The sequence below is a fragment of the Carya illinoinensis genome, chromosome 16 (assembly GCF_018687715.1).
Source record: "Carya illinoinensis cultivar Pawnee chromosome 16, C.illinoinensisPawnee_v1, whole genome shotgun sequence".
NCBI classification, from domain to species: Eukaryota; Viridiplantae; Streptophyta; class Magnoliopsida; order Fagales; family Juglandaceae; genus Carya; species Carya illinoinensis.
In genome coordinates, this window is record NC_056767.1 from 26,075,819 (window position 1) to 26,138,410 (window position 62,592).

At 34.2% G+C, this 62,592-nt stretch overlaps 4 protein-coding genes, 1 long non-coding RNA gene and 1 pseudogene across 6 annotated transcripts; 4 read left to right on the forward strand and 2 right to left on the reverse strand.

Annotated features, from left to right (window-relative positions):
• Positions 1 to 7,814: 7,814 nt before the first annotated feature.
• LOC122298974 (tryptophan synthase alpha chain, chloroplastic-like) lies at positions 7,815 to 10,083 on the reverse strand. The gene is made up of 5 exons (XM_043108816.1): positions 10,066 to 10,083; positions 9,152 to 9,259; positions 8,402 to 8,479; positions 8,037 to 8,096; positions 7,815 to 7,940 (listed from the first exon to the last, which is right to left on the reverse strand). The coding sequence occupies exons 1-5, from the start codon at positions 10,081 to 10,083 to the stop codon at positions 7,815 to 7,817; spliced, it is 390 nt and encodes a 129-aa protein (XP_042964750.1).
• Positions 10,084 to 10,414: 331 nt separating this feature from the next.
• Positions 10,415 to 11,539, forward strand: LOC122298383. The gene is made up of 2 exons (XR_006239405.1): positions 10,415 to 10,867; positions 10,985 to 11,539. It is a non-coding gene; the product is annotated as an uncharacterized LOC122298383 (long non-coding RNA).
• Positions 11,540 to 16,650: 5,111 nt separating this feature from the next.
• LOC122298637 (UPF0481 protein At3g47200-like) lies at positions 16,651 to 19,192 on the forward strand. The gene is made up of 2 exons (XM_043108477.1): positions 16,651 to 16,787; positions 17,590 to 19,192. The coding sequence occupies exon 2, from the start codon at positions 17,625 to 17,627 to the stop codon at positions 18,963 to 18,965; it is 1,341 nt and encodes a 446-aa protein (XP_042964411.1). The 5' UTR covers positions 16,651 to 16,787; positions 17,590 to 17,624; the 3' UTR covers positions 18,966 to 19,192.
• A 21,250-nt stretch (positions 19,193 to 40,442) lies between these two features.
• LOC122298644 lies at positions 40,443 to 43,352 on the forward strand. Its single transcript, XM_043108481.1, has 2 exons — positions 40,443 to 40,673; positions 43,065 to 43,352. Exons 1-2 carry the CDS (start codon positions 40,445 to 40,447, stop codon positions 43,331 to 43,333), a joined length of 498 nt encoding a protein of 165 aa, XP_042964415.1. The 5' UTR covers positions 40,443 to 40,444; the 3' UTR covers positions 43,334 to 43,352.
• Positions 43,353 to 46,048: 2,696 nt separating this feature from the next.
• On the forward strand, positions 46,049 to 48,446 carry LOC122298589 (UPF0481 protein At3g47200-like). Of its 2 annotated transcripts, none has more exons than XM_043108409.1 (2): positions 46,049 to 46,300; positions 46,905 to 48,446. In XM_043108409.1, exon 2 carries the CDS (start codon positions 46,969 to 46,971, stop codon positions 48,280 to 48,282), a length of 1,314 nt encoding a protein of 437 aa, XP_042964343.1. In that variant the 5' UTR covers positions 46,049 to 46,300; positions 46,905 to 46,968; the 3' UTR covers positions 48,283 to 48,446. The 2 variants fall into 2 exon arrangements, with proteins under 2 accessions (XP_042964343.1, XP_042964344.1); XM_043108410.1 differs by lacking the exon at positions 46,049 to 46,300 and having other exon boundaries at positions 46,715 to 48,306; positions 48,383 to 48,446.
• Positions 48,447 to 54,999: 6,553 nt separating this feature from the next.
• Positions 55,000 to 56,164, reverse strand: LOC122298975 (annotated as a pseudogene).
• Positions 56,165 to 62,592: the final 6,428 nt, after the last annotated feature.

A 62,592-nucleotide genomic window follows, 5' to 3' on the forward strand; every position in this document is an offset into this window, starting at 1 on the left:
GAGGCTATGAAGAAAATGAATTCAAAGACGGTGCAATCTTTGTGCAAACCAGTTCTGGACTTATCTAGTGCTAGCTTAGCATCATTTGCAAACAGATTGCTGCCAAGTTGTTTTTTGTGTAGGGATCTCACAAAAAATAAAATGAAAAGTTACATTGAATAAAAATATATACACCCAAAAGCGCATATTATTTATTACATCCTCGTTCTTCCATCTACATGCCCAGAAATCGCTCTATCTAAAACGAATTGAAGACAATTAAAAAGTGTCAAGACAAATAAATAACAATTAAAAATCAAACCCATCATCAAAACCGTGGTGAACTTTTCACCGAACTTGTAGGAGATATCCGGAGTTCCCTTGGTCTTCCCAGATAGGGTCCTGATGCTATAAGTAGCGTGTTTCGTTACCTTGGCATCACTGAACCATCCAAAAGCTCCTAGGAGAAAAGATTTGAGGTAGTAGTCACCATCAATGTTAACGAGGGCATAGACATCCATCTTGGAGAAAAGATTGATGTCCTTCAAGTCCTTTGCGGACTCGATTACGATATCCAAAGGCCTACACTCCATATTGAAGGAAAAAGAATATTATCGGGGAAGAAATTCTAGAAGACGAGGATTAAAAGGATTAAAACCGAAAGCTGGGGAGAGAGGACGTCGTGCTTTCAGACTTCTCAAAAATCAAATGTTTGCCAATGCTGAGGGAGGGAATGGAAAGTTAGGGACAATTTTATCATTACCCAGCGCCACGTATGGTGTGTGTCCGGCTGCTCTCAAACAGAGGCTGCTCCTAATATTATTCCCGTCTTAAATGGCTTGTTTTGTTTGTGAATGCTCCTTTCTCTGCAATTTGATTGATACCTTCGTTCCCATCTCTACAATGGTGCTCCGTTTTTTTATTTGACTACCAATGTAAAATTATGTCGCGGTCTCTTAAAGCTTTGTTCGATGGAGATGACAAATGTCGGTTGGCTTACTCTTTGTGCCAAGACAAGCACTTCTGATACATTCTTTTGATTAATAAACAAATGAATGGGTGAATAAATAAATTAGGGTTGTCTATCCATTTGAATACATCCCATGAGTTCGTTCTTGTATCTTGCTATTTCCTCTCACTGCCAATAGATTTGCATCTCATTTTAGGATCTATAACTTGTTTGTATATGAGGGGGGTGTGGATGGAGATGGAGTTAGATACTAATTCGAATAGGCATTATGAATTTATTGGTTCGTTTTTAGGTCATTATCGGCATATTATCAATAGGCACTGATTGTTTTGATTCAATTGCCCAAATATTGTGGGAATAAAATTTGTTTATTACCTCAAACTGAAATGGAAGTGACCTCATAACTTGATTAGTTGCCAGTCTTAATGTTTTAAATATTTGATTCATAAACTTTAGTTTTCAAACGTTTGCATTAAGCATGTATACCTATATCTGACTTTGTAGAATATTGCCTTCCTTGATCAAAATTAACATCTTGCATGACCCTCCCGGGCACTAGCTTTTTTAATAAATCCATCCTCATGCACAATATAGTGGGAAAATGATAGTAGTAATAATAAAGGGGGAACAAAACAGATAATTAGTCAATCCAAACACCACAAGTTCACATAAAGAGAACATGGGGATAGGGGGGCGTAGGGAAAACCCATCTTTCCCGGAGTTATACAAGAGATTTCAAGCCCGGTTTGGGGTTGGGGATGGAAGCTCTTGAATGTCAAGTTCTGGGGGGATGGGAGCTCTTGAACTTTTCTCAATGCCCAGTGCTGTTCCTCCGCTTTTTTCTCACCATAAAACTCCTCTTAGTTACTTGTAATTTATGATTGTCAGTTGAAGTATGCAAATTAACTCTAGGTCAAAATCTCAAATGGCCCTTCGACCCCGCTTACGAATGGAGTGGCGAGTGTGGTCGTGGGTTTAAGATGTGTAGGAATTACATCAAGTATTGGGAGACGAAACTTTATACACTCGTTTCTTGAGGAAGATGGCTGTATAGAGCTGTTGAGGGACATCTGGTGTTTCTAAGCAAGAACTTGGTTTTCCTGCATCCTAATTTTACAACTTTCTGGCTGGAAGACTGTTCAGTAAAATGCATTGTGAACCAATATTTTTTAGTTACATCTTGGTATGTCCTAAAGGTTGTTACTAAGCAATGAGATACATTTTTCGTAATTACGTGGAATGGATGTGATAGTCTATCAACTACTAGGAAATTAACATAAAAGGTCGGAGAAGATCTTGTGGAATGCTGATGACTCAAAATCGAAATTATTGGATCTCATTCCTTAAAGGGTGGTATTGTGCCTCTGCAGTATGCACTATGCACGCTTATCAGCTTTGTTGATTGTTTTATACATTTTTTTGCCTAGTCTTCTCTGACCATCTTAGGGGTATTTAAGAGACCAGCCATGGGGCTTTTTTGAGTCAAGCGATTGATTACTGATAATCATCATTGTTTGATATATGCAGTAGGCCTGTGAATGGCATGTCTTTCAACTTAATGTTGTTTGTCTGCATGACAAAGGATGCTTGCAAATCTTTCCACTTGAGGGAAGAAGGGTAGGTGAGGGGTGATGGAGTTGGATGGCTCGGTTTGTTCTTCTTCAGGTTGCTAGTGTTGGTTCTGCTGGTCCATTATAATATTATATGTTACGCCTTTCCATAACTCTAAACTTCTAACCTTGGACGCTCATGTTTTTGAATGATTTTGCAGATGACTAACTTATGTCTGGTTCTTTGAGTATAGATTTGAGTTTTTGAATATGAATATTCAAATTTGGAGAATATATGCTGCCTCTGTATAAGAAGTGAACCCCACTTTGGTGCCTCGGTAAGAAACCTCTGTACTTAAAATTAATGGATCATGGAGAAACAGGATGGAAATAGCTTTTAGGTTATCAGTTATCACTAATAGATCTAATCTGTTGTCTCTTCTGAGGCTGTGAAATTGTGGTAACATCCTGAAAAAGCCATTTCTTATCCACATTTAGCCTCTTATTCCTTGGTAATGTTGGCCTTGCCCAATTATTTATGAGAAGCATGACTGCATTAGAATTTCTTCAGCATAGGATTTCAAATCATAAAGCAAAATTAAGTCCTGCTTTTAGGTCCAGTATTCTCACAAAAACCACTTGGTATATTCTCGATGAGAATCTTTATAGTTACTCATTATACCAGGGTTGGTGGGTAGATATCTAGTGAAATTATTGGCTAGCTTATTTAAGGTAAACATATCTGTAAAGAGCGGCATCAGGTTATACTGATAATGAAGAAACGTAGCCTATTCTCATAATGGCTTTTCAATTGGCTCTGTCTGCCTTTTATGCATTACAAGTTAATTAGTGTAGCACTTCTCCTCAGTTGATCTTCTGCATTCCCTTTTACTCATCATGGTAGTTTCTTGTCTTCTTCTATTTGTTTTCTCTTAAATATGAACTCCTGATTGTCCCATTCCTTTGCTGATATATGAATATGATGTTGGGTGCAGAGATTAGTTTTTCCATGGAGAGCTCTGATGATGGAATCCTTGGTAATTACATTCCAACAGAACTGACACGTGTTTTGGCATCCAGTGGAGTAAAATTTATGGGTCAAGGACTCAATCTTGCTACGCCACAAAATCGAATCAAGATTGAGGAGCAATTAGCCAATCTTTTTAGGAATTCACTACGTGTTACTGTAAACTAGGGGAGAGCATCAGCCGGTCCGGATCGGATAAACCAACTGGATCTGCCATTTTTAGACCAAATTGAATTGGTCCAATCCGGTCCAAAAATGGGAGGACCAAATTTATTCGGTTCGGTCCGCGGTCCAGGAATTTTTCACCCCAGACCGGATAGAATGAAAAATTAAAAAAATATATATATTATTTATATAAATAATTGTATAAATTAATTATATATATCACAATATTACATAAGTATTATATTCTTTAATGTATAATTATAATATACAGTACTAGTATATATTAATATATTAACATATTATAAGAGTTGTCGTATAAATTATAGTATATGTATAAATTTATAATAGTATTAGTATAGTTAACTTAATATGTTAGTATTAAATCACTATAACTACATAGAGTATTAGTAATAAGAGCATTACTATTATTTAATATAGTATTACATAGTATCATAGAGTATTAATAAATTTGTGAGATTTGAAGAGATATAGTAATACTAGTATATTACATATAGTATTACTATTATTACATACAGTTATTAGTTATATAATAACTATTACTAATTTACTATATACTAATAGACTAATAGTATTAGCGTATTAGTAATATATATATATATATATTAATACATATATAATAGTACACTATATGTATATATATATATATTAAATATATATACATAACTAATATTACTAATATTACTAATATAATATAGCTATACTAAATTACTAATAGTCTAATACTAATACAATTATATAGTTATATTAATCATAAATTCATAATAACTAAATCATTATAAGTCTATAACTATATATATATATATTTAGTATCAATGTATTATTATATTCTTTAATGTATAACTATTAATTATAATTTATAGGACTAGTATATATATTAACATATTATAAAAGTTATAGTATAAATTATAATATATCATATATGTATAAATTTATAATAATATTAGTATAGTTAAATTAATATGTAATATGTTAGTATTAAATCACTATAGCTACATAGAGTAGTAGTAATAAGAGTATTACTATTATTTAATATAGTATTACATAGAGTATTAATCAATGTGTGGAGTTTGAAGAGATATAGTAAAACTAATATATTATATATAGTATTACTATTATTATATATAGTTATTAGTTATAGTATTAGTACTAGTGTATTATTAGTTATAGTAAATAAGTTAATAATTATTACTAATTTACTATATACTAATAGACTAATAGTATTAGCGTATTACTATATATATAATAATATACTATATGTATATATATTAAATATATCACAATATAATTACATAAATATTAAATAAAATACCCTTGGATTATATAATAAATAAATAAATAAATAAATAAAAAGGTCTAGGGTGGATCGACTAGACCGGACTAGTCCTTAGGAGTTCGGTCATGTTTAGAGTAGAAAAATCCTGAATCGAATAAGTCTGATCTGGTCTACAAAACCTTCCCGGGCCAGACCAAACTCCCCCTATTGAAAACCAGAATTTACTAATGATTTTCCATGATAATTGGGAAAATCTAGTTAGAAAAATTGAGGTTTCCATCAGGTTTGTGCTAACAGCTCAGCAACTAATTAAGTGCACTAATTATGATCTGCATGCTGCATCTCTTTATTAGAATGGGAACATGTTTTCCTGATCATTATTTCGGAACTGACACCGAACAAGATATATAATTCTCCAGCTCCATTTAACTTGTCTTGAAGGACCTTCAATCGAACAACCTTCAGCAATGGTTACTCATGAGTGGCACCTTTCTTCCTGATCAGTAGACTTTTGATTCCCAGTTCCTTGTTTTTAGGTAAAAAAGAGAGCAATGATCGAAAGATATAGAAGCTCTTGCTCCAACAACATCTTTAATTATAAATTTTAAAGGAAAAAAGTTTTTTACTCTATGAAAGTATGGTGTGATTATTATTTTTTTCTTTTCACTTTTTCTTTTATTTCCAGTTAGAAAATAGTATTTTGCAACAAAAATCAAATTAATTGCAACTATTTTTTTCCTTGCAAAAAGTCCAATCTCTTTTACGATTCCACTATAAAACAAGTTTCATTATGTAAAGATATGAATGTCTTCAATGTCTTTTATATGATTTTATGACTTGAAAAAGTGAACGCTTGAAAAAATAAAGATAGGTTGGATAGGAAAATGACTTGGGCTAAGAGCAGTGGCTTCGGTCTAGCTAAATGCTAGTGTCAAAATTCATTTGAAAAACTCTAAATGCATTCGCCTCATGCAAACGGCGCACAGACGGCTTTGCTGATGTGTCAAAAATTGCTACGCATCGTTTTAACTTTAACCCTTTCGTCGTTTCGTTTTTAGATTACGAAGCTTATAACCATTTCCCTCTTATTCGCTCCCTCTTTGCTCCTCTCTCGAGTGACCGAGTCTGAAAAACAGCAAAGAAGATTCATGTAAACTGCGCTCCTCTCCTCTCCTTTGATGGCACTTCTCACCACTATGGTACCCCCGCGATTTTCACTATATTCGTAACTCCTCACCATGAATATGACCCCCGCGAAGATGACCCACACCCCCACGAAGATGAACAGTAGAAAATATTGGTTTTCTAATGTGTCAAAAATTCTACGTACAATCGAAAATACTCCCCCACGAAGATGAACAGTAGAAAATACTGGTTTTTCTTCAAAATTTTTCTTCAGCAATCCTTCTACGTACAAAAATATTCACATGAAGAAGAAAACTAGCTTGATCAGTAGGTTTTGAGATTTTTCACACTGACAATAAGCGGAGGACGAGCTCTGTAAATAGCTTGATCAGTGGGTTTTCTTGTGATGGAAGGGATGATGGACGATAGCTGAAATTTGTAAAAGAAACTACCCAAAGAGTTGATGGACGAAACTGTAAAAGAAATGAAGTTTCTCTTCGACAAGCATGCTCTGTTTTGGATTCTTGATCCTTATTTCAGCGTTTTGCTTTTTCTTTTTCTTTTTTTTTTTTTGGCTTTCTGAGTTGTACCAAGTGCCCACACCTTCTAGCGTTCTGCACCGTCGATCATATATAGCATCATCCATCCATCCCCTGCACCCTCTTACTTTTATTTTTATTACACTTATCTATCTTAGCTGCAGCCTGCCCACCTACTTTCCATTGTTTATTATTTTTGCTTTTAGATCTCTTCCTTTATTATTATTTTTTTTCCCTGATATGACATCAGCCGACTCTTTGCCGCTTGCAGCACTCGACTGTACGTAGAAGCCCTCAAATATCACAGCTAAAATGTGACCACCGGTTTCGTTACTGTCACAGTACTGAGCACGACTTCTAAAATTGAATGCAATTCTGCGTGCTTGCAAATGAACGATAATTGAAGAGAGAGAGACCTTGAAAATCAAGATGGGAGAAGTCATGCACAGCATTGGCTGCTTATTGGCTCTTTATATTTTGTACAAGGAAAATTAATATATAATTTAATATAATATATCAAATTATAAATTCATTTTTATTATAAAAAATATTTACTAATAATTTTTATAAATACATTCTAAATATTTATTAATAATTTAATTAATAAAAGAAATTATTTTTCTCGTTATTAATATTTCTTAAATTGACACTAATTTGAAAACTTGGATTAATTAAAAAGCAATAATCAAAAGACTTTAATTAAAAAATAATTTATAATGAAAGGACTTTAATTAAAAAATTGATAATTAAAGGATTTTAATTAACAAACAATCTCTAATACGAATTAATTTTTTCCATCATAAAAACAAGCTTGTATCCTAAAATACAAATATTAACAATGATTTCTAACATCAATTTATAATCAATTTATAATACAGAGGCCTAGCTGCACCCCAAAATCCACCCAACATTCAGTATCCCCCAACATTTATAATACAAAGGCCAAGCCGCAGTTCATTTCAGAATCAACATTTCCACCAACATGTTTCTACCAGCATTTCCACCAACAAACCAGTTCACAAACCAGCAACTTCATTAGCTTCACATTTCTGTATCAAAATAATGTAGTAGCTCCACAAACCATTTCATAAACCAGCAACTTCAGTAGCAGTACATTTCAGTAGCAACAGACTTCAGTAGCAGTACATTTCAGTAGCAACAGACTTCAGTAGCAGTACATTTTAGTTAAAATTTCTAATTCCTTCAAACCTTCCTCCGGGGATTTTGCTTCAGCCAACAGCTTCACCATGGCACTCCCAACAAGCACACCATCGGCTCCCCATCCTGCAACCTGTAACAGAAGTTATGATAGAGTGCCATGTGCATGCATGGCAGGAAGCATGTCATTCTATATACAAGCATTTAACGTAGAGATTGGAAAAGAAACCTGTTTCACATGCTCAGGAGTGGATATGCCAAAGCCAACTGCTACAGGTTTGGTTGTTGCCTGTCATATCATCAACCCAAGGCTTTTAGTTAAAGGGCCATTTATCATGCTAATTGTAGATAGTTTCTATGGCCATTCGTGGAAAAAGCAGTTTAGACATGCTTCATATTATACTAGGGAAGGGTACAAGCTAACTAAAGCACTTAACAGATTATTTTTCTGAACAAGTAAAAGCATGTTAACAGATGACAACAATCATACTCAGAAGATATCTATATTCTGAAGCACAATGATTATATGTTATGCAAGTATTTAGACTCGAGTGCAATGTATTGGCTGTTGAAACTAGATTTAAGCAGACAAACCTTTTTAATATCTTGGAGAAGGGTTTTAACCCGATCACTCACAGATGTGCGGGCACTAGTAACCCCAACTGAGCTTACCTATGATTCAAAATAATCAGCAGTTAACTCATATGCTGGGTAACTTTTCACCTCAAAATGAAATAAGGAAGCAAAACAATTTATTTTTCATTTTGTTTTCCTTCTATTGTCCCAAACAGTTGAATGCAAAAAATATTCTCTTCAAATATAAGAAAGGTAAAGAGTACTTTCATTAAAAATAAGGTGAAATGGGGTGTCTAATGTGATAAGCTAGGATTGCTATAATATCAGAGACGGATTTAAGAAATTGAAAGCAATAAGCCGCCAAGAATAGAATTTTTTGTGAACAAAATCTACATCTCTGTGCCCATTTACAGATACTGCTGAGAGAGAATTCTCAAACATCATTTTGAATCAACTTTCCCACAGCACAAGTAGCAAGTATGTCAAGAACTTCATCGAGCAAAATAATTCTAGCAGAACAAGAGATACTGAAACAAACATGAAACTTTAGAATATATATAAACATGTTATATATAAAATCAAATATATATAACAATAATTTTTTTTATAAGTATATATATATAAATATATCTATAACAATAATCATATATATAAAATCCATCAGAGACAAATTAGCAGCCATGAAAAATCCAATTCAAGCAAAAAGAAGCTAGGTGAAAAACCGATATTCGAAGGAAAAATAACATTAAATTTACCCTTGTGAAATACCTGAGTTCGTCGAGGGAAGATAGAAGGTTGATCTCGGCAGTCTAGGGCAAAAATCGTGGCTGCAGAGAAGTCCAGTTGCTCTGTGTTGCTGATACCTTCGATGGTTCTCTGCAAAGGAAAGGAAAGAAAATCGGGAGGGAGGGAAAGAAAAAGGCGTGGGTTGGTCTGCAAATGGCAGCCGAGAGCGGAAAGGAAATAAAGTGTTGCCGAGGGAGTCGAAAATGAGAGAAAAAGAAAAAAGAACTGATATTTGAAGTCCCGATTATATAAATTTCGCGTAAAGTGTTTTAAAAAATATAAATTAATACAAAATTTATATAAAAAATTAATTTTTTAATTATAAAATTTGTTTTTTTTTTTAAATGATTATACGTACATTTTACTATTATATATAATATTATTCAAAAGAAAATTGAAGGGAGAAAGGAGAGGGCGCGATTCGGCTATAGTGAAGAGAGAAGATGAAAATGGGAGGGAGAAATGAGAGTTCGATTTAGCATGAGAGAAAAGGAAAAGAAAAAGAAAAGAATGGAAAAGAGGGAGCCGAAAAAAGAGAGAAAAGACGTTGGGAGCTATTAAACCTCAATAAAATAACAGAAATGATTTGTGCAATCCGAAAATGTAATCTGCGTGTAGTCGGCTGTAAAAGAAAAATTAATACGGAATTTATATAAAAAAAAAATTATTTTTATAACTTTTTATAATTCATGTAGGTTCCTTGAATATAAAATAATTTTTTTATAATTTTTTTTTATTTATTCCGTATAATCGATTGTATTTCTCGACTGTATGTAGCAAAGTCCGTGATATTTTACTTCAGGTCGTCACTGACAAGTCACATGGCTGATCAATAGGGTGTACGACACTGTAAGTACGGCGGGCCGGCAAGACTACTCAGCAGAAAGAAAGCAAACCACAAATTCAGGATCCATATCTTTCTCGTTGCTTTATTAATTTCTCTCTCTCTCTCTCCCCTCAATTATGGTTCATTTTCATGGCACATGTACGCTGAATTGCATTCGATTTCGGCAGTCGTTATCGCTTAAAATAAATAAATAAATAAATAGGCAGTCGTACTCAGTACTGTGACAGCTACTCAACAAGTGGTCACATTTAATGCTCTGACACATTTTGCTTCTGGTCGTCACTCACGTGGCTGATCAGTAGGGTGTACGTACGGCACCCGGGCAAGACTATTCAGCAGTATGAAAGCAAACTTACATGGCAGAATGCTGAGACGTCGAATAGAACAACTTCAAGAATTCTCATTGCCTGTTCATACGGGCCGGAAATCCGGAAAACCTGATTCCGGTTCCGGTTTCCGGCCCGGGTCAAATCCGGAACGAAAACCGGATTTGAAAAACCGGATTAATCCGGTCCGGGTACCGGATTTTTAATCCGAGATCCGGGTTAAAACCCGGTACCCGGTTTATAAAAGTTAAAAAAAAAGCCCTAATTCTGAATCAGATAGAAATACCGTGAGCAAAAATGGAGTGTTGGTATATCTGTGCTCTTATGCAGTATAGGCTCTTCATTGCCATTTTTCTGTAAAAATGGAGTCAGAAAATAAAAGTATGCATGTAGTCCTTAGTTATTGATATTTAGACCTCATTAACCTTAAAACGTGTTTCTTAGCTCTGCTGATATATGGGTGTTGGATGTACTGTAATTGAGATGGCTACAGGAAAGCCTCCGTGTAGCCAACAGTATCAGGAGGTATACACTTTATGCTAAATAAACTTACTGCCTCAGTTTATGCAAGTTTGACTGTAATTTCATGAGTCAATGTGTGTTCTCGCAAGAATTTTCAGACAAAGATTTGATGTTTCTCAGGTTGCTGCTCTTTTCCATATTGGGACAACTAAATCTCATCCACCCATCCCTGAGCGTCTCTCTACTGAGGCGAAGGATTTTCTATGCATGGCACTTGTCATGGTTCATTGAAGTTGGGTTTATTTCTAATCTTCATGAAACTTCGCGTGTATTAATTTCTTCTCTTATATGTTGCAGCAGGAGTACTCCAAGGGTGATCAAGATTCAGATCATTGCATATAGCATGTATATATGATAAGCCAATTTTAAAGATTCATATCATCACGTCAAAGTCTGTCATGTTTGTGATTTTGTAATTGCATTGCACATTTTAGTATTTTTCTTTTTTCTGTACTTAGCCCCTTGTCACATTTTAGTAATTTTGTACTGACCTTTTTAGCTTATAGAATTTGCAGGATCTCTCAGTTAGATCACTTGGAAGTTGCCACATGCCGGAATTATTTTTATAATTCATATCATGTAGTTTTGTATTTTGCATTGTAATGTAATGTGTAAATAACAAAATAATGTAATATATAGTGGATTGTATATATTTCAGTTTTTCATTTTTATATATTTTTATTATACTGGAAAATGTTATTATTATGCTTTTTAGTGATGACTTAGAAAATTTTTTCATAAAATATAGGCTTTTATAAAAAAAATTATGATTTTCAGCACTTTTTTAAATATTTTAATAAATATAGATGAATTCTGCTTTTCAACATTTTAAATGCAATATATGTTTTTTTATCAAAAACGTAAACCCATACTTAAAAATAAATAAATAAATAAATAAACCGGGTTGAATCGGAAACCCGGAATCCGGGTTTTGTAAAACCTAATTCATCCGGGCTCCGGCCCGTGTTTGACCCGGTTTAACTTGGTCTGGGTTTCGGTTCGGATTTAAAATCCGGTTTCAGGTCCGGGTATATCCGGGTTGGAATCCGGATGAACAGTCTTACACATTTAATGTATATATATTTATTTAAAATACAGGAATTTTCCCTGAATTCATTTCTTCAACTGTATATATATATATTTATTTATTTTATTTAATAGTTAAAAAATAAATATTTATATATTGACGTATTTTTTTATTGTTTCAAAAACTTAAATATGTTTTAAAAAAATTAATATTTAACTTATTAGGGACGCTCAGCTATCACAACTAGGCAAAACTAGCATTCCCCTTATTTATATTTGTTTCTGGAAAAGACTAAAGTAAAATAAATATATTAATAAATTTATATTTTATAAAGTCAACTAAAGGGAATCATTTAGTAATTATCGCAATTCATAAGATAAGTAGAGAATGTTTTTGGTTAATATCAGTGATTGAACATATTTAAGAAAAATGTAGTCTTCTAGTGATTAATGATAGTCTAAAATTTTATACGAAAATAATGCTGCTTGTATTATTCAAATTAGAGGAGGATATATTAAAGGTGATAGAACTAAATATATTTCAGCTAAATTCTTTTATACTTATAAAGTTCAGGAGAAATGTGAAATTAATGTTAAACAGATACGACCAAGTGATAATTTGTCAAATTTATTCACAAAAGCATTACCAACTGCAGTAGTTAAGAAGATTGTGCAGAACATTAGAATGTGAAGACTTCAAAACATGTTATCATGCACTTTTCAGGGAGTAATGTCTTGAAAACTTGTGCTGATTGTACTCATTTTCTTTTGCTAAGGTTTTATTTTACTGGATTTTCTTTTGCAAGATTTTAATGAGGTAATTTTAAAGCACTTGGCGATATACATGAATATTGTACTTTTTTTCCTTCGTCATTGATTTTTTCTCATTAAGTTTTTCCTTGACAAGGTTTTAACGAGGCATATTCTTTATATATAGTCATCCAAAGGGAGAGTGTTATAAATTTATTTGTATGACCATATATAGTCATTAATTAAGACCATTGAGTCATTAATTAAGATCAATTTTTAGCCATTAATTAAGACCATTGAACTATTAATTAAGACTTATCTTTAGTTATTAATTAAGATTTAAACTACACCTACTCTTTTGTACTCCTATATATATGAGTATTATTTACTTATATATGATCAAGTTTTACATTTAAATAATAATTCTTTCTCTTGTAATATTCTCTCTATCTTATTATATCATTTCTCATTTAGATTCATAACAAATATTTGTATTTTAGAATGCAGCTTGTTTTTATGATGGAAGAATTAAGGAAAAATTAATTCGTATTAGAGATTGTTTGTTAATTAAAATCCTTTAATTATCAATTTTTTAATTAAAATCTTTTCATTATAAATTATTTTTTAATTAAAATCTTTTGATTATTGCTTTTTAATTAATCCAAGTTTTCAAATTAATGTCAATTTAAGATATATTAATAATGAGAAAAATAATTTCTTTTATTAATTAAATTATTAATAAATATTTTTTAAAATAAAAATGATTTTATAATTTGATATATTATATTAAATTATATTATATTAATTTATAAATTTAATTTTACGTAATCTTTGATGACTAAATTATTTTCCTTGTACAAAATATAAAGACCCAATAAGCAGCCAATGCTGTGCATGACTTCTCCCATCTTGATTTTCAAGCTCTCTCTCTCTCTTCAATTATCGTTCATTTTCAAGCACGCAGAATTGCATTCAATTTTAGCAGTCGTGCTCAGTACTGTGACAGTAACTAAACCGGTGGTCACATTTTAGCTGTGATATTTTGCTTCTGGTCGTCACTGACAAGTCACATGGCTGATCAATAGGGTGTACGACACTGTAAGTACGGCAGGCCGGCAAGACTACTCAGCAGAAAGAAAGCAAACCACAAATTCAGGATTCATATCTTTCTCGTTGCTTTATTAATTTATAGGAAAATACAGAAGTTTCCATGAATTTGCCAATGCTCCATCCAAGTAGCCAATGCCCAAGCATAACTTCTCCCAGTCTCGATTTTCGTTCTCTCTCCTCTCTCTCTCCCCTCAATTATAGTTCATTTTCATGGCACATGTACGCTGAATTGCATTCAATTTCGGCAGTTGTTGTCGCTTTAAATAAATAGGCAGTCGTACTCAGTACTGTGGACAGCCACTCAACAAGTGGTCACATTAATGCTGAGATATTTTGCTTCTGGTCGTCATTGACAAGTCACATGGCTGATTAGTAGGGTGTACGTACGGCACCCAGGCAAGACCATTCAGCAGTATGAAAGCAAACTGACATGGCAGAATGCTGCGACATCGAATTGAACAACTTCAAGCATTCTCATTGCCTTATTAGTTTATAGTTTTGTTAAGTATAAATAAAGTCGTTTATTAATTTATATATAGATATTAATTTTTTTATATTTAAAATTTAAATTAATATTATTTTTAATAAAATTTATTTTTTAATTAATCATATTAAATTAATATATATATTAATGCATAGTTATTTATTATTTTATTAGTTTATAATTTTGTTACGTATAAATAAAATCGTGTACTATATATCAATATAAATTTTTTAATATTTAAAATTTAAATTAGTATTATTTTTAATAAAATATACTTTTTGACCAATCACATTAAATTAATACACATATTAATACGTATTATGCTTGTAACTAGATATTTATATTAATTTATTGGAAAATACAGGTGTTTTCCCTGAATTCATTTATTCAACTGTTTATATATGTATATATTTATTTTATTTAATAGTTAAAAAATAAATATTAATATATTAAAGTATTTTTTTATTTTTTTAAAAACTTAAATATGTTTTAAAAATTTAATATTTAATTTATAAGAGCATCCACATTAGTCTATGCATATGCATATGAATATGCAAAGTCATATTTTATAATATGAGACTAAATTCATCTATATTAAATTATGCATCTTAAAATATTAGCATAGCTATGAATAGTACATTTACGTATTTAAAGATCTACTATTTACTTTCTAAAAAATATTTTATTCATTCTTTTTCTCTCCTCCCACTCTCTTTCTACATATTTTACTTTTATATATTTTACTACATATTTTACTCATTCACTTTCCAAAAAATATTTTACTCAAATATTTTACATATTTGAAGATCAAATCCTATTAAAAAAAAGTAAAAAAGTAAAAAAATAATAAAATGATAATATTTTATCATTATTTTGTTTCAAATTTGCATATGAAAATTTTGTTTGCATAGCAAATTAAATTTCTAAAAAATATAATTTTACATATGCGTATAAACCAACGTAGACGCTCTTAAGGGACGCTCAGCTATCACAACTAGGCAAAACTAGCTTTACCCTTATTTATATTTGTTTCTGAAAAAAATCAAATAAGATAAATATATTAATAAATTTATGTTTTATAAAGTCAACCAAAGGGAATAACGTGCATTAGAGTATAACCGGTCTGATTCCATTAGATTTTGATATATTTTAAAGAGAAATACTTTTTGCAGTCGGCAAATGTAGTCGGTGTGCAGTCGTAGAGAAAAAAATAAATTAATACGGGACTTACATGAAAAAAATTATTTTTTAACTTTTTTTTATTCATATAGGTCCCCTTGAATATAAAATAATTTTTTTATAATTTTTTTTTATTCATTCCGTACAGTCGACTGCACGCCGACTGTATTTGCCGACTGTATTTAGCAAAGCCCTATTTTAAAACGGAATGGGTATAAGCATTAGTTTTTTTTTATAAGTAGGTATAAGCATTAGTTATATCCTTAAATCGGAACTTCTAGTATATATATATATATATATATAATATAGTTATTAACATATTATAATTATATTATAGATTAAAGTCATATATTATAATATATTATGAGATATAGTGATATAGTATTAATATAACTATTAATATAGTAGATTATAATAATATAAGATTGTAAAATTTAATATTATCTTAATTAATAATTTATCATATAATATAAAATTATTTATATATATTATATATAAAAATGATATATAATATAAAAAATTAAATAAAAATATTTATATAACATAAAAAATTTATATATATATATATATAAATTAATTGGGTCTGAGTTATTGGTTCACCGATCATTGTTTTCGCCCCTGCATGCATACCCTTTCTCTGCTTTCGTGTTCAAGGCTTTTCCATGACCATATTTTAAATTAAAGATATTTTTATAAAATAATTTATAAATGTATCATCATTCTAAAATATTATAATAAAAAAATATTAATTATATAAAGGATTGCGAGCCTATCATTATTCTCTGGAAGCATCAAACACGTGATGGAATTATGAATTTGAAAAGGAAAATGACGAAAAAAAAAAACCGGAATTATTTGGATATTGAAGCATCAAACATTTTAAAACTAATTTCATCTTTCTATGCCGAGAAAGTAGGAAAAAAAATGACTCCCAAGATTGTTCCAAGCTAAGATAGGTAGGTGATGATGGAGAAAGGCACGTGCTTAGTTTGAAGTTCAGCTAAGCTTGTCGTTCAACCACGAAAGGACAAATGGAGAGAGAGAAAGAGAGAGCACAATGTGACTATATTTCTCTAGGCTTTGCTAGATGGAGTCAGTAAATACAGTTGATATGCAGTCGACTGTATAAAATAAATAAAAAAAAAAAATGTACAGAATGAATAAAAAAAAATTATAAAAATAATTTTTTTTTATATAGGTTCTATATTAATTCATTTTTTTCAAACCGACTGCACGCTGACTGTATTTATCTACTGCATAAATCATTTCTCTTTCTCTATATATAGAGATCGGAGAGAGATCACTATATATCAATAGCCAACTGATCTTGCTCATAAGTGGAACAGACAGCTCAGAGTACTTCGTTATTATCAGGTGATCCGATATAACTCCCTTTCCTTAATAGTGATATCTATATACTCTCAAGATTTTTTATGATTTTTAACGTAAACTTTACTACTCGCGATTAAAAGCTGCATCAGATATATAATATTATAGTTGATGGAGACTATATATCACTTACTTTTTATTGTTTCAAGTGAATGGCATTAAATTCTAATTAAGATTAATTTTTTATCCATCCTTTCCAACTTTTGACAATTTTACTTACATAAGTTCAGGTCTCTCATGAAAAATTAAGTGGTGAATATTGTTCATAAATTTTTAAGTGGGCCATTTTTATCATTATTAAGTTAGCTTTTGGTCTCCAGTAATTGTTTTTCCATTATATTTAATTAGAAGAGAATTAATTAAATTTAATATTATATTATTTCTCTTATAAAAATTTATAATTATCTGAATGAAATATATTTAATGATAATACCCGGCCATGTTTGCCTGTGTGGCTAGCTACATATATGTAGTAATGGTACATATAATCATAAATTATACAAGCATTATATAGTCATTTTGAAAAGAATGAAATTCACGATTAAAAAAATAATTTTCTTTTCATGTAAGTAACATATTTATTTAATTTTTTAAAAATGATTATATGATACTTTCACACGACTACAACTATCAATTCTCTATATAGTAAGTACTTAATGGTTATATAATATATAGTTTCTGGAATTTTTTACTTATAATATTGAATAGGAGATTTAGCTTCATGTCATGGAACTGTATTTTTTTCCAATTTAATTTGAAGGCCGGTGGCTCCTCTTTTTCTGGCCAGGAAATTCGGGGGAAAAAAAGAGAGAAACTTGAAAGATGGAGGAATCGGCAGCGCCTATTTACACTCCGGGAGAAACAAGCGATGCTGGAACAGAAAATGATTTGTATCATCGGTGGAAAAGATTGGCATGGAAAATCGAGCGTGCTTTAGATCAAAGAAAAAAAGAGGATGATTTAATATATAATATTTCTCTCAGGATTCCAGATGTGCATCGAAAAGTGAACGAAGAAGCTTACACTCCTCAGGTTATTTCAATAGGGCCTTTTCACCATCGCTCATCAAAATTGCAATTCATGGAAAATTATAAACTGAGATGTCTCGAGAATTTCATGAAACGGGCCAATACAAGTTTGATGGATTTAGTTGGCCACGTATTCGTCGGGGAGCATTTTTTACGTGCGTTTTATGAAGGGACAATTGAAATTGAGTCCGACGATTTAATACAAATGATCCTGGTGGATGCGTGCTTCATCATTGAGTTTTTCTTGAAAAATTTTTCAGGACCAAAAAATTGGACTCTTGACGACACTATAGAATTAAAGCCATGGCTGATTTCTAGGATGAAATTAGACTTGATATTATTTGAGAATCAACTTCCTTTCAATATAATCCAGACCTTATATGAGAAGCTAGTTCCACGCGAGTTTCCCTCAATGTACCCATCCAGCTTCCTCGAGCTTGCCTTTAACTTCTTTAGAGCTCACAACCTTCAAAACATACCTCATGATCAGATAGGTAAACATGAGGTAATTCACTTTCTTGATTTGCTGAGACACTTTAACTTGCCTCGTCACCGAAACCTCCAAGAAAGAAGTTACGGAAATGTAGTTAGGAAAATGTACTGTGCCTCCCAGCTGGCTGAGGCAGGATTGAAGTTTCAGCCAATTTCAGGCGGATCCTTACTTGACGTAAGATTTAGTGAGGGAGTGTTGGAAATCCCATCTTTTCCATTAGACAATACCACAGAGATTTATGCACGGAACATCATGGCCTGGGAGCAATGTGCCTATCCAGATGAAGCATATGTTACTGATTATTTTATGATGTTAGATTTTCTTATCAATACAGGCAAAGATGTGGATTTACTTGTTCAAGAGGGGATCCTTGTGAAGGGCCCGGGCACCAACAGTAGAACAACTTTACCCACCAATTTGTGCACAGGTATCTCACATTGGGGCATCAATGATGATTATGGTGATATCTGTAGACAATTGGTGGATTTCCGTAAAAAACATTGGTATGTAATTCTGAAGAGTAGCTTGAGAAAGGATTATTTTCGGACGCCTTGGATGGGTGCTGCTACCATTGGTGCTATCTTCTTGTTGATTCTCACTCTCATACAAACTGTATGTACTGTGATTTCGATATTCATGTAGAGTGTAGCTGCTTGTGTAATAATTCTTAAGAGTATATATTGAATTGCTTGCCTAATGAAAAGGCCAAAGCTATGTGTATAAGAGAATGATTAGCATGAGTGTGAGTCGTGACAGTTGAAATAAGGAGAGTGAATCTGTTGTGCGTATAAGAGTGAAAGCGAGCACTAGTTATAATGTGTTTGTCTTGTTTGCTAATATCTTAATAAAGTTATTTTGGTTCTTTTCTATTAACAGCTTCTCCAAACCCACCAAGTGTTTTGTCCCTAATTCTCGTTCGAAAAGTTGTGAACAGAGTCTGTTATTCAAACCGCATATATCAAATCGAATTGTTTCAAAAGCGTTCGAAAAGATGATATTACATTCGAATATTGAATGTAAATAGTTCGAAATCGAGTAATATGTGATCAGATGGTCAGCTATTATATATTGTTCAAATGTTGCAACTACATCTGAAACCATACTGAGAGGGATATTTACCAGTTCTACCAGGCCGACTCGACTCCCTTTCCCGAGGGCCCCATTGACCCGTCATCGGCCCACCTCTGTGAGAACGAGAAAGGAGAATCTGGGCCTGGCCCATGATGTACGTGTCAAGGAGAGAATTAAAGGAAATGGAAGTCGCATCATCTGAATGTGTTGTAGCCAAGATGCCCGGCACGAGGCCACGCCGCATTAAATGACCAAAGGCGCCACAAGCAACAACCTCGGCCGGAATCACACCTTTTTCCAGAAATCCAGATCGTGGGTGCAGCACCTTCTCCACCTGACACTCTGGAAGAAACATCTACTACTGAAACAGAAAATGAATATGATCAGTGTACAAGATTGGCAGAGAAAATCGAGAGTTCTTTAAATTTTGACACAAGGGTTGGTTATCTCACATCACATGTAAGTATTTACAGGGTTCCATATTTGCTTCGGAAATGGAACGAATAAGCTTTACACACCTCAGGTTATTTCAATAGGCACTTTTCACTAACACTCGCAAAAATCGCAATCCATAGAAAATGTTAAACTGAAATTTCTCAAGCATTTCATAGAACGGACCAAAGTAAACTTGAAGGATTTAGTAAGCACCATAAAATACTTGGAACAAAGCGTTTGCGAATGTTATGCAGGGACAACAGAAATTGACTCCGACGATTTCGTGAAAATGATCCTGGTGGATGCGAGCTTCCTCAATATTTCTCTTATTCAAAGATTACACTGGATGCTGGCCGGCAGGTGACCACTCGATAGAATTAAAGCCATGGCTGATTTCGAGGATGATATTAGACTTGAAATTACTTGAGAATCAACTTCCTTTCTTTATAATCGAGGAATTATATGAGCTGCGTCAAGTCGAGACTATCTTAACATACCCATCCAGCTTCCTTGAGCTTATAGTTATCCACTTTGGCATTCATAATCATCAAGGAAAACTTCCTCATCAGGATCCAGATTTAAAAATAATGCACTTCGTTAATTTGCTTAGATAATTTTACTTGCCTCTTGATCACCAAAGGCTTCCAGAAAGGAGTACTGAAGTAGTTAAGGAAATCATGTACTGTGCCTCCAGCTGGCTGAGGCATGATTGAAGTTTCAGCTAAGTTCAAGCAAATGCTCCCTTGACCTAAAATATGATAAGGGAGTGTTGGCCCAAGTTTTACATTAGACAATGACACCGAGATTTATACACGGAACATCATGGCCATGGAGCAATGTCACTATCCAGATAAAGCATATGTTATTGATTATTTTATAATGTTAGATTTCCTCATCAATACAGGCAAAGATGTGGATTTGCTTGTTGATGAGAAACTCATTGTGAAGGGCCAGGGCACCAACATTAGACCAACGTTACCCAGCAATTTGTGCACAGGTATCTCATATTGGAACACCAGGAAAGATTATTATGCTCTCTCTAGGCAATTGGTGGAATTCCGTAGAAAACATTGGTATGTAATTATGAAGGGTAGCTTGAAACATGATTATTTTCGCACGCTTTGGATGGGTGCTGCTACCATTGGTGCTATCGTCTTGTTTATTCTCACTCTCATACAAACTATATGTACTGTCATTTCGACATTCAAGTAGAGTGAAGCTTGTGTACGTACGTAATTAATAATTCTAAGAGTACTATTGTATTGCTTGCGTTGTTATAATTATATCTTTCATTGATCGCTTTTTTTTGGCTTAATTCATGGAAGTTTGTAATCAAGTGCATGGGCTGTGGGATGCATTGAAGCTACAAGTTGGAAAGCTTTTATGTTAATTTTCTTTTATGAATGTCCCCCAAAGTCAATACGATATCATTTCCCATTTTCTAAACGAATATATATATATATATACACTTACTAAAATGAAAATTCATGTTTTAATTCGATCTTTATTGGTCTCACTCACGGATGCATGCCATTTCATTAGCGACAAGCACTAAAAATGCAAATAATTTTTTTGGGACAAAAATTGTAATTTTATTTCAAAAAATATCTTTGTGATGAACAATTGTGAACCGAGTCTATTATATTTCAAACCGCACATATCAAATCGAATGGTTTCAAAAGCGTTTGAAGAGACGATACGAGGTTCGAATATTGAGTGCAAGTAGTTTAAATAGAAGTAGAATAATTCTACTTAGCATTCCACATACCGTACATCTTTTTTTAAATGATTAATAAAACAATTCAATTAATTTAGCATGAAAAAAGTTATAATAAAAAGGGTATATGGTGTATGGTGCTAAGTAGCATAACGCATAAAAGTAAACATGTGTTGGAATGGTCAAACCAATTTTTGTTCAATGCTGCAACTACATCTTGTTACATGCGTAGTAACAGTAAATATAAATCAAGGAATTTTGACAGTTCGAGGAGTTAAAAAAACTCTAAATATTCTACAACTTTATTGATAGAATCTACTTATCTTCATTGATGAATATGTACAATATTTATAAACAACTTCAAATAATTGCTACTGAACTAAAGTAAATTACTGACCCACTCGACCACAAAATCCACACGTCTAATGTGTCTATAACTAAGTCCTATTCTAGAAAAACCAGACACATCACTTGGGCTGTCCCATGCCTTGTAAAATTAAATCATCAAAGTATAGCCATGAAGTTTCGAGCTCTTTCTATTTCTTTTAAAACAACACACTCTTGCCAGTGCACCAATGCATCTCCTTCCAAAGAAACTCATTCCATTCTTTTTAAAGCAACACACTCTTACCACTAAATTAATGCATTTCCTTGTGATAGTGGTTTACGAAAAATAATGAGGGAAATCCACATTTAATATCATGGAAATCCCGCACACATGATTTCATCCAATTTTAGTGAGATAATTCACCAATTATTTGAACTAATCCATGTGCTCCATCCTAGCATTCATGAATATTTATACATGCCTCAAAGTCGCATTTGTTATTTCAAATTATTGTATACGCTCAAATTTCTTCAAGAATTTTAAGGTGATAATTAATTGCCCCTATTCAAAAGAATTTGCTACCGGGTTACAAATAATTCACATCTAATATATAACAAAGTCACCAACTACAAATAGCAATTATGAAATTTTTCCTTCAAAGTTTCTACATAATTGTATAAATAACTGAAAATATGAGAGTCTAAAATAATAAAATTCGGGGGTATTGTCCTCTATTTATAGAGAATGAAGTGACACCATGTAAAAGATTACAAGTCTTAACTTGTGACTTTTTAAGTGGCAATTACTAGTTTAAAGGTCATGATATTTAGTTAGAGACAAAGGGACATACCTGGTCAAGTGTTTGGATACCTCCAGAGAGGTTACTGTTTGAAACACACCAATGACACCCTTTCAGATTTATTAATTTTGAAGCATTTCTTTCCAACCAAGAATGACCTACTTGAACTAGGATTGGGCTAAGCCCACATGTAGCCTTATGTCACCAATTCGGATGGGCTGCATCAGATTTATCAATTTTGAAGCATTTATTTCCAACCAAGCACCTACTTGGGCTGGGCTTGGACTAAGCCCACATGCAACCTTGTGCCACTAATTTGGATGGGCCATACGCCCTTGATCTGGGCCATGCACCCCTTGGGCTATCCCATGCCTTGTTAAAATCAAATCTTCAAAGTGTAGCCACAGGTTTCAAACTCATTCCATTTTTTTAAAAAAGAAAAAATACCCTTACCATTGAACAAATACATCTTCTTATAATAGTGGTTCACGAAAATAAATAATAACTCATATTCAACAAATTTACATGTTTAATATCACAATCTACTAATAAATATAACACATTAATCTTAATCAAGCAACTCATACTGTTGGCAATGTTTTGTTGGTAAACATTTTATGTTTACGTTTTTACTAAACTTATTTCCCTTCTACGTCCATTTTATCTTCCGATCCGAATGTGGGATTGATACAACAAATATGTAATTAGCCAGTACTGGGCCTAGCTATGTATTTCACTTACAAGATCAAAACACGCCAGCTAGCTAGTTGCCTTCATTCGGTTACAGCGCGCACTTCATTGAAATAGTTAAAGTCAAATTCAAGTTTTAGCTAATATGATATAAATTTGTTTTTGCATATTTTATTCACATCCAACCCTCATATTGGATTATCCTTATTCTTTATATAATAATAAATAATATTTATTTTTTTAAAATTTAAAATTTATTTAATTTTATTATATTTTACCATTTTGCCGATTATATATTAATTAGTAACAATATTATAGCCCTCAAAAAATTGCTGCAACCAAATCATGGTAGGAAGTAAGGAAGAAAGGAAAAAAAAAATGAAGAACAACGAAACATGTACAAGCTACTGTTGGAGAGGAAGAACACATGGGAAGAAAGGGGAGAGAGAGAGAGAGAGAGAGAGAGAGAGAGAGAGAGAGAGAGAGAGAGAGAGTTCAACGGAAGCCAAAATGGAGCAGAGATAGAGAATGTTTGCATGGAAGAAAAATATTTTTTTATTCATTTTGGTCATGTCACAGTGACTATCAAATTTGGCTCACAACACTAACTTAGTATTGTAGCAAAAAGCCATACCCTTTTACATTTGCATAATCCAATGTAACATATTTTGAGACTCTATTAGCCAAACACCCTATTGAATTTGCATTTGCATAATCGAATGGAATTGCTCACATGTAATGTAATGTAATGGCTTGAAAATAGGCAAAAATGCTGACCATCCAACTTCTATTCCTCTTCACCGCAAAGGCGGATGTGGAGGTCGCAAATTGGGAGGTGAGGTGAATGACAGTGGAAGAAATAGATAAGAGGCGGCGGGTTGTGCTGAGCAAGGGGAAATGCTGGCCGTATTGGAATGTTTTGACCGGCAATACTGTCGCACTGGAAGGCATGCAAAAGTTAAAGAAATAGGCTTCGGAAGAAGTTTCAAGTTCAGCCTTAACCACTCTAAATAGATGGCTACTATGTGGATGTTTCATCTGTAATGTTGCAGTAAAGAGCATCCTAATTACGTGGCTCATGATGTTGCAGATCTGGCAAACTGAAGTGAAGAAGTGATGAAGTGTTTGCTTTTCTGAGTTGTATATGGGCTTGTGGGAGCATTTTAGTCTAGGTAGAGCTCAAGTAATGTAGCGTGGGCTTTACTCTTAGTTAGTTATTAGCCAAGCCCATTATCATGTTAAGGGCACTATAGTCAATTTCATTTTTTTTTTTTTTTCAGTTACTTAATGTTGGAATGCTCAGGAGAGAATAGAGTATGGAAAATACAAGGCATTTTGCCCAAAGTCAGCATCACCATACCAAAGCTCACGAAGAGGAGTTTCAGTCTTAAGGTTCAAGCGTTTCTAGGGGCATGCAATTTAGATCCATCAAACTTGTTGTCTAGATGACTAACACAGGAGTATGATGAATTGGGTTATATTTAAAAAATTAACAATTATAAATCAAATATACAATATAAAATAAAATACAAAACAACAATAAATATAAAGAGTAAGGGTGAAAGAGAAGTAAACTCAATATGTTAGCGAGGTTCGGGCCCCACTGCCTACGTCCTCGCCTCAAGCTACCCCTTGAGGATCCCCAAATTCACTATTCAACATCCTTAAAGTGGAGATAGAAACCTATTACACCTTTGAACAACACCGCTACAAAGGATCCATGTAGAACACTATCTATACTTGTAATCACCTTACACGTGGTGATTCAACTATTCCCTGTGTAGAACACTTTCTACACGCACAAGGGTTATAGATACTCTTTTACTGATACAAGAGTTGATAGTGGGTAGGTTATCAGAAAACACTCCTCAATAAGTGAAATAAGAACAATACAATGCAAACTATATCTCTCTCAAAATGAACAAGGTTTAAAGCTCAATGCTTAGAGAAGAGAGAATGAAAGCTTTGAATGAATGTTGTATGCTCTTGGTATGTGAATGTGAAGCTCTCAAATGATCTATTTATAAGCATATGAGACTTCATATTCAAATTTAAAAAGATTTACATGTCAAATACAACATCATTCACTTTTTCAAAAAATTCAAATAAAAGTTTTTTTTTTTTCATTTGTCAAAGACAACATCATTCACTTTTCTAAAAAGTCAAACCTAATCTTTTTACTTTTTGCATATGACAAAAAGAGCACACTTTGCTTTTTAAAATTTTCAAACAAAATCATCTACCTTTTACATAAGTCAAAAAGAGCATCAATTACTTTTGAAAATATTCAAATAAAGCATGGACGTGTGAAAGATGACAATCAATCATCTTTAATATTTTCAAAATTTTCAAACAAAATCATACACTTTTTACATAAGTCAAAAAGAGTAGAAATCACTTTTGAAAATATTCAAATAAAGCATGCACATGTGAAATATGACAATCAATCATCTTTCAAAATTTTCAAAATATTCATACACATGTGGAAAATACATTTTAATGCTTTATGATAAAATATTAATTTTAAGTCTTAATCCTAATTTCAAATTTTTAAGAGATTTACAACATTACTCTATGACTTTAATGTGAACTTGTTTCCTTCTTGCTCATGCTTGGTTCCTTGATGTGCTTGACTCCATTATGTAGACAACTTGAGCTTGACACTCCTTTATTCTTTGAATTCATTTGTTATCATCAAAATCCATATGTAGATATATAATTACACGAAACTTAAAATCTTGAGTTCAACAATCTCCCCCTTTTTTTATGATGACAAATACTTGATAGTACCTGAAGTATGTATTAATACTTAAACTCCCATTGAGAATGTGCGTTAGTTTTTCAAGCAAAAGTATAAATATAATTCCAAACATATATAATAAGTTTAACAATTCTGACAATTTTAATGTTTTAATCTAAAACTTCTCCCACTTTTAGCATCATTAAAAAGGATCAGAAATAAATAAATAGATTGAAGAAAACGGTGTGTTAGTATAAATTGTAGATAGTTAAAAAATTGGAGCCGCCCGTGACCCGACAAGTGTGGTTGGAGATTTGAAAAATCGTCTGATGTTGTTGACAAACGAGATTGAGGGCTCCGAGTTTCTAAAAAAAATGTTATTTTCACCCATCGGATACAAAAAAAAAAAAAAAAAATTCACATTGCTCCTTGACTTGGATGATAGCTTATCTTGTTCTTTATGCTATCTCTATAAAATCAGTCTTAAAGTTCATCTAATTCACATAAAATCTTCTTCGCATCTCTATAACTCATCTGCATTCCTTCAATATTTTCGCTTTAAGCTTTCAATTTTTTTCTCAATGGCTCATTCTTCTAACATTCATCTGCATTCATCCATGAGGTATTCTATTCCTCAATCTCCTGTCCTTCCTGCAGCTATCATTGGTGCCATGTTGCAGTAAGAGAATAATAATTTTGTTAATAAGTCAGACTCCGATGTTATCTACGACTTGGTGAGTCTCGGGACTCGCTACTCCTCCTCTATAGTTTCTTTTTTCCAGCGGCTACAAGCCAGAAACCATGAGGTTGAAAAGCTTAAAGAACAAATTATTGTACTTAAGCGAATTATTTAAGAGTCTCACACAATGGAAGGAATCCTTCGGCAGAAGAATAAAATGTTGAAATTCCTATTAGATTCTTCATTCCGCTTGCCAATTCCCATGGATAGGGATGTCATGATATTGTATGAAGAGAATGAGCATCTCAAACATGAGGCCAAGAACCTCAAGTTTATGTAGAAGTATTTAAAAACTCTCTCTCTATTTTTATGGACTCTGGTCTATGTTTTAAGAGATATTCATAGCATGCATCATACATATTTCTCTTCTAATCATACATAATTTATCTTCTAACAAAGATTTTGTGAAAATATTTGCTAACTGATCCTGTGTGTTTGTGAACTCTAGTACTATATCGCCCTTCTGCACATGATCTCGAAGAAAATAATATCTTATTTCAATATGCTTAGTTCTAGAATGTTGTATTGGGTTCTTTGAAATATTTATAGCACTTGTATTATTACATTTGATTAGAATGTGATTATACATGAATTTAAAATCTTCAAGTTGTTGCTTCATGTAAAGAACTTGAGCACAATAACTACCCGCAGCAACATATTCTACCTAAGCAGTAGATAACGTAATAGAATTTTACTTTTTACTAAATCAGGAAACTAGTACATGACCTCATATATGATATGCTCCATTAGTGTTTTTTCGATCAATTTTGAAACCTGCATAATTTGCATCTGTGTAGCTGATTAGATCGAAAGATGTGTGCTTAGGGTACCATAACCCTAGGTCAATTGTACCACTAAGATATTTAAGAATGCGTTTAACTGCAATTAAATTAGATTCTTTTGGAGATGATTGAAAGTGTGCACATAAGCACACACTAAACATAATATCTGGTCTACTGGCTGTCAAATATAATAAGCTACCAATCATACTTCGATATACCTCTGAGTCAACTGGCTTACCGGATTCATCTTTATCAAGTTTAGTGGATGGGCTCATTTGTGTTCCAAATTCCTTAGCACTTTCCATCCCAAACTTCTTGAGTAATTCATTAATATATTTTGATTGATTGATGAATGTTCCACTTTTTGCTTGCTTAATTTGCAATCTGAGAAAAAATGCAAGTTTTTCCATCATGCTCATTTCAAATTTTTCCTGCATAGTCTTAGCAAAAACTTGGCATATATTTTCATTAGTAGCACTGAATATTATATCATCAACATAAATCTGAATAAAAAGAATATCATCATTTTCGTATTTAATGAAAAGAGTTGTGTCAATTTTTCCTCTTGAAAAATATTTTTCAATCAAGAAACCACTTAGTCTCTCGTACCAAGCTCTAGGAGCTTGTTTGAGTCCATATAGTAATTTTGTGAGTTTGAAAACATGATTTGAAGAAATATGATTTTCAAAACCTGGAAGTTGCCACTATAAGAAATACGGCATTTTACCAAGGGGAAGATTCATGGCAAAAAGCTGACTTTTTGTGGGAAAAACCCTATTCCCACAAATTGTTGTTGTGGGCAGCTCGTGGTGTAAATCTCGCCGCAAATACCTATATTTTCCCACGACACATTTCACAGCAAGAGCCAATGAAGCTCATCACAAAAGCACGTCCATTTTCGTTTATGCTCATGGGAGTTTGAGCAATTACCATGAGAGGTACTGGTGTGTATTAGTATTAACCACTACAACATTTGTGGGAAAAAACTTCTCCCGACACAAAGGTCCGTATTGAGTGTATTGAGTCAAGTCTAGTAAATACAGAATTACAGGTGAGGGGATAGGAACCATGCAGACTTGATTTGTATGACCATGATATATTGTACAATAAATCATTCAAAAAGTAGAGCTTCAGACTTTCACAAAAGATCGCTTCATTTTTTAAATGCACATGCTCAAATTTACCAACTTGAAAACTCATAAATGCTCAACAGCTCGAAAATACTACCACACACACACACTTTAAGCAAAAGCAATCACACCTTCCAGCAATTAAAACAACCTAACCAAACATGCATACTAGCCTAAACAGCCACATATAACAGCCCAAACAACCTCACTCATAAAACCAACAACCACATGTCAATCCAAACAATCATGTGTCAACCCAACCAGTCACATAGCAGCCCAAACAACCACATATTAACCCTGGATAGCCACACATTCCACCAGCATTCACCCACATAAGTTATAAGTTCAATCGCATCTACAGTTTCAGGTTCAAAAATATCAATACGTAGATGAAATGCATCATCTACTCATCTGGTTCAAAAACTATATATTAGGACTATCTAAAATATAGTATTAAAGGAAAAATGAATAATATTGTCATGTAAAAGATAATATAAATTACTACAAGTATGTCCTCCTAAACCAAGGTAATGTATAGATAACTCACTTCCGCAGACATTCATCAGAAAATGCATAAACCTGAGTAATCTTCCAAAGGGAAAAACAAAGAGATAAAAAAATTATTAGCTCAAAGTATTACAGATACATTGCTTTTTCTAAAACAAACATGTAGGTCCAAAGAAAATATTCATGCATACTAAACAAGGTGGTAAATTTATAGACTACTCCCCAATCTGTCCTCTCTCCCCCCCTGCCCAAAAAAAAGCCAAAATTGAGAAGCTGAATAACGTCTTCAAAATTGAGAGTTACAAGGACTGAAATTCTGAGGGACTAAAGGTCTTCAAAACAGAGGCTGAATAAGGGAAGGAATATAGAAGATTGAACTCAAAACTGAGAGTTACAAGGATTGAAATTCTGTTGCTATAGTGCCTTGCAGTAATTCTAGTTCAATCCTTAAAGCATTTGTGGCTTGGAGTTTGAAATGGCTAGGAGTGAGAAGGGATGAGAATGACGTGATCAGAGGGCAGGTTTGATGTGCAGCAATTAACTTAGGTGTTTAGGTGCTAGAATCTAATAAAACTGGAGGAACCAAAGAAAAGGAAATCTTCAACAATAGATTTGATAAAGTACTTATCAAAATAAATAGAGTCTAAGCTACAGTCTTGGTGTTATTTTAATAGAGTCTAAATTAGTCTTTTATCCATCAAAATTCAATCTCCTGGAGCCATAATTCTAGACCCTAGGTTTACAAATTCTTCAAACCCAAAGCATAATATGCAAAAACAGAGGATGTGTTTAAGATGGCATGGCCAATGGCCATATGTAACAGAGGTCTATGAATGCAATGGAGCAAGAGTGGTTATATAAAAGTGTAGGGAGCAAACACTACAAAAACAAAAAGAATAAAAGAAGATTTTTTTTGGGGGGGGGGGGGGGGGAGAGTAGGAATCATAGGCAAAGACATGATTATTAAGAGATAAAACCAAGTGCATGGCCTTACAAATTATGTATTAGTTTTTGTTTTCCCTGTAATCACGTAAACAATACACAAGGATCATGTTCTTCTATTGCACAAGTAAGAGTCATAAATAAGAGTTATAATTAATCAATTCCAACACTTGTTTAAAACAGCTTTGGGCGAGAATTAATCCATTTATAAATAAGATCCAAGTATCAAACAAAGGAATAGAATGTCATAGCATGTCCCAAAGAACAAGCACCCATGTGAGCAAGATACTTTATTCGAGAGATAATATATATTCAATATCCTTACCAATATGCAAAGCAATCCATTAATTATTTTTTTCTTTTTCTAGAGATAATACATATATTCAAAGATATGTAAGCATATTCATATCATTCGAAAAAAAATTGCAAGGAAAAAAAAACTGCTATGAGAAGTAAGCCATGAATTCGTGTAGCAGTATACAAATAGCAACAGGCAAAATAATTGAATTAACATGAGAATCATGGTAAACGTTTCAATATCATTCGAAAATGGGGGAAATTGATCATGAGAGTGGATTTCGAAAAAACCCTGATCAGAATTTAATTTAGAGAATCCATTTCTCAAAAGCACACTCAACATAAGTAAATCTCCACCATTGGTACTGAAGTAATTCAATCACCAAAACCCATTTCTATCAAGATTAGGGCTTTTTCTTTTCTGTTTCATTAGCTAACTTGGGTATATTTTCATTACTAAAATTGAGAAATAATTACATACCTAAAACCAAGATCTGGAAAATCAGAATAAAAGAGGGGGATTTAAAGTTTTGGGGGATACCTCGGTGATTTTATTTCCCTGCGTCTAAAAGGACTGGGCTGATTGTTTGGTGTCCGATGAATTAGAGGCATCGAGAGAAGCTAATCCCTCATTACCATTCTCCATTTTAAGCTGTGTATTGCTGCTGGGGGGAGAAGAAATAAGGGGGAACAGAAAATAAGGGAGAGAAACAAAGAGAGAAAGAGTGAAATAGAGAGAGATACAGAAAGGGGAAGGGAGGGAGGTCGTAGGAGGGAGGCCATCGGAGGGAAGCCATCGGAGCTAGGCCATCGGAGGGAGAGAAGCTTACCGGCGAGAGTGGCGCTGCTGGTCGCTTTGTGCTGTGAAGAGAGAAACCGACGACGAATCGAAAAAAGAAAAGTGGGTGTCGGGTTGGGGAAGAAATAAATAAGGGGGAAATGTGAAATTTAATATTTAAAACTATTTGTGGGGATTTGTTTTTGCTGTAATATGTCATAATTTTTTGCCGCAAAAACAAATAAGTCATATACTTTGATGTATAATCTTGGTGATTTATTTGCGGCGACATTAAGTCGCTGCAAAAAATCAATTTTTGCCGCAAAAGTGGATTTTACCACAAATTCTTGCTCGTCGCATGTAATTTCGTGGAAAATGACATATTTTTTTCCCATGGACAGTTTTTGTGTCATAAGTTAAGTATTTGCCACGAATGTAAACCTTAGAAAAAAATCTCACGAGAAAAGCCAATATTTCTTGTAGTGTGATATTTCTTGTAGTATGCTCAACATATACCTCTTCATTTATAAAACCATTTAAGAAAGCACTTTTAATATCCATTTGAAAAAGTTTGAAATCTTTATAACAAGCATATGCAAGTAGCATTTGAATAGCTTCTAATCTTGCGACTGGAGCATATGTCTCATCATAATTGATTCATTCTTCTTGATTGAAACATTTGGCTACAAGTCGAGCCTTATTTCTAGTAACGACTTCGGACTCATCTTTCTTGTTTCTAAAAACCCATTTTGTTCCAATAATAGTATGATTTTTAGGTCTAGGAACAAGTGTCCAAACATCATTTCTTTCAAATTGATTCAAATATTCTTACATAACTAGAATCCAAGATTCACCAAGAAGTGCTTCATCAATATTTTTCGGTTCAATCTAAGATAGAAAATTAGTATGATTGCAAATATTTCTAAGAGATGATCGAGTGCTTACACCTCATGAAGATTCTCCCAGAATTTGTTCCACTAGATGATCTTTCATAAATTTTCACTGTTTGGTTGCATTTTATATTAAATTTTGATGATCTTTCCTATGTCTCCATGTTGGACTTCCTCTATTGTGTTCTCTTTGTTGAGATTGAGACTTTCCGTGTTATTTATACTTCCTGTTTCTTTGTCAATGGATTTCTTGGAGAGTAGAGAATTAGATTCATCAAATACTACACGCATAGATTCTTGTATAGTCAAAATCTTTTTATTGAATACTCTATAAATTTTATTATTAGTAGAATACACGAGAAAGATACTTTCATCAGATTTTGCATCAAACTTGCCTAAATTATCCATGTCATTCAAAATAAAATATTTGCATCCAAATACATGAAAGTAACCAATGTTGGGTTTTTTCTCATTCCAAAGCTCATAGGGGGTTTTATCTAGTTTAGACCTTAGCATAACTCTATTTATAACATAACATGCAGTACTTACAGCTTCAGCCCAAAAATAACTAGGCAAATTGTTCTAATTGAGCATTGTTCGTGCCATCTCTTGAAGAGATCTATTTTTTTTCTCTACTACTCCCATTTTGTTGAGGAGTTCGAGGAGAAGAAAAATTATGTACAAAACCATTTTCATCACAAAAAGTTTCAATATTTTTATTAACAAATTCTTTTCCCCTATCATTTCAGATACTTGAAATGGTATAACTCTTTTCATTTTGAATTCTCTTACATAACTTGATGAAAGTATTATGTGCCTCATCTTTATGAGTAAGAAAGATGACCCAAGTATATCTAGAGAAATCATCAACAATAACAAATGCATAATATTTTCCTCCTAGACTTGCAACTCTATTTGGTCCAAAAAGATCCATGTGTATCAGTTGCAATGGTCTAGTAGTGAAAATATGTTTCTTGGTTTTAAAAGAAGTTTTTGTTTGTTTACCAAATTGACATGCATCACAAATTTTGTCTTTAAGAAAATTTACCTTTGGTAAACCTCTCAAAAGATCATTTTATGAAAGTTTGGAAATAAGTTCCATGTTGGCAAGACCGAGTCTTCTATGCCATAGCCAACTAGTTTTATTTTGAACTGAAAAACAAATAGCATATTATGAGGTAATTTCTTCAAAATCAATTGTATAAACATTGTTGCTTCTAAAATCAATAAAACAAATATTGCAATCATGATTTTTCAAAATAATGCACTTATCCATTTTGAAAGTAACTGTAAATCCTTTATCACATAATTGACTTACACTCAAAAAATTATATTTTAGACATTCAACAAGTATAACATTTTCAATTATGAGAGAAGATTTATTACTAATTTTACCTATTCCCACGATCTTCCCTTTCGAGTCATCTCTAAATGTCACATGTCCTTCTTCTTTAGATCTAAGATCAAAGAACTTAGTTTTGTCTCCCGTCATGTATATGGAACATCTACTATCTAAAAACTATTTGTTTTTGCTTGTGGAGGACTTCATGCATACCTATAAAAACAATTAAAATGATTTTTCTTGGTAACCAAGTTCTTTGGGTCATTCATTTATTATTATTAGAAAAAACAAGATTTTTAGGTACCCATATGACCCTAATAGTCATTGTATACTTGCTTCTAATAAGATAAGTATGATAATTATGACTATTTCTATTACCAAAATTGCAAATAGCATGTGGCATATATGAAGAACTTGAGTGATTATAATAATATATTTCTTTGACAAAATTATTTTTATGAAAAGAATTTTGAATACTGGACTTTGATGTAGAAGGATTATTAAAGAAATTTTTATAAGGTTTGTATTTTTGTTTTGGCATATATCCCAAGCCTGCCTTGTCAAAAATACATATTTGACTACCAAGAAATTTTTCAAAATTACTTTTTCAATTCGTAAAGTTTTCAATAATATTTTTTAAATCAGTTTTCTTCTTTTTCAACTCAAGATTTTCATCTTTCAAAGCGATGTTCTCTTTTTTTAAAACATCAATTTCGTTTGTTAAAAAATAATTTTTTTTTTCAAAGCAGTATACTTGATACCTAATTTTTCAAGTTCCTCATGTACCTCTTCTAAAACATTTTGCAATTCATCATATAAAGGATTTTCAATATTATTAAGATTTGTTACGTCAATTTCATCTTTAGCCATAAGATAAATATTTGCTGATTTTTCATTGTTTGCTTTACTATCTGAGTTATTTGAATCATCATCTCATGTAACTTTCATTGCTTTCTTGCCATTATTTTGATTTTTCTTTAGTAGAGGACAATGTGGCTTAATATGACCAGGCTTATTGCATTTATAATAAATTAAAATGTCATTTTTACCTGAATATTTCTTGGCAAACTTTTTGAATGATTTTCTCGGAGGAGTTTTATTTTTCTTTAAGAACCTTTTAATTCTTCATGTTATCATCGCAACTTCTTTATCTTTGTCATCATTTTCCCCATCTTCATCACTTTCACTTTCATGAGGAACAACTTTAAGTACCAAGCTCTTCTTTGAATTTCCTTCTTCTTCTCCTTTTTTCAATGTGTACTCATGGGTGATAAGTGACCCGATGAGTTCATTTATTTCGAGCTTCTTGAGGTCTCTAACTTCAAAAATCGCTGTCACTTTTGATTCCCAGCGTTTTGGTAAAAAGTTGAGAATTTTTCTTACTATCTTTACCTTGGAATAAACTTTGTCAAGAGCTGTCAAGCTGTTTATGATGTTAGTAAAATGAGTGTACATACTATAAATAGATTCATCATCATGTATCTTAAACATTTCATATTCATGAGTAAGAATATAAATTTTTGATTCCTTGACTTGCGAAGTTTCTTCATAAGTAACTTCCAAGTTATCCCAAATTTCCTTTGCCGTAGCGCAAGTCATTATTCTAAACTCATTTCCATTGAGAGCATTAATAATAAATTCATAGCAGTTAAATTCAATGTATAAAGTATATCGCTTTCATGATCAAACTCTTCTATCTTTACTCCATCAACCACTTTTGTTGGAATATAAGGTCCATTTACAATGTATTTCCAGATTTCTCGACCTTGAACATGAAGCAATATTCTCATTCTAACTTTCCAGAATGAGTAATTGTCTCTACAAAAGAATGGAGGCCGACTGCTAGATTGACTTTCACCAAATGAAGCTACAATGTTAGTCATAAGATCTTAACTCAAAAGATAATTAATCTTATAATAGAGCTCTTACTCTGATACCAATTGTTATTAATCATAGGCAATACCTATGTCACCTAACAATTGTACGTACTAGACTAGCCAGCCACCGTCTCTACCAGTGCATCGTCTCTACCAGTGCATCGTCTCCCATGGTCAGAGAGTCTTGCTTCAGTGACACAATCACAAGCAAGAGTTTCCATGAGTGATCTGCCTGTATGAACAGTACATGTCAACTAGCTTTGATGCCAATTGTTGCCTAGATGACTAACACAAGAGGGAGGTGAATGGGGTTATATTTAAAAAATTAACAATTATAAATCAAATACACAATATAAAATAAAATACAAAACAATAATAAATATAAAGAGTAAGGGTGAGAGAGAAGCAAACTCAGTATGTTAACGAGGTTCGGTCCCAGTGCCTTCGTCCTCGCCTCAAGCTACCCCTTGAAGATCTTCAAATTCACTATTCAAACTCCTTCAGGTGGAGATAGAAATCTATTACACCTTTGAACAACACCGCTACAAAGGATTTGTGTAGAACACCCTCTACACCTGCAATCACCTTTCACGTGGTGATTCAACTATTTCTTTTGTAGGACACTTTCTACACGTACAAGGGTTATACACACCCCTTTACTGAAACAAGAGCTGATAGTTGATAGGTTATTAGAAAACACTCCTCAATGAGTGAAATAAGAACAATACAGCTCAAATTATATTTCTCTCAAAATGAACAAGGTTTAAGGCTCAATACTTAGAGAAGAGAGAATGAAAGCTTTGAATGAATGTTGTATGCTCTTGGTATTGTGAATGTGAAGCTCTCAAATGATTTATTTATAGGCATATGAGACTTCATATTCAAATTTAAAAAAATTCATATGTCAAAGACAACATCATTCATTTTTTCAAAAAATTCAAATAAAAGGGTTTTCTTTTTCATTTGTCAAAGACAACATCATTCACTTTTCAAAAAATTCAAATCTAATCTTTTTACTTTTTGCATATGACAAAAGGAGCACACTTTACTTTTCAAAATTTTCAAACAAAATTATCTACCTTTTGCATAAGTAAAAAAGAGCATCAATCACTTTTGAAAATATTCAAATAAAGCATGCACATGTGAAAGATGACAATCAATCATCTTTAATATTTTCAAAATTTTCAAACAAAATCATCTACTTTTTACATAAGTCAAAAATAGCATCAATCACTTTTGAAATTATTCAAATAAAGCATGTACATGTGAAAGATAACAATCAATCATCTTTAATATTTTCAAAATTCAAACCTTTAATCATGTCATGTATATGTAAAAGATGACAATCAATCATCTTTCAAAATTTTCAAATTTAATTTTCAAAATATTCATGCATATATGGAAAATGTATTTTAATGCTTTATGATAAAATATTTATTTTGAGCCTTAATCCTAATTTCTAATTTTTAAGAGATTTACAACATTACTCTATGACTTTATTGTGAACATGTTCCCTTCTTGCTCATGCTTGATTTCTTGATGTGCTTGACTCCATTGTGTAGACAATTTGAGCTTGAGACTCATTTATTCTTTGAATTCATTTATTATCATCAAAATCTATATGTAAATATATAATTACACGAAACTTAAAATCTTGAATTCAACAAAGCTGTATTTTTCAATGGTTGATGGGAAAAATCTCACAGGGTGGGTATATAAAGTGAACCATTAAAATGTATTACACCCTATGTCAAACCATTAGAAAATTTTGGTTCCGAGATGCAAAGAATCATGCAACCTACATGCTTGGGATTCATTTATCAAGCCAAACCAGGTTTGGGAGTTCATCCTATGATGATCCCATGGAGGCCATCACCAGATTGAGACAAACCTCCACTATGACAGCTTATGTAACCCAATTTGAGATACTCTCTAATTGATTTATGGGCTTTTAGGAAAATTATAAACTTAGTTGGTTTCTTAGTAAATAAACTTATTATTTACTGTTCATGCCTCATATGGAAGTTCTAATGGAATGCTCATTGTTGGAAAAATAACACATTTCGTATAGAACTTTTAAGCATTTTAAATTATTGGGGTACAAAAGAGTGTGAACTATGAAGTTGGCATATTTTGAAAACATATATTCGTTAAAAGAATATATCAATGAGGGAAATATAAGACTGAAAAAATAATATCCGTTCAATAGATATGACTGTTGGAAAAATATGACCGTTAAAGAAATATCTCAGTTTAAAAAATATGACTGTTGTAAAAAATGCCGTCCTTACAATGCCGATATGACCATTGTGATATTCCACTCTAAAACTATATATAGTATTATTTATCATATCATAAATGAATTGTTACAGCAATGATAAAAGTAATTTGACAAATGTAATGCATCACATCAATTAGCCACATGAGTTTTATGGATTTATTTTATAAGATTTTGGCTAAAATATTTCCCTTGATTAAAAAAAAAAAATCATATTAAAGTGAAAGATATGTAATATGAAAATAGCAACTGTACATCTTCACTGTCTCAGTTAAGACTTACCATATAAACAAGTGCTGAAAATGGGAATAAAACACAGTTGCTCTATACACAGACCCAACGTTACTACTGCCACCAAGACGCTATTCATTTATGTGACACCTCCAACTCCCACGTACAGACACGTGGAAATCGAGGCGTCGGGATGATGACAACACGGGTCACACATCTCATCACCAAGTGTGAAGTATGTGTACATGCAATACGTATACAATAAAACCACGCAACGGATAAAAAAGTCTCCAACTAAGTACCAGAATTTTGTTTAAATACAAACTCGCTTAAAACAAGCGTAATAAAATATTATAAGTTTCAAATCCTAATTACATAATATAAAAGCAAGTAAAATAATTTTTAAAATAATACAACTTCAAATCAGTACTCTGGCAGAGCCGCCTCCTCAGTCCCGACCTCCCTCCTTCTCATCTGTAACAAAGTCTAAGGTACCAAAGATGATACTGCAGGTAAGTAACAATCCCAAACGCCTGCAAGATAAAAATATATTAAAACCTCAACAACATGCATGATCAAGATGCAATATGTATGAGATCCGAAAATAATCATTTTCCAACACACGCCAAAAATTCTATTTTTGGCCCAAACATTTCCATTAAAAACATTCTTCGTCATTATCCCAGATAATGACCCAAACTAAGAAAACCATAATTTTTCTAAAAAATGATTCACAATAATTCACTTATAAAACCTCGTTATTTTTCCAGAAAATGGCCCACAAATAATCCTTTAATCAAACTTGCCATTTCCTAGAAAATGACCCATATCCAATATCCAAAATCAGTTTCAATTTTAATGCATGCAGCATGATCTCCCCTACAGGTCATCCGCACACTTTGACTCTTATGCCACACCGCAGGTAACGACCACGCATGTGACATCTAAACAAGCGATACCCAGCCCCGCGCCCAGCGTACCATGACCAGGCATCCTCTAGTCCCCGCCAGCCAAGGGACCACGGAGTCGACACGATAGCATTACTGTATTGTGCGATCCGATCGTCGCCCAGGAACAACCCAGGGGATGTCACTCAGTATTATCCATTCCCGAGTGACCAGAGGAGCTCCATCGAGATAATGTCCTATCTCGGCTTAGGGTCGTGATACACACACACCGAAAAATCCATTTACGCATGAAAACCCAATTTTCAATATCCAACACATGTACATACATCCACCATGCAATGCAAATGACAAGCCACAAAGATAACCAACAATCCAATTCATCCAAACATAAATAACTCCATCCTCAAATCCATCCGACCCTCGACTCCGCGGACTCAGTCCGGCATAACTAACTAGTCATAATTTATTGTAGAAGCAATAATATATTTAAATCTAAAGGGAAGTTTAGAAAATACTTATAGTGCTATATAATAATTTTTAAATAATCAATGGGCTGCAAAAGGCGAAGGAAAAGTAACGTGACAGTATAAAAACATAGTGGCCGTGGGTTGTAAAATATCAACTTTTGAATGGGGACGAACCAATGCTTAGGATTGATAGGGAATAGTTTAGAGGTGTTTATAAGCTAGTAGAAGTGAGGGTTGGCCGTGGGTGGCAGCGAAAATGGAGGTGGAAGTGAAAAAAGGCCAAACGAAGTTGAGTTCGTGGTAGTTGCTCTGACGATGAATCAGAGTTGGAAATGGGTGGGTTAGGTCGGTAAGGGGTCGATGATGAAGTGGTGAAAAAGTGGTGGCCGGAGGTGGAACGATGACGGCGAAATGGAGGAAAAACTGTGCTATTTGGAGGAGCCCAAGATGGCTAACGACGGCTCTAGTTGGTCTGAAAATGGAGGGAAGTGATCACCGGCCAGAGAGGAACCGATCGGTGGGGGTTGGTGAGATGCACGACTGGCCGAGGGTGGGGCAAAGAAAACGAACTAGAGGGAGGAGAGAGAGTGTTGCGTGGGAGAGAGAAGAAACTGGGGAGAAAATGAGGGAAAAAGAAAGAAAAAGGGAAAAGAAAGAGGAAGAAGAAAAAAAGAAAAAGAAAAAAAGAAAAGATGGAGAAAAGAAATGAACTCTAGTCCTCACCTCTAGGGTTTAGAAACTAATCAAATGAAAATAATTTTAAAAGTTATAAATAAAATAAAATAATTTAAACACAGTATCTAGCTAAAATAAAATAAATAACTGATAAAACTAACAACACAATTTAAAATATAAAAATAAACTAAATTAAATTAAATAATAATTTAAATATAAAACAATAATTAATATTAAAAAATCACCTCAAAATAAATTTTATAATTAAATAAATCTAATTAAAATTTGATAAATTTAAAATAAAAGAATCAATATTTTAATTAATATTCATTCAATAAAAATAGAGAAAATATTGGAAGCAGTCACTATTTATCACTGCACACTACACATTCTATAAAAAATATCTATATATCTTATAAAAATATCCCTACACTTTATAAAAATTTATAAATGTATAGTGTGCAGCATGAATAGTGGCTCAATTACTCATAAAAATATATGGTAAAAACGGGTATCACAATTTGGTCGTCTCCCTCTGCCTCTCTCGTTTTCACACCCTCTCTCAGTCTCCCTGATCTCAATAACCCTATTAACATTGAATTCTACCTCTCGCCACCACCTTCCACCCCCCCGGTCTCGGTTTCTCGGAAGGAATCAGCTAAACGTTGTCGTCTTCGCCTTCTTCGAGTACCAAAGTGGCACAGAATACTCTTCGGGACTTTTTCAGGTATGGGGGTTTAAGGATTTTGGAGGAGGTTTCCCAAAAAAATGTGGTCAAAGAGTAAAAGAGGAATCTGGATTGTGGCTAGAAATTCTTTGTATCTGGGATTCGAGAGAACAGTAATGGTCGAGCCTCTACTGTGTGTAAAGTGTGGCCTACTGTTGATGATAGAATAGTTCGATAGGAAATCCTCGTTTTTATTGAAGGCTACATGTCTCTTTTTTTGGTAGGATCACTAATGAGAATTGCTTGGTCTTAAATAGCTTTTTTTTTTTTTTTTGGCGAATGCTTCTTTCTCTGCAATTTGATTGATACATTCGTTCTCACCCTTCTTTCTCTATAATGGTGCTCGGTTTTTTTGTTTGACTACCAATGTAAAGGTATGTCGTAGTCCCGTAAAGCTTGGTTGGATGGAGATGAAAGATATCGGTTGGCTTACTCTTTGTGCCAAGAGAAGCACTTCCGATACATTCTTTTGATTTAAACAAATAAGTGGATGAATAATAAATTAGGCTTGTCTATCTATTTGAATAAATAAGTTGGTTCTTGTATCTTGCTATTTCCTCGCACTCCCAATGGATTTGCATTTCATTTTAGGCTCTATGACCTGTTTGTATATGAGGCGGATGTGAATGGAGATGGTGTTAGATTCTAATTCGAATAGCCATTATGAATTTGTTGGTTCTTTTTTAGTTCATTGATTTCCTGATCCAGAAAACTATTTATTTTTTTATTTTTTGATAGGATGTGTCAATTATCGGCATATTATCAATAGGCACTGACTGTTTTGACTCAATTGCCTAATATTGTGGAAATAAAATTTGGTTATTACCTCACACTGAAATGGAAGTGACCTCATAACTTGGTCAGTGGCCAGTCTTAATGTTTTGAATATTTGATTCTTCAACTTTAGTTTTCAAGCGTTTGCATTAAGCATGTATACCTATGTATGTCTGACTTCGTAGAATATTGCAAATTAATTTATGATTGTCAGTTGAAGTATGCAAATTAACTCTAGCTCAAAATCTCAAATGGCCCTTTTTACTCTCTTAAGAATGGAGTGGAGAGTGTGGTAGTGGTTTTAAGATGTGTTGGTTAAAATAAAAATTATGATTGTCAAATCAAGTATTGGCCGGGAGATAGAAACTTTATACGCTCGTTTCTTCAGGAAGATGGCTGTATACTGTATAGAGCTGTTGAGGGACATCTGGTGTTTCTAAACAAGAACTTGGTTTTCTGCACCCTAATTTTACAACTTTCTGGCTGGAAGACTGTTCAGTAAAACGCTTTGTGAACCAATATTTTTAGTTTCATCTTGCTATGTCGTAAGGTTGTCACTAAGCAATGAGATACAATTCATAATTGCGGGGAATGGATGTGATAGTTTATCAACTACTAGGAAATTAACATCAAAGGTCCGAGAAGATCTTGTGGAATGCTGATGACTCAAAATCTGAATTATTGGATCTCATTCCTTGAAGGGTGGTATTGTGCCCCTGTAGTGTGCATGCTTATCAGCTTTGTTGATTGTTCTACACATTTTTTTGCCTAGTCTTCTCTGACCATCTTAGGGGTATTCAAGAGCCCAGCCATGGGGCTTTTTTGAGTCAAGCGATTGAGTGCTGATAATCATCATTGTCCGATATATTCAATAGGTCTGTGAATGGCAAGTGTTTCAACTTGATGTTGTTTGTCTGCATGACTTGATTTTGGAGAAATAGGATGGAAATAGCTTTTAGGTTATCAGTTATCACCAATAGATCTAATCTGTTGTCTCTTCTGAGGCTGTGAAATGGTGGTAACATCCTGAAAAAGCCAATTCTTATCCATATTTAGCCTCTTTTTCCTTGGTAATATTGGCCTTGTCCTATTATTTATGAGAAGCATGACAGCGTTGGAATTTCTTCGGTATAGGATTTCCAATCATAAAGCAAAATTAGGTCATGCTTTTAGGGCTTGGTAGGCACATGAATTCTTATTAAAAGAAGCTATTAAGGTTTGGGCACATCAGTTTGTAGTCCCAGCATTCTCACAAAAACCACTTTGTATGTTCTCGAGGAGAATCTTTATAGTTACTCATAGCACGAGGGTTGGTGGTTAGATATCTAGTGGATTTATTTGCTTGCTTATTTAAGGTAAACATACCTGTTAAGACCAGCGCCATCAGGTTATACTGCTTCTGAAGAACGTAACCTATTCTCATAATGGGTTTTCAATAGTTTCTGTCTGCCTTTTATGCATTACAAGTTAATTAGTGTACCACTTCTCTGTTGATCTTTTGCATTCCCTTTTACTCATCATGGTAGTTTCTTGTCTTCTTCTATTTGTTTTCTCTTAAATATGAACTTTTGATTGTCCCCTTCCTTTGCTGATATATGAATATGTTGTTGGGTGCAGAGATTAATTTTTCCATGGAGAGCTCGGATGATGAAAAGGATGGAATCTTTGGGAATTACATTCCAACAGAACTGACACGTGTTTTGGTATCCAGTGGAGTAAACTTTGTGGATCAAGTAGTGAATGGGCAAAATGAACTTTGTTTGGACAATTTTCGAATGGATAAGCATGTATGTTACAAGTTGGGCGACATTTTGCGAGCCGAAGGCTTGGTACGCCACACAAATCGAATCAAGATTGAGGAGCAATTAGCCAACCTTTTTATATAACAACTTTTCATTCTTCCTATCCACTTTTAGAAAATCCAAAGCCAAACACATCTCTTTTTTTCTTTCTCTCTTTCTTCAATTTAAATCATTTTTGGTTTTTTTTTTCCCTCACAAATCCCAATATTTGGAGCCGAATATTCAAGGAATTAATCGGATACCAACCTAAAAGAAAATGTATCTGCAAGAATTCCACAATAATAGCAATGTGATGTACAGTGAAAAACTGTCTTTTTGGGTAAAATACAAAACATGGGAAGCCTCATATTATCCTTTCTGCCAACACAAACGACAAGGGCTCCTTTGACATTGAAGGAGGTTGACAATGCACTTAAATCTAAAAACAATTACTGATTGAACATGACAGTAAAAATGGATACCGACTTAACTTAAATAATTGGGACTCATTAAAATTGATACCAACTTGACTTAAATAATTCAGGACCTTAAAACTGATATCAATTTGACTTAAATAATTGGGTATCCATTAAAACTTCTTCTTTTTTTCTTTTTTTAATAAATTGAAACCTTTATTTATGAAAGCGAAGCTACAATTGTGATCCGATACAAGCGCCATCTTTTTTGACCAAATTTTTCGCCCGACTGATATCACCTTGACTTAAATAATTGAGGGACTTTGATTTTTTTATTTTTCAAATTAACGTTCATTGAAACTTCAGTAATTTTATTTCTATCATGTTTTAAGGGGAAAAAAAAAGGCAGTAACCATGAATGAATGAATTCACCTAAATATACTCACCGAGTAAAACTTATTGACAAAGTTGCAGCCCGCTGTAAGAAAGAGTAACCCCTAAGCTTAATGTAGTTTCACCACTTACCCCACTAAAACTACGAATGAATAGAGTAACTTGCAAATAGTTCAACTATAACTCGATTTATTTGCTAAAGAACAAAGAGAAAATTGTAATATTTTTAAGGAATTTCTTAAAAATAAACTCTTAAATTGATGTGATTTAATATAATACGTCAGATTATAAAATTATTTAATAAAATAAATTTAACGTATCATATGAATCGACTTTGTCAATTTATAAATTTACTTTTGTTAATTAATCTTTAGTAGTAGTAACAATATTTCTCTCAATAAATAAGATGTAGCAATTCTCTTATTAATTAAATTAATACAAGCTTGCTTGGACTATGTATAAATGAGATGTAGCGATATGATGTACAGTGGAAAACTATTTTTTGAAAAAAAAAAAAAAAAAGATGAAGAAGAAGAAGAAGACAAGGGAAGCCTCACATTTTCCTTTTCTGCCAACACAAATGACGAGGGCTCCTTTGACATTAAAGGGCTGTTCACAATGCACCTAAATCTAAAAACAATTACTGATTGAAGATGACAACAAAAATAATCTCGGTCCAAATTCTGGCCTTTTCCCTTCTTTTTTTTTTCTTGAAAATACGTACACATCAACACACTCTTCCTATAATATTTTATTAAGAATTAGAATAAAAAAATAGATAGATTCATAAAGTTCATTAATATATAACATTTATTGAATATTAAATGCTGTGTAAGAATCACTTGAAATATCTACTCTAGGCCTAAAATTCGAAGTATCTAAATCCATAATTTTGTGGAAGTTGGGTTCAACCATTGGACGCTTGTTACATGTTCATATCTAAGGTAGATGGCTTGTATTTAATAGGTGCAATTTTCACTAAAATTGAATGGAAACCCATATCATGTAACAAACATTTCAATTGCTCCAAGTAATGTTTTTATCAATATTAGATCTATTAATTTCTTACATATTGTCTATATTGGATGCATTTTTAGTTATGGTAACACATGAATCGCTCCTTATTTAATATTTGAATAGATGATGATATCCCTAAAATGTGATATTATAATTTTTTCTATTATGTAAGACTATTTATGGTGAGATGCATTCGCTGCAAGTAGTTATTTGCAACGAAATGTATTTTGTTGATAATAAATATATTTGCAAAGACCATAATTTCGTAGCAAATAAACCTATCATTGGGAATAGCTTACATAATAGCAACCAAAGTAAATATTATCGTAAAGATAGTAGCGATGATGATAAATTTAATTTGCAACGAGAAAATACTTCGTAAGGATTGATTTTTGCCGACACAGTATTTGCGAGAGTGGGCCAACACCTAATCATCGTTGCAAATAGTATTTTGCAATGAAAATAAAGTTAATTGCAAAGATTTTTTTCCTTGCAAAAACTCCAATGTCTTGTATGATTCCACTATAAAAGAAGTTTCATTATGTAAAGATATTACTGTCTTCCATGTCTTTTTATATGATTTTATGCTGTTTAATTGGATCACCTGCATCCCCTTTCTCTGCTTTCGTGTTCAAGAACTCAAGGCACAAGGCTAGCTTTTCCATGACCATATTTTAAATTAAAGATATTTTTATAAAATAATTTATAAATGTATCATCATTCTAAAATATTATAATAAAAAATATTAATTATATAAAGGATTGCGGGCCTATCATTATTCTATTGAAGCATCAAACACGTGATGGACTTATGAATTTGGAAGGGAAGATGACCAAAAAAAACAAAGGGAGTTTTTGGATATATAGGGAGACTTTTGGTCCTCTTGAAGCATCAAACATTTTAAAACTAATTTCATCTTTCTAGTTCGAGAAAGTAGGAAAATGAAAGTACGAAAACTAATTTCATCTTTTTAGTTTGAAGTTTAGCTATGCTTCTTGTTCAACCACGCAAAGTAAAGGACAAATGACAAGTGAGAGAGAGAGAGAGAGAGAGCAAAATGTGACTATATTTCTCTATATATAGAGATCAGAGAGAGGGGCCACTGTAAATCAGCATTTCATTCCTAAGTTTATACACTCTCCCCGCAAACCATTTCTGCTAAGTTTCCGAAATTAAGGGTGATCAACAGCCAACTGGTCTTGCTCATCAGTGGCACAGAAAGCTCAGAGTACTTCGTTATCACCAGGTGATCCGATATAACTCCTTCTCCTCAGTAGTGATATATATAGAAAATGAAGATTTTTTACAATTTTTAACATAAACTTTACTACTTGTGATAAAAAGCTGGATCAGATATATAATATTATAGTTGATGGGGACTATATTAATTACTTTTTATTGTTTCTAAGTGAATGGCACTAAATTCTAATTAAGATTATATTTTTATCCATCCTCTCCAACTTTTGACAATTTTACTACCATAAGTTCATAACATGGCCGGTCTCTCATGAAAAATTTAGGTGGTGTATATTGTTCATAAATTTTTAAGTGGGCCATTTTTATCATTATTAAATTAGCTTTTGGTCTCCAGTAATTTTTTTCCATTATATTATTTCTCTTTTAAAAATTTATAATTATCCGAATGAAATATATCTAATGAAAATACCCGGCCATGTTTGCATAGGTGGCTAGCTACACATATGTAGTAAGTACTTTATGGTTATATGACATATAGTTTCTGGACTTTTTTACTTATAATATTGAATATGAGATTTAAATATTGCATGTCATGGAACTGTATTTCCTTCCAATTTAATTTGAAGGCCGGTGGCTCCTCTTTTTCTCGTCAGGAAATTCAGGGGAAAAATAAAACGAATGAAACCTTGATAGATATTGGAGGAATCAGCAGCGCCTATGAACACTCTGAAAGTAACAAGAATGTTCAAACAGAAAAAGAATAATGATCCGCGTACAAGATTGAAAGGGAAAATCCAGCGTGCTTTAGATCAAAGAAAAAGAGAGGGTGATTTAGTACTTAATCTATTTTCCAGGATTCCAGATGTGCATCGGAAAGTGAACGAAGAAGCTTACACTCCTCAACTTATTTCAATAGGGCCTTTTCACTACCGCTCGCCAAAATTGCAATCGAGGGAAAATTACAAACTGAGATGTCTCGAGGATTTCTTGAGACGGGCCAATAAAGAGTTGGAGGATTTAGTAAGCACCGTACTCTGCTTCCAACCATCGGTTCGCATGTTGTATGAACGGACAATTGAAATTGAGTCCGACGATTTTATAAATATGATCCTGGTGGATGCGTGCTTCATCATTGAGTTTTTCTTGAGAGATTTGTCAGAACTAAAAAATTGGACTTTTGATGACAGTATAGAATTAAAGCCATGGATGATTTCTAGGATGAAATTAGACTTGATATTACTTGAGAATCAACTTCCTTTCAATATAATCGAGAGGTTATACGAGGAGCTTCCACACGAGTCTCGCCCAAAATACGGATCCAACTTCCTCGAGCTTGCCTTTAACTTCTTTAAAGCTCACAACCTTCAAAAGATACCTCCTGGTGAGATAGGTAAAGATGCGGTATTTCACTTTATTGATTTGCTGAGACACTTTAACTTGCCTCATCACAGAAACCTCCATGAAAGAAGTTACGGAAATGTAGTTGGGAAAATGTACTGTGCCTCCCAGCTGGCTGAGGCAGGATTGAAGTTTAAGCCAATTTTAGGCGGATCCTTACTTGACCTAAGATTTAAGGAGGGAGTGTTGGAAATCCCATGTTTTCCATTAGACAATACCACAGAGATTTATGCACGGAACATCATGGCCTGGGAGCAATGTCACTATCCAGATGAAGCATATGTTACTGATTATTTTATCATGTTAGATTTCCTCATCAATACAGGCAAAGATGTGGATTTACTTGTTCAAGAGGGGGTCCTTGTGAAGGGCCCAGGCACCAACAGTAGAACAACTTTACCCACCAATTTGTGCTCAGGTATTTCACATTGGGGCATCAATGATTATTATTATGGTATCTGTAGACAATTGGTGGAATTCCGTAAAAGACGTTGGTATGTAATTCTGAAGAGTAGCTTGAAACGGGATTATTTTCGCACGCCTTGGATGGGTGCTGCTACCGTTGGTGCTATTATCTTGTTGATTCTCACTCTCATACAAACTATATGTACTGTCATTTCAATATTCAAGTAGAGTGAAGTTGCTTGTGTGTCAAAAGTATAAGAGAGTGGTTAGCATGAGCGTGACAACTAAAATAATGAGAGTGAATCTGTTGTGCGTGTAAGAGTGAAAGCGATCTCTAGTTATAATGTGTTTGCCAATATCTTAATAAAGTGATTTTGGTTATTTTCTATTAAGAACTTCTCCAAACCCACGTGTGTTTTGTCCCTAAATCTCGTTCCAAAAGTTGTGAACAGAATCTGTTATTCCAAAAGCGTTCGGAAAGATGATATTACGTTCGAATATTGAATTCAAATAGTTCGGAATAGAATAATATGCTATGTATAGATTATTTTATTGTCATTCCTCAGACCTACCAATCCAATAAATAAACAAATAAATAAAACTACAAAACCATTATATATTCATAGCTTTTGAAAATCTCCAATTTATGTAAATATCTCTTTCCTACTTTATTTGCATTTTAAATTTTGCACAAATATGTTCTATCTAAACATGAGTTATAAAAGAGGAATTTCAAATTTCGTGGAAATTACTTTATGGTAGATAGCTCGGTTTTTATATATGGCATTAATTGTTGCTGACTTGGTAGCCAAAGTCTCAATCTTTGGTCAAGTCTTTTTTCCAAATACTCTGCTTTTTCTTTGATTCATTAATTCAATCTCATTGTATGGACTAGACTACTCCACCACATGCGTTGGCCATGTTATATCAAAAACCAAAATTCTATTTATGAATAGACGTTACTGCATGCTGGGTTCTAATGTTCCGTTTGGCCAAGTAATCCATTAACGGTAATGATCATATAATAATAATAATAATAATAATAATAATAAAAAAACCTTGACATAGGGAAGAATCCGCAATATATTTGGGGTATATTGGGATGGAAAAGGACTCGAAATGGATAGTATTCCTTTGTGCTTGTTCGTTTAAACAACACAACTCCAACCAATTCATCGATCGAACACAAATGTTTGGGTGAATGAAATTGCTTTATTTTTTTGTGTAATTAGTTGAGTTGTGAATCTTGCATGGCCATCCAAGAATAGACCTTCAAGCTTTAGTTTACAAATAGACCTACATCGTTGAAATCAATTATATGAGATGAAATAGCAGGTAGTGACCCTGCCACAAGTGATGTGTCCTGTATGATGTGCGGATAAAGTTCTTACAACAAGAGAGGACCACCTCAGTCAATGTATATAAATGCCATCCCCCGCTATAGGTAATGGATTGGCTTCCTCTCCTTTTTCTCATATGCTCAAGTTGTTCTTCTTTCCCGCGATACTTCATTCTCCATACTTAGGTGTTGCCCAAGGTATAAAACATGTCGTTAACAGTGGCACCATCTGTGGAATCTTTATGAATAACATGTCATTTGTATATTGACAATGACACATTCGTAAACCACTCGTGACTAAGAAGAATTAACAAGAAGCATGGAAGCAAAGCTCGTTGAAGTGGAAGACGTGTTTAGAAGACTGGCGATGAAGTGGGGAGGCTCCAACAAGAGAATGAAGCTCTCAGGAGAGGAAGCGATGGACCACTGAAAGATGTTAAACCACGCCAGAGTGAACACGCCGAGTCACAGAGTGCAGCGAGAGTAGATGCAGCCAAGGAAGAGAGAAGATAGATGCATCACGAGTTATGTGGTCTTACAGATAAATACAAGGAGATAGCCAAGAAGATGGGTGCATCGTCCTCTGTGGACCAACTGCTCACAAGCACTGATTTGCCATACAAAGCGGAGGTCATGGCCGCTCCTCTCCTTCCCAAATTCAAAGTCTCTTAAATGGAGATGTAAGACTGATCCAAGAATCCCCTTGAGCATCCAAAAACTTTTAAGTCCCAAATGACCACGGGTTCTCGAGAGAGATAGCCTGCTGAGCCTTCCCATTAACACTGAAAGGCACAACGATAGGGTGGATCAGAGCGCTACCCTAGGGTTTGATCGACTGATTTGAGGAGCGGCCCGCCTATTCTTAACATAGTTTATTGCAAGTAGAAAAGGAGACAGCCTACAACCTACCTCCTAAACGTTAAACAACAAGTAGATGAAAGCCTGAAGGTTTACCTGTCTCTTTTCAACAAAGAGTGAATGACGACGGACGACCAAGATGAGAAGATCACCTTGGTGGCTCTCTTAGGGGGCATCTAGCCATGAAACCCATTCATGGCAGAGCTGGCCAAGAAAACCCCCCAAAACATTGCAGGAATTCATGGACCACACAAACTGCTTCATTAATGTAGAAGACACCTTACAAGCCTTGACAACCCCCTGAAAGAACCAGTTGGAGCAAGCCGACAAAAGAGCCAGTGGATCCAACCGGGGGAAGGCTACTGAGAAGCCAAAGAAAGCCTAGCACGATACAAGGAAAAAGCAAACGTGTTGGCTAGGACTCAAGGTGTGAGATGGACCCATGCCAGCCTGAGTGTACAATAGGAGAATGGGTCGACCTCACAGGAGGATGGCCAACGAGATCAAAAGGACTGATGGTTTTGTATGTACCATTAAACTGATCAGCACTGGTTCGAAGACTATTACACCCTGAAAAGAAGGATGGAGAAGTTGGAAGTTGGATAGACTGTTACACCCTATTAAACTGATCAGCACTGGTCGACCTCACACTTGCTCTCTTCACATCCCAAGTGGGACTGATGGCTAGCTGACCATGGAAGTGAGTGCAGGAAATTGCAGCAAAGTGAAAGTCCCATGTGGCGAAGAATTGAAAGCAAGGCACCTTGAAGTTCGCCTCAACTGTCCCACTTCATTAGGGCGAAAGGCCCATGCTAGCAAAGCCCGATATGAAGAGGTGTTTCCAACAAAGAAATCCTTGAGCAAACAGTAGAGGCACTCAAATGACACCACTATCACTTTCGATGAAGAAGAAGACAAGGGTTTGCTCCACCCTCTTGAAGATGCCCTGGTGATAACCATGCAGATCACCAACTTTAAAACCTGGAGGATTTTGATTGACAAGTGTAGCTCAGCCAACATCTTGTGTTTCGGATGTGTTCACCAAGATGAGAATTGACAACAACAACCCTAGAATGCTCTCTGCAGGAGTTGAAGGACAGGAGCAAAGATGTGTGGACACTTGAGGAACAAGCTTGCAATGTAGGACATCGAGCAAAAAATGAAGGTAGGACGGGAAACTATAGCTAGTGCAAAAATGAAAGGTAGGAGAGATCAAAAGTGATGCAAGGATTGAAAATGAAGCTCAAACAGAAAATGATGCTACGACGCAAACCTGAAGCTCATACACAAAAATGAACATGGGGGGGGGGGGGAAATGAAGGTAGGACAGGAAATTGCAGCTAGGGAGGAAAATGAAAGGGAGGATGGCAAACTTATGTGATTACGTAAATGAAGTTGGGTAGGAAAATGAAGGTAGGACATAAACATGAAGGTAGATTGAATCAACTGGGAGTTGGGTTCTCAAGCAGGTGATCCAACAACTGATAAAATTTTTTGGATCATGTGGGAGCTTAGGTCCATAAGAATTCGGCCCCTGATCAAAGTGGTAGAATCAAATTCATAGGATCACATGGGAACACAGCTTCAGAGTACAAGATATGACCTCTGATGATTGGCTATCGTGCACATATCCAATCCCTAATCAAGTTGCTCAAAACTCATGGTAGTTCCTTTACAGGAGGCAAGTAAAGTGATCTCAAATCCCAGGTGAGCAACACAGCCCCTACGTACCCCAGGGTGAGTAACAAAGCCCTTGAAGAGCAACAATGCTCACACCCTCAAGCAAAGTGCTCCTCACGAAGGGTGAGCAACAACAACGACTACTTTGCTGGGGTGAGCTGTTGCTCAGATGTGAGTTACAGTCCTTGATTACAAGATATGAGCATTTTGCTAGAATTTTGGCATCCAAAAGCAAGCAAAAATTGCTTGCAACTCAAAGAACGTGAAAAGTATCCAACCCCATGCCAATAAAAGTACCCAAGGAGAGCAAAGAGTGTTCAAAAAATGATGTTCTCAAATGGGGACCAAAAGATCTCACCCCGAGAAGTACTCAACAAGAGAGCAAAGCGCTTCTCACGAAGAGTGAGCAACAACTGTGAGCACTTTGCTTAGATGTGAGCTAAAGCCCTCGTCCTAAGGGAATGCTTGCACCCCTAGGCATGCGAGGGCACTCTTACCCATGGCGAGCAAAGAGTGCTTATACCTAACCGAGTAAAAGTGCTTGAACCTACAAGGCAAGAAACATCAGCTCACACCATGGGTGAGTAAAAGGTGCCCCACCGAGGTGAGCAAAAGATATAGTGATGTTTACAAAAGTCAAAACTCCACCTGAGTAATAAAAGAATGTCCACACCATGGTGAACAAAGAGTGCTCGGACCCTAGGCAAGCACAGATAGTACATGTTCAGGGCGAGCATCTTGAAAGAGCATGAAAGTTTGGCTAAGAGTGCTTGCCAAGTGGAGTGGTGAGAGAAAGTGTTCATCCAGGACGGGAAAATGATGGTAGGCCAGAAAATGAAGCTTGGGCTGAAAAAAAAGTAGGACAAAAAATTAAGATATGCCAAAAAAATGCTTGAGTCCATGGCTGATCACAATGCTAGCACCTAAGGTGAGCAAAGAGTGCTCGTACCTATGGGCAAGCAAAGGTGCATTTCTGAAATTACCCCTACTTTCAAAGTTGGTCTTGTAATTCAATCTTGTCTGTTGAGCTCTATTGCATGGACATCTTCTTCTAGATCTCTCCTTGTTTTGTTCGTATCTTTCTATATCACCAACAGCTATTCTCTCTTCTCCATTTCCTGTGTCTTCTCTCATTCTTGTGCACAGCCAGCTAATCACCAACAGTACTCATGTCTGAAGGCAGTAGGCGTTTTAAACTACAATTCCCCAGCACCAATGCCCTAATTTTCTCCACCAACCCAAGAAGGTGGCACTCTTTGTCTGATCTCTCTCTTTCCACACATACACTACGGTGTCTTCTTGATCCTTGATTGATGAATCAGGTAAGTAAATTACAACCCACAGTATTGTCGTTGGTCTAGTTTTCTCATACCAATTATACCGCGATAGGTTTATGTCTTGTCTATGATCAACTACTTTCTAGTTGTGGAGATTTTTGGTTGTCGATGGTTCTAAACATTTCTGGTCGGATGGTTTTATTTGGACAAAGGGTGTTTCTGTCTAGTTTAATCTATTGTAGGGTATTTTAGTCTATTTGGTTTGTAGCATGAGCACTTTAGCCCAATCTTGAAACTGTAGCAGGGGCACTCTAGTCGGATTAGAACCTATATTAGAACAATTTAGTTCATGATGGAATCTATAGAGGGATAATTTGGGCCAAGTTATCGCGTGAATTCCTACTGAGTAGAGCCTATACTTGCTCTTTTAGTTAGATCATAAACATACTCGGCTTGTTGACATCATCACTATAAAAATAAAAGGTTTTGCAAATGAAGATTTTCTATTATTTAAGATAAATTATTCAATAACGATAAAAAAAAAATAAAAATAAAAAATAAAAGGACAAGACTTTTAATCTAGCGGTCATTAGTTAATTTCTCATTAATTATCTCTTTCATTTTCCCATCATGTAACTCTTTTATCATTTTGTTATTACTTTTTCAATAAATAAAAAAATATACAATATATATTCAACTTATATATATTGCTATTGACTCTTCATTACTTACCGATTTGGCTTTGTTACCTATCAACTATTTTATTTTCAACTCTTTATATTCTCGCCAGTTTAGTTGTTATATTTATTGAGACTTCAATTTCCACGACTTAAAAGAATGCGCAATATTGCACAGGTTGACAACTAGTTACTGTATATATAATTTTGAAAAAAAAATCTAGTTACAAGCATAATTGTGTATAACTAATATGAGTACCAATCTAATATGATTGGTTAAAAATTAGATTTTATTAAAAACAGTACTAATTTAAATTTTGAATATAAAAGAATCAGTATTGATGCACAAATTAGTACGTGACTTTGTTTGTACGTAGTAAAACTCAATTTTGAAAGCAGAAAGAACGTTGGTTGTTTTGAAGTGGCGTATAACTTCTCCAAACTCACAATTTTTCGAAGCATAAAGATCTCGTCAAATATTAATTGTAGAACAGCAAAATCTTTGAATTTTAACTTTCTCATCAAATAATATGAGTTGCATAACTCTTATTTTCATTCACTTTAATGGCTTATCAATGACTTTAATGATGTGTTGATACATAAAGTACTGAATAAAATCCATCCACATGGAGGTAAACTACATGTTTTGCATTAATAAAACCATTTCTTAGATGCATCTTTGTGTGTGATAGGCGCACATTAGCAATTATGGGGGCTGCTATGGCCGCTTTGCTGCTCTAGTTTTGTGCAGCTTAAGCGATAGGATTGCCCTACATTTACTTGTAAAAAAAAAAATCTTTGTGTGTGTGTTTATATATATATATCCATATATAGATCGACGTTAATTACTTTGTTGGAAGAGTGAGGATGGAAATTCGCACATTAATTATAATATCAACAACAACAGCTAAAGTTTGTATTAATTAATTAATACATGCTGTCAAATAATATTATTTGACAGCTAAAATGTTTGATGCAGCTTCGATGGGACCTGCAGAAAGTCTCCTGTTCCAAATCTCTCCCTGTTTTCTTTCTTCCGCTTCAGATACAAACAATTCCAAAACACGAAAGCAGAGAAATTAATTATAATTAAGATGCCGATGCGCATGCAGATCTACAACAGGGGCATGACAGTGCATGCTGTTTGTACGAAAGTGAGGACCAACAAGATAACAGCAGCAATAGTAGAAGCGCCCATCCAAGGCGAGCGAAAATAATCCTGTTTTTCGGTAGCCTTCATGGTCCTTGTAGAAATTCTTCAAATCCTCACAAAGACTAAAATAATCAGGATTCATGGTTGAGTATGAGATATTGGTGCATAGATTGTTGACAAAAGCTGCATTGTTGTCACCCAGTCCATTCACAAGGATCCCCTCTCGAACAAGTAAATCCACATCTCTACCTGTATCGATTAGGAAATCTAACATGAAAATATAATCAGTAACATATGCTTCATCTGGATAGTGACATTGCTCCAAGGCCATGAGGTTCCGAGCATAAATCTCCGTGGCATTGTCTAATGTAAAACTTGGGATTTCCAACACTCCCTTATTATATTTTAGGTCAAGGGAGCATTTGCTTGAACTTAGCTGAAACTTCAATCCTGCCTCAGCCAGCTGGGAGGCACAGTACATTTCCTTAGCCACTTGAGTACTTCTTTCTGGAAGCCTTTGGTGAGGAGGCAAGTAAAAGTATCTAAGCAAATCAACGAAGTGCATTATATCTAAATCTGGATCATCAGGACGTTTTTCTTGACGGTTGTGAAGTTCAAAGTAGTTAAAGGCCGTAAGCTCAAGGAAGGGTGGGTATATTGAGCGAGACCCGAGTGCAAGCATATACAATTTCTCGATTATAAAGAAAGGAAGTTGATTCTCAAGTAATATCAAGTCTAATTGCATCCTAGTAGTTAGCCATGGTTTTAGCACCATAAAGTCGTCATCTGTCCAGTTTCCTGACCAATTTCTCAAGAAAAACTCAATGATGAAGCTTGCATCCACCAGGATAATTTTCGTGGAAGTATCACGATCAAATGGAATAGGCCCTGCATAACATTCACGTACGCTTTCCTCCGAATCTTGCATAGTGCTTGCTAACTTCTTCATGTTTATCTTGGCTCGTTTCATGAAACTCTTGAGATATCTCATTTTATAGTTTTCCATTGATTGCAATTTTTTGTTGCCATGGTGAAAAGGCCCTACTGAAATAACCTTAGGGATGTAAGCTTCTTTGTTCAATTTGCGAAGGGGATTTGGAACCCTGTAAATACTAGGACTGTTCATACGGGCCGGATTTTATCCGGCCCTGCACCGGAACCCGGTTATCCGGGTTCATAACCGGGTTCCGGTTACGGTTTTCGGCCCGGATCAAATACGGGCCGAAAACCAGATTACGAAACCCGGACCAATGCGGTCCAGGTATGGGTTTTAAAACCCTAATAATCCGATACCCGCATCCTTTAAAAGGAAAAACCGCTTCGTTGTCGCTTCGTTGATCAGATAGACCAACTCTCTCTCTCTCTCTCTCTCTCTCTCTCTCTCTCTCTCTCTCTCTCTCTCTCTCTCTCTCTCTCTCTCTCGTTACGAGCTCAGAAGAAACTTCAAACCCTAGCCTCCTTCGTCGTGCCCACTGACCCCGTGATGGCGTGACCCATCATCGTGACCCCATCGCTGAGTCATCTTCATCTCTTTTATCGCCGAATCGTCTTCATCTCTCTCATCGCCGAAACTCGGAAGCCCCTGTCTAGTGCCGAGACCTAGCTTCCTCTACTGAGTTCCAAAACCCTAGCCGTCGGCCGTCGTCTCTCATTCATGGCTTTGTCCCCCCCCCCTCTCTCTCTCTCTCTCTCTCTCTCTCTCTCTCTCTCTCTCTCTCTCTCTCTCTCTCTCGTGCCGAAACCTAGCTCGTGTCACTCTTCCTCTACCGATCGAAGATCTGTTCTTCATGGCCGTCGTCTTCTACTTTTCGCTCCGTTTATTTGCTATTTTATTTTTGGGTTCTATTCGGTTTGGGTATTTGTTTTCTCTGTTTGTATTGTTTTCTCTTTGTTGATTTTAGGTTTGTTTTAATGAGAATGTTTTGAGTATTTTTATGGGATGTATTTATATGCTATCAGTAGTCGAACAAGGGTTTTTTTTTTTGCTAGATCTACTCTTTCTTGTTGACGATGGGGTTCTTCTGTTTTTGGAAAAAAAAACACACACCCGGGTTCTATCCGGAACCCGAAATCCGGGTTTTGAAAAACTCGGATTTATCCGGATTCCGGCCAGTATTAGAACCGGGCTAACCCAGTGCGAGTTTCGGCCCAGATTTAATACTCGGGTTCCGGTCCGGGTACACCCAGATTTCTGGGTCGGAACTTGGATGAACGGGCCTAGTAAATACGACATTTAGGTAATGGGAGAGGCTCTAGTCCCTGTAAGGTTTCTTCGAGTTTTTTTGCCCATTCTGGATAATCAAGACATTCATTTTCTGTTGAAGTATTTGTTTGATCTCCTCGAATGTTATTATTTGTTGATTCATCCATGAAGTAGTATGAAGTAGTTGTTTTCCTTAAAATCCCTGATGGAAATATAGGGTGGATAGTTATATATATATTATGCCATGACTACATACACAAATTAAATCTCATATATAGCTAGTCATGCTTTTCTAACCTTTTTTAGGTAAATAACTTGGAATATAATTACTCTCGGTAGCAATGAATAACGTCTATAAAAAGAAAGAAAATTAAAGGTCAAATCTAGATCAAATTTTGGATCAGAACACAATTCAAAAACATTATAAAGAAGCAGTGTTACTTGTAAATAAATTTTAATAGAAGTAGTAGAGTCTATGTACTTAAAGTGGCTGCAAGGGAAAGGATTAAAGAGATGAGAATTATGCATGAATGAAAGATATTATAGCCACAGTTAGTGAAGATCGAGAGTGTGTTGGACCTGGTGTGCACCAAAAGGAAGTGAGCGAAGGCTTTCTCTTTGCCACTGATAAAGGACCAGCTTTCTCTTTAGATCCGGCCTAACTTTTTACTGAAATGAAGATGATCTGCTAGCTTCTGTACGTGTGATCTGGCTCTCAAGCATTATAGCTAGCTAGCCAGCGTGGTTATATATACATACAAAAGAAACTCTGGCCTCTCTCTCTCAAATCCAAATAGTACTGCTCATAATAAACAATTTGAGTCTCAAATGTTTTATTCGAATGTCTATTAATAAACTCCTTTTTTTTTGTTGTTGCTTAAATAGCAAAATTCAAGCTTATTACCAAAAATTCCCTGCATCCTTTTTCTATAACAAGTTTAAACTTTTATAAAACTTATTAATTAATTTATTGTTTGTCATGACATTGAAATTAAAATAAATATCATTGCTGAAATTTTACATTTTTTCATAAATTCATGCATGCGATAATTAATCAATACCCATTTAACAAACCTAAATACATACATACTTAGAACGGTTTGAGCTAATATTTATGTATCACATTGAAAGTATTTTCATGACTTTAAAATTGTAATATATATATGTATATACAAACCCATTGTTTCTACTATTTTTATTGACTTTCAAGTCTTTGTTTAGGAGTACTTGATTTTCTAGATCTACTTTGCCTAAAAAGAGCATTTGTGACTTATTATTTGTGACGAAAATAGATTCATTTTAGTAGAAATTAAATAATCATTTTCACATGAAATAGCTGGCCACTATAAGCAGTTTTCTTGTAGATCAGTACTTTTTCTCAATATATTATACGCTTTTGTTTATATTATAAGGTTTGATAACGGGAAGATGACCGCTAATTCCCAGAAGGAGCTAATTAAATACGCATATTCGATCTAAATTTGCTTTGTAATCCATGTGACCTAGTGTTTGATTTTCTTTAATTTATTCAGTCACTTTATTTAATCTTAATATCAATGTACGTACGCACACTACTAAATTAGCAATTACCACAACTTGAGTTTGATTAATATTTGCCAACGGGTATTAATAAAAGTTAATAAAATATTGGAATAATCGAAACAACGTTGTTTCTCACTAAACAAAGCTAAAAATCTTACATGCATGTTGGCCCCCGGGCTTAATTAATTGTAGTTGGAAGCATCCACGTGATTCAGTACCGCTTACATGAATTAATCTTAAAATCACCGTGCTATAAGGCTGTGTGTGTGTATATATATATATATATAACAATTTCAAACTTGGATTTGACTATTCATTAACAAGGGGCTTAATTTAAAGGAATCTCTTAAACTGATGTAGTTTTATGTAGTTTGTCAAATTATAAAATTATTTTTATTATAATCAGATATAACAAATCAAATAAAATTACATTAATTTATAAGATTGTGTTTATATAATTTTTTTTATAGACGTAACAGTACCCTAATTTAAACATATTAATCTCACGTACTGACTGCAGTGAGTTATTCGGTTTAACACCTACTAATGCAGTATGAATGTCAAGTCAGAAAGTCCTTTATATTATTAAATAGATAGATTTGCCAACGGGTATTAAAAGCTAATACAATCTTGGAAAATTCGAAACAACGTTGTTTCCCACTATTCGAAGCTGAAAATCTTAGCATATGCATGTTGGCCCGTTAATTAAGTGTTGGTGGATTCGAAGCATCCTCATGAGTACTGTTCACACGAATGAATCTTAAAATCACCGTACTATAAGGCTATATATATATATATATATATATTCATATATAACAACTTCAAACTTGGATTTGACTATTCATGATTAACAATGGGCTTAATTTAAACCTATTAATACAAGTTGCCACCTGCTAGCTGCAGCAAGTTGCCACCGACAAATCCCAATATTGTACCAATTACACTAGGATTTGACTATTCAATGTATTTTTTTTTTTTTTATAAGCACGCATTTCTTTACACTGAAGGATAAAAATATATCAGGCCGAAGGCCAGGGATGGGATTCTCCGACAACTACTCCATTATTATGGAGTTAGATCAGAAAAAATAAATAAAAATGAGGGCAGTAGGACCGATAAATTCAACCCATTCCCACTATTCTTGAAAAATTCAAAGGAGCCATTTGAAGCTACACTTTTGAACAACCCGCCATGCGGACTGTAATTAATTTGCTGCTCTGAAGTATCTGGCGAAGGCTTGTTCCACCTGAAGAGATAGGCTTGGGAAAAACAGGAACATAATTGGATAGTTAGCATTGGGAGCAGGTCCGAGTCAATTCTGGCCAAAATAAATGACACAGGGTCGTGTCGGCACGTCGTTGACGCCCTGCAAGCATCAATGCGGGGTGGGTCAGATCTGCTAGAATTGAAGCAGCTAAAACTCCTGGCATGGCTCGTGTCACCGGAATATGCTTGGTGCTCGGTGGCGCGTGGTTTCCATCCCCGAATTGAGTAATAGCTTTTGACTCTCGCTCCGGTCTTTGGCAGCTGGCTATAGGGCCATTGGAGAACGATGGTTGGTTCTCAACCGAGTTAGGAATAAACAAGGAAAAATTTAATTATAAGCATAATTGTGTATTAATATATGTACCAATATAATATGATTGGTCAAAAAGTAAATTTTTATTTAAAACAGTACTAATTTAAATTTTGAATATGAAAGAATCAGTATTGATACGCAGATTAGTACGCAACTCTACTTATACATAGCAAAACTCAATAAATAAAGATCCTAAAAAGAAGGGAAAAAACTTACAGACATGCACGGACAAAGCTAGAAATCTTATTTAGGAGAGCGCAAGGCACATGTAAAAACTTAGCACAAAAATGACATAACTCAATATATATATATATAAAGAATAATATTAGGTACAAGTCTCAAATTAGACAAGTCTCATATAAGCTATTTGTGCAAAAGTAGGTCCCATTAATAAATAATAACTTTTTTTTAGGTTGAGTTTACTTTTTTATTTGAACTTGTAGGAGATTTTTTTTTTTTAAAGAGTTAGTAGCCACCCACATAGCAATTCCGTCCCAAGTTTATTTATAAGCCCTCACTTATAATAGAGGAATACCATGAAAACAACTTTATACTTAGAGGTTTACAAGATATATCTATAAAACTAACCTAAAACCAAATAAAACAACGTCTAACAAGCCTAAAAAACAATAACACAATCAATCTCTTATATAAGGAAAGACCCACATTATTAGTTCTAATTAGACCCTTTAATAAAGGAGGGATCATATTCAAAGACTCCCAGATAGCAACACAATCCTCACACGCCTGCTTGGCCAAGAAGTCTGCAAGGCTATTTCCTTGCCTATAAACATGCTTAATGGTGAAGTTTATATTTCAAAGTAGTTCCATGAGCTCAATCAAATAATCTTCTAAATACCAAATAGGACAATTTAAAGCTAAAATCCAGTTTACGACAACTATGGAATCCATATCTATTTCCACATTTATGAAACCCAATCTGTTCAAATGTCTCACTCCATGAAACATAGATATGAATTCAGCATAGTTATTATTGCCAAATTCAAGAGGGATAGAAAACGCTAGAATAGATTACTTGAAGAATCACGAATTAAATCACCAGCACCAGCTTTTCTCAAGGCCTCTCTCCTACTCCCATCAACATTTAGTTTTACCCAACTTCCCCTTGGGCGACTCCACCCCACTACTTGAAATTGTTTGCACCTCCTCCCTCTATAAGGAATGTTTAAATCCGCCACTAAAGTTTCATCACTTCGAGATAAAGGATTTGAAACCTTTAATTTTCCACTCAATTTAGCAAGCCAAAATTTAATGCTCCTCCAAATATCCTCCACCAACTCCCACTTTCATTCCATAAGAGCACGACACTTGCGAATCCAAAACCTCCAAGTTACAATAGAAGGAATAAGATCCATAAGTTGACCCCTAAAAGAAGACGTGGAGGCTTTAGCAAACCAAGCAGAGACAATTTCCATCCAAGTGCTATGTTGATGTCGGAGGAACCCCACAATCATGGCACATCTCTTCCAAATAGTCCTTGCTACTTCACCCGTAACCAAAACATGGTTCATATCCTCATATACCCCTTGTGAACAACAATTACATTTAGAAACAATAGGAATACCCACACTCCGAATTTTATCATCCACAAAAAGACCCTTATTACTACTTTTCCACATAGCAGTAGCCATATTTTTGGGGAGGTAGGGATGCCAAATCCAATTTGCCCATCTAACCTTTGGTTTTTTAATCCAAATAACCTCCCAACCACTCTTAGAAGTGAAATTCCCATCATCCTTAGCCATCCATATTAGACGATCTGCATCATCTCTCGATCTATGGAAGGAACAAGAAATTTCCTGCTCCTTTTGACAACCCACTAGCTGAACCAGAAGATCCATAATCCCACCCACTGGTCATGCAACAATCTTTCAACTTTATGTCAGGTGAGATAATAGCAAATGAAGCTGCAAGAGGCTCATCCTCAATCCATTTATCCAACCAAAAAGAGATATCCCCTCTCCTTAGTTTCCATTTGGATTGGTCAATGACATCCAACAGGCTCCTCATCACCATCTTCCAAAATCTAGAACCTTTATTGGGATTAACAGATGAAATATGATTCTGTTTTATATATTTTGCCTTAAAAAATCTGGACCACAGAGAGTTCTCTATTAATAATCTCTAAGTAAATTTCATATGGAGAGCTTTTCATACCTCATCTAAATTTCAAATGCCTATACCACCCTCCTTTACTAGTTTGCACATC

Excerpts from the sequence above, each read along its gene's own strand:
- LOC122298974 (XM_043108816.1), bottom strand. Across the intron at positions 8,480-9,151 it reads TCTTCCCTCGACGAACTCAG|GTAAGCTCAGTTGGGGTTAC; the intron begins GTATTTCACAAG and ends TTTGAATCATAG. Across the intron at positions 7,941-8,036 it reads CTCCTGAGCATGTGAAACAG|GTTGCAGGATGGGGAGCCGA; the intron begins GTTTCTTTTCCA and ends CTTCTGTTACAG.
- LOC122298637 (XM_043108477.1), top strand. The coding sequence starts at position 17,625 with ATGGAGGAATCGGCAGCGCCTATTTACACTCCGGGAGAAACAAGCGAT.
- LOC122298644 (XM_043108481.1), top strand. The coding sequence starts at position 40,445 with ATGGTAAAAACGGGTATCACAATTTGGTCGTCTCCCTCTGCCTCTCTC. Across the intron at positions 40,674-43,064 it reads ACTCTTCGGGACTTTTTCAG|AGATTAATTTTTCCATGGAG; the intron begins GTATGGGGGTTT and ends TGTTGGGTGCAG.
- LOC122298589 (XM_043108409.1), top strand. The coding sequence starts at position 46,969 with ATGAACACTCTGAAAGTAACAAGAATGTTCAAACAGAAAAAGAATAAT.